We start from the raw sequence: 71,863 nt of genomic DNA, 5'->3' as shown, positions 1-71,863 counted from the left end.
CCAATATGCAGGGCCGGATCTAGCACAACCCTTGTCTGGCCTTCTGTGCATGTGCGCATTACACACGCTCCCGGCACTGCGTGATGACATCACTTCCATGACATCATCACACAGAGGTGGGAGGCATGCTGCCCACGCAGCAAGCCGGCTGCTCCAGCGCCTGGTGCGCCACAGAGCTGGCGGCAGCAGTGCGGGCATGTGCTGGGGGGAGTGGCTTGCCACACGGGTGGCTGAGCACAGGGCTAAGAGGCCCTCCACATGGTTCTCCTGCCCCATTGCCCTGTGCCGCCCACATGGCAAGCTGGCCGCCCCAGCATATGGTGCGCCATGGAGCTGGCAGCAGCGGTGGCGGCAGCGGTGGCGGCAGCAGCAGCAGCAGCAGCAGCAGTGTGCACTGGGGCAGCTGGCTTGTCACACAGGTGGCTGAGTGCAGGGCTAGGAGGTCCTGCACACGTGGCAAGCCAGCTGCCCCATTGGCAGGGCAGGTGAAGGCCTCCCAACCCTGTGCTCAGCCTCCCGCACAGCAAGCCACAGCGTGCTCCCGGTGGCTGGCAGCTGCGCCAGGTGCCCCCTCTTTGGCAGCACTGGGGGCAGGCTACCCCCCTGCCCCCCCTCAATCTGGCCCTGCCAATATGAGGAACCTATGCCATGAAGGAATGAAATGAAATCCATCTCTCAAGTCATAATTGACTTATGGTGACCCCTGGTGGGTTTTTCATGGCAAGAAACTAACAGAGGTGGTTTGCCATTGCCTGCCTCTGCAACCCTGGTCTTTGTTGGAGGTCTCCCATCCAATTGCTAACCAAGGCTGACCCTGCGTAGCTTCTGAGATCTGATGAGATCAGGCTCTCCTGGGCTATCCAGGTCAGGGCTATGGCATGAAGTACTTTCAATGTAATAGACATAGCCCTGAGCTGAGACCAGTATCTGATGGAGTGACTGCAGAATGGGAGTGATATGCAATGCGTGCACAATGGCTGACATATTTTAAAGATGTGTATGGCATCTGGTGGCATTTGACTGGATTTGGGGACATGTGACATGCATGCAGCTGTCCCTGAAGAAAAGAGGAACCAAATAAGCCACTCCTCCCACCAGTTTCTGTGCAGGTCCCCTTGCCTTTCCCACCGCTGTGTCTCTCGCAGCACAGTAGTAGACGGCAGCGTCTTCCATCTCCACGTTTTTGATGAAGAGCTTCATAGATTTGCTGGAACTGTCAGGTTCCATCATCAACCGTCCTTTCTCAGTCTTTGTGAAGCCCGAGATGACTGAATGAGGGGCTGTACCATGGCTGTACTTATACCAAAACAGTCCATCGTATCCAGAGATGCCATGAACACAGGGGATTTCTGCTGTCTCTCCCAAAGGGATGGATATTTGAGAAGGCTGAGAAATATCCCCCTTGATTTCTTGACCTGGAATAAACCAGGATCAACATTCCATTACTTTTGCAGCTGCATTTTACTTGTTTCTCATCTTTTCTGGTATATTTCCTTTTCTCTGTTGTCCTCTCTCTTTTTCTCAAACCTCTGCACTAGCTTACCAAATAATCATTAATCCAATCCATCCACTTCTATACATGACATAAATAAATGCATCCATTCATCTATCTCCCCCTCTCTCTCCCTTATTTCTGTTTCACCATTTATTATTCTTCATGCATTGCTACATTTATTCATTGCACTGACGAGATTAATATCAATCAATAGTATTTAGTAATTAAATGCAAGTACCAGTGAATCCACAGTCCTAAGCAAGACCTTGCAAGACCTAAGCAAGGCTGTCAATTATAGAACTTTTGGGAGGCCATTAATTCATAGGGACACCATAAGTCAGAAGTAACTTGATGGTACATACAATTTAATGACAATAGATCGAGATGGTTAGCCCATGTTAGTCTGTCTGTAGCAGTGGAAAAGACCAAGAGTCCAGTAGTACCTCTAAGACGAACAATATTTGTGGTAGGGTATGAGCTTTTGTGAGTCACACAGCTCACTTCTTCAGATAGATTGTACCCTTCAGATACAAATTTAGCCTGTATTTTCTCAGCTGCCAAGGCAAACAATGACACTCTATACAAAATGAGCAAATCAGTATGCAAAAGAAGAAAATCTTTTTCTCTGCTTCTGAGGAAAAGTTTATGCCCTTCCAAAGTGCTGACAGAAATTTGGTTCTAGGCTTTGTAATAATAGCAGAAACAGCTACCAGCAGTAGTAGCTGTAGCAATGCTCTGAGTAAGGTTTATCTTAAAAGCCATATCCTACCACTAGTAGACATGTTGCTGCTACTACTACCATTGTTGTTGATGGTCATTCTGCTAGTAGTAGTAAGGTTACAGTTATCCTACTATCCCTGTCAGACAGCATTTGTTGGTCAAATTAATTCGGCGCGAAATAGAGACAAACTCCTGAATGAACAAGAAACTGAGAGAATGCATATGAAAGTTGTCTTTCATATTGTCTATTTCTGTGCACACCAACTAAGATTTTACTCGTAATGACTGCCCTACTTACATAGGAAAAGCAGCCCAAGAAGGTGCCTCCAGGAAGCTAAACTGGCTCTTGAGACCATTCTGAAAGACTGCTGTATTCCTTCTTAAGATTCCTTCTTAAGATTCCTTCCTTGCGTAAGAAAAACAGATTTCAGCTTCCCCAAATCTCTCTTGAATGCAGCTGTTTGTTCTCCAACACGGCTCAGATGTAGAGTCTTAAGGATTTTCTCAACACTGCCTGAAAAAGTCCACCTATGAAAAAAGATACTTTTTAGTGCCATCAAGTGGTGAAAAGCAGACATAATTCAGATGAAAAATATGCTACGCAGGATCAGATTACTCATTGTGAAGGAAGTCTGTGTGACTGTTTGACAGGTACAAGTAAAGCAAATAAACACTTGAGAGGAGTGGCTTTTCGTTGGGGAAATAGGGGAGCGGGGATTAAATACCTCCATTTTGGGTACTCTCTGGAGCTGTCCTAGTGGGAGAAGTGGTTAGTTTGGGCAATTTGGATGTAAAAGTGGAATGAAAGCAAGGAGCTAACTCTGATGGCCTCATGAGCCACAGTGATTTGGCAGATAACAGTATCTCCTGTCATGTTGGAGAAACACTGGAATATTCAAAGGTTTGTGTGCAGAAATCCTAAAATAGCAAGTTTGCTAAAGGGGAAGGCTGAAGGCAGGGCTTTTTTTCTGGGAAAGAGGGGGGGGGGCTCTCATCATGCAGGCATGGCCACCCTGGAAGCGCACCTGTGCTCAATGGCGGGGGGGGGAGTCTGATTCGGACTGGCACAGGCCACTCCACCATGGGGAAGCACTCCCCCACCCAGCAGTGGATTGATCTGGGCCATATTGGGCTCAATTGGGCCAAAACAGGCCCCATACAGCCCAGATCAGCTGGGAACAGGCTGTTGCCACATGGAAGAGCACTCCTGGCTGTTTAGGCCCAATCCAGGCTGTTCTGGGCCCAAATTGGGCCAAAACAGGCCAGAAATTTCCCAAATCACCCTGGAATGGGCTGCTGCCACACGAGAGCACTTCCTCACCAGGCAGTGGCTTGATCCTGGCCATTTCAGGCCCAATCCTGGCCATTTTGGGACTGAATTGGGCCCAAAATGGCCAAAAGGGGCCCCAAACGGCCAGGATCGGGCAGCTGCTAGATGGGGGAGTATTCCCTCACCTGGTAGTGGCCCAATCCTGATAGTTTGGGGGCTGATCCTGGGCATTTTGCACCGAAATTGGGCCCCAGATTGCCACAACAGGCCCAAAATGGCCACGATTGGGCCACTACCAGATGGAGGAGTGTTCCCCTGCCCTGCAGAGGCCAGATCCTGGCCGTTTTGGGCCCAAAATGGCCAGAACGGCCGCGTAATGGCCTGGATCGAGGCTGAACTGACCTGGAACAGGCCACTGCCAGGCGTCGGAACCCTCCCCTCCCGAGCATCAGCCTAATCCTGGACATTTCAGTCCCGATTAGGGCTGCCAGATCCCCCACCCCCACCCTGTCACTCCCACCCCCACTTACCTGGCCAGCTGGGGGGCGCGCACCTTCCATGCATGCCCCCCTGAGATGCTGCATGCCCCCGCGTACATCAGCCCCAGGATCAGGCCTGTTTTGGCCTGGATTGGGGCCCCTATGGAGCGCAGGAGTGTTCCTGCGCTCCACAGGGGCCCACAATGGGCCCAATCCATGCCAAAATGGGCCCAATCTGCACCCGTTTTGGGCCCATTTTGGCACGGATTGGGTCCATTGTGGGCCCCTGCGGAGCTCAGGAACGCTCCCACACTCCACAGGAGTCCAAAATGGGCCCAGTCCGTGTCAAAATGGACCCAATCCATGCCAAAACGGGCGCGGATTGGGCCCATTTTGGCACGGATTGGGCCCATTGTGGGCCCCTGTGGGGCATGGGAGCATTCCTGTGCTCCACAGGGGCCCCCAAAGAGCCCAATCAGTGCCCAAACAGGGGCTGCGTGATGACTTCACTCCCAGAAGTGATGTCATCATGCTTGCAGGAGTGCGCACACGAGCTCCTCCAAGGTAAGAGCCAGGCCCCAGTCTCCCGCTGGGAGATCGAGGGGGCCTGGCAATCCTAGTCCCGATCCAAGCTACTTTGGGGCCCAAAATGGGCCCAAAATGGCCAAAACAGCCTGGACCGGGGCCAAAACAGCCTGGAACGGGCCACTGCTGGGCAGGAGAACCCTCCCTCACCTGGCACCAGCCCAATCCTGGATGTTTCAGCCCCGATCTGGGCTGTTTCGGCTCCAATCCTGGCCATTTGGGGCCCTAAATGGGAATTGTCCCTAGAAGCTAAAATGACAAAACTGAGGTTATTGTACTTTGGTCACATCATGAGAAGACATGATTCTCAGGAAAAGTCAATAATGCTAGGAAAAGTGGAAGACAGTAGGAAAAGAGGAAGACCTAAAATGAGATGGCTACAATTTGCATGATCTGTGCAAGTCTGTTAATGATAGGACATCTTTCATTCTTTGGAGGTCTTTCAGTCTTTGGAGGTCTTCCATTCTTTGGAGGTCTTTCATTCTTTGGAAGTCTTTCAGTCTTTGGAGGTCTTTCATTCCTAGGGTCACCATAGGTCAGAGGTGACTTGACAATGACAGCAGATAACACACACAACTAGCCAATACAACAACTGTGACATACAACAGTTTCAGAATCTGTGGGTTTGTGCTAGTTGAAGGATCAACTCGTGTTTGCTGTGAGCCCAGAATCCCTAGCTTCAAAGGGATTTAATGGAGTTAACAGTTACGTCAACCTCACGGATTCATTTCAGCTGAACCAAGTTAAAGAGCAGGCTGGTGATGGGCTGAGGTTATGGTTGCGGTCTTCCCCCTTCCTGTATCACTGTGCTTCCACCGCACACAAGTAGATGCCTGAGTCGTGAAGCTGAGAGCCAGAGAGATAAAAGATGCTTTGCTTCCCATCAGCTGAACGCTCTGCTGTGAATCTCCCTTTGGTGGAATTCTCCTTGGAACTTACAGACAGCAGATAGGATGGTGCTGACCCAGGCACCTGGTGGTACCAAAAGAAGGGTTGGAAAGCAACAGAGAAGCTGCAGGTGATGGTGACCAGGTCCCCTTCCCAGACATGCTGTGCTGATGGCTTTTGGATTACTTCAGAGTCAGCGCTAAAGACTACAAGGAAACAAGAATGAAGGATGACTTCAGTTGGGTTATTTTGTTGTCCACCTGAAGACAATCAGGGAAACAAGACTTTAAAGTAGTTTTATTTGTTTCAAATAGTCGATCAGTTTCCACTTTGGGAGAAAGTGGATCAGGAACCATTTTATGAGTCCGAACAAAAATTTATCTGCCAAAACTTCAGGCGTGGGTGATGGATGGGTTGTGTATTTTGAATAGAAGGGATAGAAACACATTTCAAAAACATTTTGTTTGGTTTTGTGGAATGGAGCACCTCTTGTACAAATGTAACTTATTTCTACAAAAATGAATGCTACAGTAAATCTGTTGTGCCACTATACTCCTCATTTTCACTGTACCAGACTAACATAACTAAACATTTTCTTTCTTTCTTTCTTTCTTTCTTTCTTTCTTTCTTTCTTTCTTTCTTTCTTTCTTTCTTTCTTTCTTTCTTTCTTTCTTTCTTTCTTTCATACCCCTGTCTTTTCCTCTTTCTGTGCACAGGAAGATACCCTCTCACTTCACTGTGGGACTCAGAGCACAGAAATATGTTGCAGCATCCTGAAGAGAGACGTCATTAATCTTCAAAGTCACCGTCGTCTTTTCAGAGTCCAAAGTTCCCGAGTATTTCACTGAAGAAATTCTTTTATCTGCAGTAGAATACTTATTCTTTGTCAGTATATGCACCGGAGATTTATGGGGAAATTGACGGTACCAAAAAAGGTCATAGTTGCCATATGTCGTGTTGAAATCGCAGTGGAAAATTGCTTCTTGTCCCTCTGTGCTAGATGTCTTAGAAAGTGGCTGGAACACAGAGTCACTCTGACCAACAACTGTAAAGGGGGGGGGGACATATGAATTCTGTGTTTTTGTCTGTCCAGCTGTCTATCTTTTTATATATCCTTTTTGAACAATACCTAAGTATTCCTATGGAAAATGATGACACATCTTGTGGAACAAATTATATATCTAGTAAGTCCCCCACACACAGGGCCAAGCTACACATGACGAATGACACTTGAATGGCAAGTGTATTCCTCCCTGTTCACTTGCCCTCCACTCAATCCACTTGCCATTCAAGTGTCATTCGTCATGTGTAGCTTGGCCCATAGTCTACAGAATTCTTCATTTGAAAACTTCATTTTAGATAAAAGGCCAGGATCTAAAACACTGTGCCAGGAACCTAAGAAATCCCATGGGCCAGTTTTAGCTTCGAGACACAGCCCTTCACACTATTTGGCTGCTGCACTAGAAAGCCCTCAGTAATAGCTTTATTGGGTATTTCCATAAAGTTGAAAAGTCATAATAACACATGCAAAAGCCATGGAACAGTTCTTTGAATCATGGATGGTATGATTATATCTTACATGTGGCTTTTGAGAAATGCTCCCCTTTGGATGGCATGAGAGGCATTCTCAAGTATTCTCGATGATAAGCTAAGTTATAAATATCAGAATTGCACCCAATGGAGATATTTACCTGATTTCAGGAGCAGAAGAAAAAATTCTAAAAGAGTCAAGTTGTGACATGTTTTGGAAAGGAAGAACATCCTCGGCTGTTGAAGTTCTGAAGCTGTTTCAAATGATGCCGTTTCTCTTGTATCTTGTGTTTGAAAAAGAAAAATCAGAGGTGAGGCAAACTCATTCTCTGCTCTGCCTCATCTCTTTCCTGTCATGGTATTTTGGGTGAAGAAGAGTACTTTAAAGGTGAAACAGAAGCCTTTGAAAAAGGTTTGGTGGCCAGAGTTGCCCTCTAGTGGTGAGACGCTCTCTCATGCTCCCCTTCAAACACACACAAAACCCTGTGTAGATCAAATGTGTGTGTGTTATGTGCCATCAAGTTGCCTCTGACCTATGGCAATGCAACGCTATGAATGAAAGTCCTCCCAAACATCCTATCATTAACAGACTTGCTCAAATCCTGCAAACTGGAGGACGTGGCTTCTTTGATTGAGTCAAGCCATCTCAGGTTAGGTCTTCCGCTTTTCCTACTGCCTACTGCAAGCCTAGTGACTAGGGAGGGAAGACTTATTGGTTAAAAATGGGAGTGGGGGAAACATCGTGACAAAGGAAAAGATGGTAAAAAGGGATTTCCTTTAAATATGACAATTTATGGAAGATCTTTTGCCTGAAAGAGAGAAGGGGATGGTGACGAATGAAAATGGACAATGATGGCATCGCCCCCTGCTGGTTGGAAGTATGCATTCATCATGGTTTATGTACTCGGTCAGAAATGCACGTGATTCAGGACATGTTTGAGACTACAACTCAACTTCCAGAGGTTTGTTTTTCTTTGTGCAAGATTTCCTTTGGGCTGGGACTCAGAAAGTTTTATTTGTGGATCTCTGCTTCAGTACTGAATTATGTCACGAGGGTTCTAATAAGGATCATAATTCCTTTTCCAGTTGTTACTAACCACAGCTATCTCACACACATCTGGGGCCAGGAACCCTGTCCCCGGTTGGCATGATGGTTTGGACAATAGCAGCTTTCCTTTTAAAAAAATCAGCAAGGGCTATAAGGGATTTATCTTTGGAGAAAATGAAAGTCTGTTTCCTTCCCTGTGTTTAGGAGCTTTTTGGAAGAGGGAGGGAAAGGTGGAAGAATGGGTGTGCTGTAGATTTTTGGAGAGCTTAGTTTGTGTCTCGGCAAAACAAAACAGATCTCCAGGTATTACCACTGTTCTCCAGAGTACAGAGATCAGTTCCCCTGGAGAAAATGGCTGCTTTGGAAGCTGGACTCCATGGCATTATATTCTGCTGAGGTCCATCCCATCCACAGACCCTGTCCTGCCCAGGTACCACCCCCAAATCTCCAGGAATTTCCCAACCCAGAGTTGGCAACCCTAATCTAGACAGTGGAAAAGGGGAGGAGGGAATCATCTTTGGTCACCACAAATTCTGTGATGTGAATCATAGAGCCAGTGTGGACAAAAGCCTTGTAGGACACAAATTAGTTAAGGAGAAGAGTTTTGTACTTTGGAAAACCTGGCTGGATTGAATCCATTACTTTTTTTTTAGTTTTTAAAATTCTGCTTCGGATTAGAATTGTAGAGAAATTCAAATATCCACATCCTATGAAATTCACCAGGGCAGGGCACTGATTGCATACAATGGAAATGCTGTGCACAGATTCTCCAACAGTCTAGTTCCAGCAAATACGCGGGAAACTCTTCTGGTTGGACAACTTCCATATCAGACACATATCTGCTGAGTCATTCTGTCTGCTGTGACACTTACATCTCCTACTCACTGTCTCATGCCTCATGGAAACAGTATGAGTAAATGTCTGAGAACATACAGAGGATATACCTTATTGTCAATTCCCCTTTTCCAGTAATCTCTATGCTACTTATTAGATTTGTGTTTTGATCTGCTTTGATTTGAATTCATGATCCAACCAGGCAATAGAGTTCTTCTAAGCATTTAGAACTTTCACCTTTCCCCAAACTAATTATGTTGCTTCAGACTAATTTTCCTGATCCTCACAACAGAAAGCTCAACCCCATTTCTTTTTCCCCATCCTATCAAGGAGCAGAAGTTACTTCCTCTCAGAAATTAAAAAGAATCCAAGTTTGTTAATAAAAGTACCGCTCAGTGCCAAACCAGGCAGAGGCAATTATCTCGCCCTAAAATTATCCAAATCATTATAATTTTTTTTCAGTTGGCCAAAGCTCTAGTGACTTTTCAGAAGGTGCTCAATAAACAAACTTGGAAGTGATTATATATATTGATATATACTTAAAATCTCCTTTATCTTTGAGAGCGGGGAGATAGGATTAGGTAGGGCTCTGTCTATTTCATGTGGTACGTCATTGGCGACATCATCTGTGAACTCTTCTGGCATTCAAGGCCTGCATTTGTAACCAAGAAGCAGAAAGAAGCCTTTTTTTCCATTAAGGAGTGTGTTGACAGAGTTCACTGCCTGTTTGCCACCTAGGGGCTATGTCAGACTGCGTTGCAGCTAAGTAAGCACACCGGACACTTATGTGGGTTATAAATGGCCACAACTTTATTGATTACAGCTATATGGAACGATGGCCTGGCATCTGGGCTGGATCCCCGCTGGCATTGTAGGCCTCACTTCCGAACCGATGCATCACCCGCCAGCCTCCCGCTGGCCACCACGGCACCTGCTGTTCTGTCGCCGGCCCCGCCTGGCGACCCATGCCTCCAGATCCATCGGGGTGAGCAGCTCGCAGGCCCGCTCACCCTGTTGGGATCCAGCCCAATGCCTCAAAAACCGCCAACCCCTAAAGTTGTGACAGAGCCCCCTCAAAAGCTCTGCAATTGCAGAGGGTGGGAGGGTGCATGTTGATCCTGCCGATGCTCAAACAGCAATGGCGCTGACCATGCGGTTGGATCTTCACGGGATGGACGCTCCGCTTCCACTCTTCATCCCGCCTCCACTCCGTCCGGCCCCAGGTGGCAACCCAGCTTGCTGGTGAGTCAGCCGCTTCCTGTTTAAATCAGGGTGATGCTGCAGGCTGGCGCAGGAGAGTCTGGGATGAGAGAGGCGCTCCGGAGTAAAGATGGTGGGGCTTGTTGTGGTGCTGCTGCTGCTGTCTCCAATTGTGTACCAAATAGATGGCGTAAGGCGCCCTACGAGCAATTCTCTCCCAGTTCCACATCAGTGCCCCCAGTCCGGGGTTTTCCTAATTGGAGCAGTCATTTCTCAGTTCTTTCATCACTATCATAAAATGTCTTTCAAAGAACTTCTGACGTGGGACTTGTTCACAGAGCCAGAGTAAGACTCCCCCCGCCCCAGTCTCTGGCATCATATCAGCATAGTTAAGTCAGAAGTCCTAATCGTTCTTTTCATCCATGTCAGGAAAGTAACCAGGTGATTCTAGAAGGATAGCTCTGTAGTCTGTTGCAACAAAAATAACCAGCGGCACCTTAAAGATTAACACCATTTAATTCCTGCAGAACCTTTTGTGGATCTCCCTGGCTCTGTAGAGAGGGGAAATGGACAAAGCCTTCCGATCGCCTTTAAAACTCAGCTTCCTGGCTAACATTGTGACTCCCTTCACGTGCTCTTCCTTGCGTAATTCATTTCTTGTAGCTTGGTTCTCAGTCTCCATGGCTAGTAGCCAGTGATAGACCTACCCTCCATGAATCTTAAAGCTGCCGATGTCTGTGACATTCTCTTGCAGTGAATTCCACATCATTGTGTAAGGAAGTATTTCCTTTTGTCTGTCCTGAACCTACTGTTCATCAGCATCGGATGCCCTCAAGTTCTAATATTTGGGGAGAGGGGGAAAAAGTTCTCTACATCTACTCTTTTTAACAATGCATAATTTTTTAAACCTGGGCTGATTCCACACACATTGGATAATGCACTTCCAATCCTCTTTATATTTCATTTGGAATGGATTTTTTTGTGTGCGGAGCAAAAAATCCACCTCAAACGATTGATAAAGTGCATTGAAAGTACATTATCCAACGTGTGCGGAATCAGCCCTGGTGTTAGTTTTTTTAAATAAGCCTGGTGTTATCAAAACTAGTGAATGTTCTCAGTATTCCTTGGGGGGAGAGAAAGAACTGAAGGTCAAGAAACTAAGAGAGAATATTCCTCCACCATAACCACCCTCTGGTGTAATGTGCAGATGCCTTCCAACAGGGTCAAAACAGTTAAGGGGTCTGTAGCTTTATGTAGTGACAACAACACTGGTTTTCTTAGGAGAGAGAACTCTAAGGGCCAAGCTACACATGACGAATGACACTTGAACAGCAAGTGGATTGAGTGGAGGGCAAGTGAACAGGGAGAAATACACTTGCCGTTCAAGTGTCATTCGTCATGTGTAGCTTGGCCCTTAGTTGGATGCGAGTTCAAAAGAGGGGCATGAGTGTGTTAAGGCACACCGCAAAGATTGCTGTAATAGTACAACACAAATGGTTGGGTGGAGTAGAAAAGAGGTGTGTTCCTTGGATCAGATGCAATACTAAATATCGGGGGGGGGGAAGAACCTTTGAATTAAGTTCAACAAAATTGACTCAGTGATTTTTAATTAACTTTTAAAAGTCCCTAAACTCTGTTTTTACGGTGGAAAAAAGCGAGAGTCCAGTAGCAACTATAAGTCCAATAAAATTAGTGGTAGGGTATGAGCTTTCATGAGCCACAGCTCACTTCTTTAGATACCGCTAGAATGTGAGTCCATCTGTCCTTATATCTTGGAGAGTGGGGTGATTGCAGAAGCCGAATGATAATAGCTGATGAATGCCAAAGGCAGGCATGATTGAATAGAGTGGGGTATGCAGAGGGGTTGTGGGTGTGGAGGAATTAGCGTTGGTAATGAGACAGGAAGCTTGTGTCTTGATTCAGTCCAGGTGGATGCATTGTCTTGAGCTTCTTTATCAGTTGCAGTTCAGCAATCTAACGCGGCTTCCCATTTTGATCTGTTTTTACAGAATGATTATGAAGTTCTACCAGCATGTCCTGGCCTTGGCCTTTGCTCTCAAAGAGATCAATGAGAACACCAACATCTTGCCCAATAAGACGCTCGGGTTCCACATCTATGAGAACTACTGTGACGAAAAAATGACCTATCAGACCACCCTGGAGCTGCTTTTCAAATCACACGGTTTTGTCCCTAACTACAGATGTGACACCCAGAAAAACCTCATTGCTGTCATTGGAGGTCTTTACGGTGATAGCTCATTGCATATGGCAAACAGCTTGGATCTCTTCAAAATCCCACAGGTGGGATGCACACATGGGGGGCTTGAGTTATATATTTTAAGCACACATGTAATGCTGTCTTCTCTTGGCATTCTGGGAAAGGTTTTCTGGTTCAGAAGGCGGGTTACCAAAGAGAGTTCATTCACAAACGTGAAGGGGAAAGGCAGGAATAACAGGGTAGCAAACTATGCTTTGAGAAGTGTTGTTTCCCATGGTCCTTACCCAGACATTTCATCTACGGGTTTAGTAAATCCAATTACCACCCTAGTCGGAATGAAGAGACAGACACCAAGTTTGGATCTAAGGGCCACTTTATTAACTTCATACAACTAGAACAAGCCAGAACAGCGGCAAGGGCCTAAAGCGGTACGGGTCAAGCCACGGGGTCCACCCTGGACAGCCGCCTTGACCTGTCTGGGTGAGCCCCAAAGCCCCGGGTGCAACCCATCCATGGATGGTGTGGACCCGGCCAGCCAGGCAATTTGGTCACCCCCCTTTCACGCTCCTGAACACCTCACCCGTACAGCAGTGAGGGAAGGACTTTCACGTGGGGGTTTCCGAAGGCAGCCTGCCCCTGCAGCTGGCAGCCATCAAAGCAGTACCAATGAAATAACAAAGGGCAAATACGGTTAGAGTTACCAATAAAGACAAATGGGAAAGTAAACTAATTAAACCACTATTTATATCAGGTGTGAAAACACCAACGAGATCAAAGTGTTGTAATACATAAACACAAATTAAGCCTGTATTTGGCATGCAGAAACGCTGGTGCAGAAACGCTATTACTGTTCATGACTTGAGAATTGTAACAGCGTAAGTCATTGGAGCCGTGAAAAATGGGAACTGTAGCTTTTAGATTTCACCTTATGATTTATGTTAAATACTCCGCTTGTAGAGCGTTTCTGCACCAGCCTTTGACCAAGCATGAGATGCGGTCATGAAATTTGTCAGCTGGAACCCAGTGAGTAAACACACACTTAGAATCCTGTTGTAAAAAGGTGGCAGGTAGGGGTCATTATGTTTTTGATGTTTATTACAGAGAAGCAATTCCTGTGGACAAGAATGCTGTGAAACAGGAAAAATCCGGTATCCTGTTGGGAGTTTATCATCGTTTATTTTCATCCCGCTTCTGTCGGGATCACCATCCAATAATTTCCACTACAAAAGAAATTGCACCAGGACTAATTCCACCACAAAAGAAGTCACACCAGGACTAATTATGATGTTTTGTGTTTATGGACTGGTTAATCTGTAATTGGAGGAGAGTGGATCCATCCTTATAGTTCCATTGCATGCCAAATACAGGCTTAATTTGTGTTTATGTATTACAACACTTTGATCTCGTTGGTGTTTTCACACCTGATATAAATAGTGGTTTAATTAGTTTACTTTCCCATACGGGGGCATTTGTCTTTATTGGTCAAAGCAGTACCAGCCGCTCCTGGCAGGCCCCTCTTCCCACCAATAGGGAAGCCCCGAGGGTGCTCACTGGCCTGCACCCTAGAATAAAAAATCTGAAGCTAAAATTAAAAATAGAAACAAATATATTGGTGCAATTCAGTTCCAGAATGCCATTAAAAATATTACTATAGGAAGCCCATGGATGTCAACTTCTTCATTGATGCAGAGAAGTTAGCCGTGTTAGTCTGTGGTAGCAAAATCAAAAAGAGTCCAGTAGCACCTTTAAGACTAACCAATTTTATTTTAGCATAAGCTTTCGAGAATCAAGTTCTCTTCGTCAGATGCCTGATACAGAGACTGGTCAAACACAGAAGAGCAAGAGAGGGAAGAGGCATACTGCATTGGAATTGGATGGTCTAGCTGTTTGGCTTCTACAAACTAACAGGGCAAACTCCTTTGAAGCCAACTGATCCACACACCAAAAGGAGATGTTTACATATACTAGCAAAGGAATGTTTTGATTGCTCCCTCCCCCTCCCCCCCTAATTGCCTCTTCCCTCTGCTCTTCTGTGTTTGACCAGTCTCTGTATCAGGCATCTGACGAAGAGAACTTGATTCTCGAAAGCTTATGCTAAAATAAAATTGGTTAGTCTTAAAGGTGCTACTGGACTCTTTTTGATTTTGAACTTCTTCATTGCGGGTGACAGCTTTCATCCTTTTCATTCAAAAAAGAATTTGCCATATTCCTATCCATAATTTTTCTCTGTGTGTGCAATAGCAAATTAGACAACTGAGGAAGGCCCAGAGGGCCGAAACATGTTTGGTCTCTGTATATGTGCAATCAGTTTTGTGACTTGGTTCTTGTATATGTGCCAACAATTTTGTGACTCTGTGTAACTGATGTTACTAGGTCTCTAGGTTTTTAACTTGGTTAATTTTCAGTTCAGGTTGGTTACCATATCTCTATTAAAGAGCAGGATCATCCAAACTCACATCTGAAATATCTCTGCTTTTCTTCTTAGCTTACATACGGTTCATTTGCCTCAGAGGAGAGCGATGCAAAAGAATTCTCCTTTTACCGCACGGTCCCAAATGAAGCCCGACATTAATACTGGGATTGCTCAATTGCTTCACCATTTCAGATGGACATGGGTGGGGTTCCTGGCTACAGATGATCACAGCGGGGAAGATTTCTTGCATATTTTGGAACCGTTGCTTTCTCAGAATGGAATCTGTTTGGCCTTCACAGGAAGAATCAACCACAAAGTAAAATGGGACCGTTTAGATCATTTAATTCCAGATATGGATATATATCGCACAAACAGCCAAGTCAGTACTTTTATACTCTATGGAGATACAAGGACAATTATTCCATTGAACATGTATTTTTTTATACGATATTATCCATGTCATTATACATTGGACAAGGTGTGGATTTTGACAGCACAGATTGATTGTAGCCTAACAGGCATGCAAAGGTTCTCAGATTTGTCCTTCTTCCATGGGGCAATTGCCTTCACAATTCACTCTCGCGAACTTCCAGGTTTCCATACATTTCTTCAAGGAATAAAACTTTATGGGTCAGAAGAAAACAAGTTTTTGAAGCACTTCTGGGAACAAGCATTTGGCTGTACGTTTGTGAACAGCAAGGAGTCCCCAGAAGTTGAAGGTGCTTGCACTGGAGAGGAGAAGGTGGAGAGCATCCCTGGGCCAGTGTTTGAAATGCACCTGAGTGGCCACAGCTATAGCATCTACAATGCTGTCTATGCCGTGGCACATGCATTGCATACTATCTACTCATCTACATCCAATGTTAGAGCTCGTAGGAGTGACACAAGATCTGAATTTCAAGATCTTCAACCTTGGCGGGTAATGTCTTTGCTAAGCTATGCTTTTATTTCCGTGAATAGCATGTCCAATATGCTCCATGTGGAATTATGTTGTATATATTGACTAAGGACAATGTTTTGTGGTTCCATGATTTCTTCTAGACATCAAGCCACATGAACACAGAAGACTATCCTACCCCAAGGCAGATACTTGCTCCATCAGTGTCAATTCTTTGCTTCTCCAGCTGGGCAGTGCCTCTTTAGGATGTCATAAATAGGTATTTCATATCACACAGTACTGCTTAAAGGATCTGGAGATACTGAGGGTTGCACACAGAGCACGTGCTTTCCTACTGAGCCATGGCACACCACTACCACCTTAAATACAAGCCAGTTTCAGGTGGGTAGCTGTGCTGGTCTCATGGGTTACCCATTGGTTGCTGGACTCAATTCAAGATCACGACTATTACATTCAATGCTCTTCATGGCCTAGGCCCCTCATATCTGCGAAACTCCCTCTCTCCCTTATGTTTCACCATGGCAGCTTTGCTCACCTGAACAGGGTCTTCTGCAGATACCGGGCCAAGCTACACATGACGAATGACACTTGAACGGCAATTGGATTGAGTGGAGGGCAAGTGAACAGAGAGAAATACACTTGCCGTTCAAGTGTCATTTGTCACTTGTAGCTTGGCCCTGTGGAGGTCAGGAACTCTCCCACTCTCCTGGCTTTCCACAAACCAGGCAAGACTGAATTATTCAAGAGGGCTTTATACCCAGAATATAGGGCTTTGTCATAAAAAAAATAGCTCAAAGTGATATCTTGGTAAGGGACAGGGTCTGTAGACTAGGCTACTGGGTAATGTCTGATGATGTACAGACACTCGCACTGGTAGGGTTCCCAGGTCAGTATACTGTCCCCGTGTTTGGGAAAGGCTGAGACACAGCAAACTTAGAGATCTGAAGCCTCTTATGTGTCTCAGCCTTTTCAAACCACAGTCTTTTGTGTGAGGGGAGGTAGAAAAGAAGCCCCCTCCCACTTGATCCTCAACTGCATTTGAAGCAAAGCCGAGAGTTTCATCCATTTGGCCTGGTAGCCAAGGGTGAATCAGTTTTTTTCCCTCTACCATAGATATTTTTGTCAGGAAGTGATGGCATACCCCACCAGGACCACACCCACCGTGCCCTTGCTGCCTAGAGGTGGCAGCTGATCCCTGAGCAGTTTGCCACTTCCTGCCGATTGCCAGCAATTGGTGAGCAATGGAGCAAACTGCCAGATTACCTGCCACTGGCGGCAACTGGGGACCCCTGGGTAGTTTAATATTGCTTAAGATGTTATGTTAATTACTTATGCTTTAATTCAGAAAGGTTTCACCTATGTGTTCAGCTTTATACTAGTTTTCAAATTTGCGGCTCTCATACCCTGTTGTATCTGTTTTCATTGAATGTCCCATGTTGTATTTTTGCTCTGTAAATCTCCTAGCTGTTTATTATATTGTATATTCACTTGCAGAGTGTAATCCACCTTGGAGCTCAGTGAGAAAGGTGGATTATAAATAGTAGCAGCAGCAGCAGTAGTGGAAGCAGCAGCAGAAGAGCAAAATTCAAGTCCAGTAGCACTTTAATCTAGCTAGTCTTTAAGGTGCTACTCAACCTGAATTCTGCTCTTCAAATAAAGGAGGTATACATTTTCAGCCTCCTACCACTGCTGTAATTTTCAGGTGGAGAACAGAATGAAATACATAAAATGAGACAAGTTAAATGGTTCAAAATCTCAGAATTATTATTATTATTAGTGCCAGAGCCCATCGTGTCATAATGCAACAGGCTCTAGCAGGGTACCAGCCAGCTGGCCTGCACTGCAGAGGGCCACTGGGCCAGGCGGCCCAGCAGCTAGCAACACCTCAGTGGGTCAGGCTGCCTGGGGTGGCAGCAGGCCGCTAGCGAGCTCCACAGCCCCACCTTGCCCGCGGATCAGCTGGGCAGGAAGAAAGGGGGTTCGCCCGCCTTCTCCCTGCTCAAATGAGCAGCAGGCTGCCCAGTGGCCTCCCTTTGCCCATAGATCAGCTAGGCAGGGAGAGGGTGGGCTTGACCCCCTTCTCCTTGCCCAGCTGAGCAGAGGGCTCTGCAGCCCCCCGCCCTTGCTGCAGATCAGCTGAGCAGGGAGAAGGCAGCAGCTCACCCCGTCCTTGCCTGCTGATCATCTGGACAGGACAGGCTGTGTGTTCGGCAGTCCTCCCCTTTCCCGGCCAACCGGTTGGTGAGGGTGCGACTGCGCCTGTGCGAAATGTGAGTTTTCTGGAACACATTTAGCCTTTTATATCGTATGATTATTGTTGTTGTTGTTATTACTAGTCTGACTTTCTCACTGAGACCGAATTACATCATGTTAATTTATGTATTTTCTTTTTCAACCAGCTCCACCCATTTCTTCAAGGCAATTCATTTAACAACTCCACAGGAGAGCAAATATTGTTTAATTGTTGTAGGGAGGTGGAGAAAGGATTTGATCTCAAGTTGGAAGTCTGGATCCCACAGCCCTTGAAGGAAAGGAATTGATCATTCATGAAGATTTCGTTGTGTGGCAGAAAAGCTTTAACCAGGTGCGGTTGGGTGGACCTTCAAGGGACTGCTTCATCCTCAGAATGAGAGATTTAAGGCCTAAGATTTTTCTTTGCTACATAACTTGACCCTCTTGGTACATCAGTTGGTAACATGTTAAAAAACAAACGCTTGCAGCTTATTCTCTATACTTCTTCCTCCTGTTGGAGAAGAAATTGGTCTGAGTAATCTGTTTCTTTGCTCAGATCCCCAGATTTTCCTCAAGGGCAGATCTGAAAAATTATGTCTGGCAAATCTCTTCAAGGCACCGTAGTCCCAAAAGCACTTGTAGCTATTTGCACGCCTGGCAATCAATGTTATGCCATGGCAATTGCTTGCTTCTTAATACTACAGTAGATTATTAATTAAACAATGTTGCTCTGTCTTGAACTTCTTTCATATTTTTGATAGGTTCCACCTCTTTCTGAGTGTAATGCATATTGCCACCCTGGCTTTCAGAAGAAAAAAAAAGGAAGAAGAGAAATTTTGCTGTTATGATTGTTCACCATGCTCCAAAGGAAAGATTTCATGGCAGAAGGGTAGGTAGAATATGAGTAGAAAGGGCCATCAAGTCACAGCCAACTTATGGCAACCTCATAGGTTTGTCAAGGCAAGGGGCCTTTGGAGGTGGTTTGCCATTGCCTGCTGCAGCAGAGCAATCCTGGACTTCCTTGGTGGTCTCCCATCCAAGATTCACCAGAGACAATCCTGCTTAGCTTCTGAGAACTGATGAGAGCAGGCTAGCCTGGGCCATTGAAATCAAGGCAAGTGGTATAGTGCAACCATAATATACAGGGTTCATTCAGATGACCATTGATCAAGTGATAATTTATTGACCTCTTGTGGATTGCAACACTGTACAAAATATTATAGAGTCTCTGGATATGAAATCTGGGGCTGCAGATCAATTAAAACCCAATTTTCTTTTATTGGTCATTGATGACCACTAATGTAGGCTTGGTTTCTCATCTGCTACAATGGTGAACATCGGATTCTGAATTATATGTGCGCTTGATCTGGGATATGCCCTTTTCCTCTTTCTTTCAGACATGGATGACTGTACCAAGTGTCCAGAAGACCAGTATCCAAGCAAAAGCCAAGATCAGTGTCTGCCCAAGAGAATCACCTTTCTGTCTTACGAAGAACCTTTAGGGATCAGCTTGGCTTCCATTGCTATGTCTTTTTTCCTGATTACAGCTTTGGTTCTAGCAACTTTTATTAAATATAGTGATACCCCCATAGTCAAGGCCAACAACCAGGAAATTATTTATATTCTCCTCATGGCCCTCCTGTTCTGCTTTCTTTGTTCCTTGCTATTTATCAGGAAGCTAAGCAAAGTGACCTGCTTCCTCCGACAATCTGCTTTTGGCACGATTTTCTCAGTAGCCATTTCTTGTGTGTTGGCCAAAACCGTCACTGTGGTTGTCGCTTTCGTGGCCACCAGTCCAGGATCGAACATGAGGAAATGGGTGGGGAAAAGACTGGCTAATTCCATTGTTCTTACAGGCCCCTTGATTCAAGCAGGAGTGTGTATGATATGGTTAGGAATCTCTCCTCCTTTCCCAGATTTTGATATGCAGTCAATGAATGAGGAAATAGTGGCAGAATGTAACGAAGGGTCTGTCATCACATTCTATCTCATCCTGGGCTACATGGGACTTCTGTCCATCATCAGCTTGACTGTGGCTTTCTTTGCCCGGAAGTTGCCTGACACTTTTGATGAAGCCAAGTTCATCACCTTCAGTATATTTATATTTTGCAGAGTTTGGGTGTCTTTTGTTCCAACCTACCTGAGCACCAAAGGGAAATACATGGTAGCTGTGGAGATCTTCTCTGTCTTAGCCTCTAGCGCTGGATTGTTGGGCTGTATCTTTTCCCCTAAATGCTTCATCATCTTGCTGAAGCCTGAGTTGAACAACAGGGAACAGCTAACAAGAAGAAAGAAATAAAGGCTTCTACAGTCCAATGACATGTATTCTTTTGGTGGTTTCTATGGAGAAGAGACTAGGGCCATTTCCACACGGCTTACCTTGTTCCAGAAAACAGCAAAATCTCGCACGAAATCATGTGAGAAGACTCTGTTATCACGTGAGAAGACACAATAACAGCGTCTTCTCACATGATTTCGCATGCGATTTCGCTGTTTTCCGGAACAAGGTAAGCCGTGTGGAAACAGCCCAGACCAATTATGACAGATAACTTGGGTTATCATTTATGTCAATGGATGATATTTCCTTGCTGAAGGGAGAAGGAAATATACCTGTATGGGAGTATCAAAAACAGGAATATCTGTAACTACTGCTGATTAAAACAGTTAATTAAGTTTGATACCCAAAATGAAGTGGATTGATTTCTAAAAAAAATAAAGAGCATGTATCACTTCTTTTTATTTATAATTGGCACGTCAGCCAGTAGACATATTTACTTATCACATCTTTACACTCCCCCCCCCTTTTTATAAAATTCATGGCTCCTATTGGTTACTCTGCTCCATGCTGGAATACCAAAATTTGGCACAGTGCACAGAGGAGGAGAAACACCTGTTTACTAAAGCCAGGTGGTCTCCGTAAGACTTGCTCCAATGTTCAGGTAAATTTGCCAAGGACATAGCCAAGGAAGTGATTATAGTTGTTAACATGATGGACAAAGAGATGGATTTTTGTGGGGGCAGGAGGACTAAACATATTAGATGACTGATTGCCACTGCTGGTGATAAGAAGTGAAGGATTCTTGATTCTGTTGGGGGGGGGGTCCCACCTTCTTTCCAGAATTCTCATGCGTTCTACCCAAACCAGACACACATGATTATATTTATGAATCAAACCAGTTTATTAAATACAACATCCCACAGGGCCAGCAAGAGCAAACAATCAAGAAAAGCAGTGATATATACTACATGGCACCCACCAGGGCTTTTTTTCAGCTGGAACGCGGTGGAACAGATTTCCAGAACCTCTTGAAAATGGTCACATGGCTGGAGCGGCATGGAGGGCAACATAAACTCCCCTCTGTCTGGAGATCAGGGGGTGGGGCCACCAGCTATGTGACTATTTTCGCCAAGGGCGGTTTAAACTTTTAAAAACTCCCTTGTTCCAGCTGACTCAAAGTGATATCATTGGCCCTGGGAGCATGCGTGCGCTTTGTGCGCGCACAAGTGGTACCAGGGGCACCACCTCCTGCCAAGAGTTGCCCCCTGTGCTGGCAACCCACTGAGTTCCATCACCTCTTTTCCCAGAAAAAAAGCCCTGGCACCCACCAATGTGTTTTCTCATGCCTGTTTACATCTTGTGTCTTGGAGATAAAATCCAAACAATCTTAAACAGAAAATGGGAGGGAAAAAAATGGGGAACCTCAATCCATCCTGTAACAGCTGATTGTCAAGCAAAGCACTGATCTTATAATAGTCAGGTGTATCACAGCCATGCAACCTTGGCTTAGTGATGGACACATAGTCCAAACTCTTCACATTCTTTGGAAACTGGAACCAAACCAAAAAGGTAATCCCATTTCTCCTCCAATTCCTTGCAACAAGAAGTGGTTCAGAAAAGCCCGGGAGGCATTACCTTTGGGTTATCAAGGAGTGGTCAATTGGAAACAGCTGTCTTGGTCAGCTGAGCGGCTGGAACTTCTCAACATCTCATGGAAACTTCCAGTATTTTTTGCAGATCTTCATGTCACAAGAGAACCTCTTAAGATTTAAGCAAGTTTGACTACAAATTATTGATTTTTTTTTTTTGCTTTCAGATAGCATTTCAGGATTGGCTCTGACCACTTTAACCACATATTGGCCAATCTTCTCAGTCTATAGGCATCTTCTAGACCTGGAAATCTTCCCATCTGCCAAACTGAACTATTATCTTTAATCCCTACATTCTGCGATTCCTGGGTAAAAAGGTGAACTCCTCAATAAGGTTTAGTGGCTTAAGACCTGACCCAGTTTCACATGCCTTGAGGCACCTCCTTGCCTTCGTGGAATGAATATCAATGAGGTGCCAGAGAACACTGAAAAGATTCTTTGGAGGTTTTTAAGCAGATGCTAGATGGCCATCTGACAACAATGCTGATTCTGTGAACCTAGGCAGACCATGAGAGGGAGAGCAGGAAGGGTTACATCAGTGCTTAGTTCTTGTGGCCCCTTCTTATATGCCCAAGGTAAGGCCGATCGCGAGGCCTTTTTTTCTGGGAAAAGAGGTGGTGGAACTCAGGATCGCACAAGGATGTCACTTTGGGTCAGCTGGAATGGGGGGGGGGAGTTTTTTAAAGTTTAAATTGCCCTCGGTAAAAATGGTCACATGGCTGGTGGCACCGCCCCCTGATCTCCAGACAGAGGGGAGTTTAGATTGCCCTCCACGCTGCTCTGGCGCGGAGGGCAATCTAAACTCCCCTCTGTCTGGAAATCAGGGGGCGGGGCCACCAGCCATGTGACCATTTTCAAGAGGTGCCAGAACTCTGTTCCACTGTGTTCCAGCTTAAAAAAAGCCCTGCCGATTGCCACTTTGGGTTATGTAGCAATTTCCCGCAGGCCAGTTTGGCTAAGGATCCTGATGGTGATTTGCCATCTTCTGGGTATGGAGTAATACACACTGAGTGTGTATGGGGAGGGAGGTATTTGTGAATTTCCTGCACTGTGCAGGGGGTGGACTAGATGACCTTGGAGGTACCTTCCAACCCTGTGGGAAATGGATTCCCTCAGAAAAAAGGTCTGCAACAGATCTCTGTACGGTCAAATCTGACTCAGTGTTAAGCCATGTGTAGCTTTTTAAAAGAACATGAAATCTTTAATTTCTGGTATACCTGTGCGGTAGGTGAGATGCTAGAATAAACAGCGTATGAAGAGAATGACAGGAAAAGATTTTGATGAGCTTCCAGAAGGCTTCTTTACCAAAAGGGAAATGAATTTAGTTGCCAGGTTCCCCTGCCCCCCGGCAACCAGTGGGAAGTGGAGAGGTGGCGGGAACTTATCAGTGCATGAAAACTCTATGTTTTGGGCCTTGTGTTAAAAAAATCAGCCCTGGAGCAACACCACCACTTCTGGGTTATACCAGAAGTGACATCATTGGCCAGGGACAACAGCCACATACATACCCATTTCCCCATCCTGCCTCCTCCCACCAATCAGCTGGCAGAGGCATAAATTGCTGGGAGTTTGCTCGCCTACCATAACAATCAAGGGCCAAGCTACACATGATGAATGACACTTAAACGGCAAGTGTATTTCTCCCTGTTCACTTGCCCTCCACTCAATCCACTTGCCGTTCAAGTGTCATTCGTCATGTGTAGCTTGGCCCCAAGATAAACAGTTGCCAGTAACCCAAGTGTGACTCAGGAGTAGATTTATGCCAGTGCACTAAGGCAATTGTGCGGAATATTCCTCTGTAAATATTACTTAATACTTATTGTAAAGCCTTTTACATACCACTTCCTAATAAAAGACCCACAACAAGCAATGTTTGCAATGCAGAAACTTTCTGGATCTTTAATTGACAGGTGTCATTTATCTGTAAGGTTAAACTACACCGTTTCAGTTCTCATACATATTTTCTGATGCTGGCTTTTTCTTCCTAGAATCCTAGAACATCTAGTCCAGCCCACTGCCCAGTACAGGAACAGCCTAAAGGAGATCAGTTGCCACAAATGTTGACATAGTTTGGCATTTTAATAATAAGTGGTAGCTGCCACAAATGTTGACATAGTTTGGCATTTTAATAATAAGTGGTAGCTGAGCCCTGCCTCAGAATGTTGTTAACGTTCTTCTTTGCATTAGTCACAGTAACTACTTGAACAATGAAATTCTAAGCAGAGTTACTCTAGTCTAAGGGCCAAGCTACAAGTGATGAATGACACTTGAACGGCAAGTGTATTTCTCCCTGTTCACTTGCCCTCCACTCAATCCACTTGCTGTTCAAGTGTCATTCGTCATGTGTAGCTTGGCCCTGAGACCTTTGAAATCCATGGGCTTAGACTGGAGTAACTCTGCTTAGGATTTAACTGCAAGAGACCAATCCTAATCAGATGTACTCAGAATCCCCCTCACCCTCACCCTCATCATAACTTTCGATTTATATACCGCCCTCCAGGACAACTTAACGCCCACTCAGAGCGGTTTACAAAGTATGTCATTATTAGCCCCACAACAACAAACACCCTGTGAGGTGGGTGGGGCTGAGAGAGCTCTGAGAAGCTGTGACTGACTCAAGGTCACCCAGCTGGCTTCAGGTGGAGGAGTGGGGAATCAAACCCAGTTCTCCAGATTAGAGTTCTGCTGCTCTTCACGACTACATCAAACTGGCATCTTAGGGCCAAACTACAGGTGACGAATGACACTTCAACGGCAAGTGTATTCCTCCCTGTTCACTTGCCCCCCATTTTCTCTCCACTCAGGGCCAAGCTACACATGACGAATGACACTTGAACGGCAAGTGGATTGAGTGGAGGGCAAGTGAACAGGGAGAAATACACTTGCCATTCAAGTGTCATTCGTCATGTGTAGCTTGGCCCTCAATCCACTTGCTGTTCAAGTGTTATTCGTCACTTGTTGCTTGGCCCTCAGATCTACTCAATGGGGTTTACTCCCAGGCAAGTGTTCTTAGGATGCCACTATAAAAACAGGAATTGTTTGGATTGTGTTTTGCTTAACTGCAACTTGGAACGGACAGCCATGGTATACCACAGCCATCTTGCAAGCAGTTAGCCCTTCCTCCAACCTCAACCAGCCTAATAGTTTCATTTAGGTCTAATTTCTTTGTTCTGTTGTTCAGTTTGGAAATCCTTGGTGTCCCACTGATTAGCAGAGGTGGCCTACGGTCAGAAATTAAAGAGAGAGAGAGACCGTGTCTCTTAGCAGCGTGTCAGTCTGAGACAAACTTGGCCAATGTAATTATCTCCCTCCTGAATGGCCCAAATCATTGTAATTGATCCACCAAGACTCTGGTGACTTTTCAGAAGGTGGTAGAAACCATTCAATTAAGACGTTTGCAAGTGATTATAAAAACCCTCCTTTGCTATTTTGCGCTGAGAAAAATGACTAGGCAGGGCTCTGCCTGCTCGATGAAGGAGACAGATTCGTTCTGACCAAATCTGCAATCTCAGCTGATGTCCGAGGCAATCATTTGTAACCAAGTCAGAGTGAAAAAGGGAGGCTGACACTTTTCCTTGAAGAAATGTATGGACCATGTCAGTCCCTGCCCAAAGTAACCTGAGCAGGATGAGTCTGTGCCTAGAGAGGGGCTTCTCTGTAATGATGGTGTTGATGCTGTGTCAGTCCCTGACTGTGTACCCAACAAACAGAGCAAAATACCCCGCATTCGACCCTCTCCCTGTTCTACCTCAATGGTATCAGTCGGGGGACCTCCTAATTGGTGGCATCGTCTCTCAGCTGCTTTATCACTATCATGAATCTCCTCCAGAAGCGCCTCCAGAGTGGACCTGGCTTGTGAGCGCAGAGTAAGGCCTCCTCTCACCCGTACCATAAACTCCCAGACGTGCAGCCCTGTTAGACGGTCACAACAAAAATAAACAGGAGTCCAGTGGCAACTTAAAGGCTCACAGAGCCAGCTTCGTCAGAGGCAAGCCACCTGGCTTCACACTAGGCATAAAAGAAATGCAGGAAGCAGAGCGAAATGAAAGTCCCACAAGGGCTTGTGGTTTTTCACTCAAAATTGGTGCATCTTAGCAAATCCTGGGACTCCTCTCGTGTTAATTAGCAAATCTAAGGAATAGTCTCTTGGATTCGCTTTGGATTGTACATCTTTGGTGAGAACAAAAACTCCCAAGTTGTTTGCAGCCATTTTTGTTCAATAGCATTTGCCTTCTTGAGTGAGAGGACATAAGCTTGGATGCCATTTCAATTTCTGTTAAATAGCAAGTAGCACCTTTAAGACTAACCAACTTTACTGTAGCATAAGCTTTCGAGAACCACAGCTCTCTTCGTCAGATGCACCACAGTTCTCTTTGTCGGAAGACAACTGCGGTTCTCGAAAGCTTATGCTACAGTAAAGTTGGTTAGTCTTAAAGGTGCTACTGGACTCTTTACTATTTTGCTACTACCGACTAACACGGCTAACTCCTCTGGATCAATTTCTGTTGTGATGTATTAATAATGTTATTTAGAAAGATGTTTGTTAGATCAGAAACATCAATAATTTTCTTTTAAAAAAAATCTTTACATTGAGTGAGATAAATCAAAATCAGATCTGGAGTAGACCAAAAGTGTAATAAAATGATGTGGTAAATTGCTGAATTATCATCTAAAATAACGTTAAACCCTATTTACAGAGCGATTATGAATTTCTATCAGCATGTGCTTGCCTTGGCCTTCGCCGTAAAGGAGGTCAATGAGAACCCCCATATCTTGCCCAATAAGACTCTCGGGTTCCACATCTATGAGAACTTCTACGATGAGAAGATGACCTATCAGACCGCTCTGGAGCTGCTTTTCAAATCACGCAGTTTCGCCCCTAACTACAAATGTGGTACCCAGAAAAACCTCATCGCTGCCATCGGAGGTCTCGACTCAGAGACCTCTTTCCATATGGCAAACGTCTTGGAACGCTTCAAGATTCCACAGGTGGGATGCACTTACAGGGGACTGGGGATTTTCCAAAAATGGCACGTAGTCGTTCTGCTTTGTATTTTTGTATTATGCTTCTAAAGGAGGGAAGGGTGTGGCTGACAAAACTAAAGCCTTGGATTAATTGGGCAGGAATATCTGGTAGCAAAGATGCTCTTAGAAGCTTCATTTCCCGTTACTATTTTCCAGCAATTTCATCTACATTTTCATAAAATCCAGTTTGTACATTTCACTTAATGTAAGGTGGTAGAGAGTGCCCTCATGTCATAGCTGATTTATGGCAACCGCTGGTGAGTTTTTCATGGCAAGAAACTAACAGAGTTGGTTTGCCATTGACTGCCTCTGCACAACCCTGGTCTTTCTTGGAGGTCTCCCGTCCAATTACTAACCAAAGCTGACTCTGCTTAGTTTCTGAGATCTGATAAGAGCAGGCTCACCTGGGCTATCCAGGCCAGGGTCACTTAATGGATAATCCCTGGCAAATTGTAGACACATTAAGAGAAATATTCCTGTTACAGAGAGATTTCAAATGTCCTCTTGCACAGAAATGCCAACTAGAAAGATTCTTTGCTGTGGAAACATCAGCAAATTGTTCTGGTTGGATGACATCCCTATCTGGTACATATGTGAGGAGTCATTCTCTTGTATCTCCCCTCATGTTGCTTCATGGAACCCATGTGTGTTTTAAATGTGGCTAATTTTCATCTGCTGCTAATTTAAAATCTCTATACTAATGAAGGGTGCCATTTTTATCACTTAATTTTCAAAAGTACATCATTAGAGCTCAATTCTCACTGAATCTAATCTAATCTAATCTAATCTAATCTAATCTAATCTAATCTAATCTAATCTAATCTAATCTAATCTAATCTAATCTAATCTAATCTAATCTAATCTAATAATATATAGTTCATCCCCAGACACAATCATGAAGCAATGCTTCCATACTCTTCTTTAACATATTTGTACATTTCCTTATAGCTCACGTATGGTTCATTTAGCTCAGAGGAGAGTGAGGCAAAAGAGTTCTCCTTTTATCGCATGGTCCCAAACGAAGCCCACCATTATACTGGGATTATTCGATTGCTTCTCCATTTTGGATGGACGTGGGTGGGGCTCCTGGTTGTGAATGATAACAGTGGAGAAAATTTCTTGCAAACTCTGGAGCCATTGCTTTCCCAGAAAGGAATCTGTTTGGCATTCATCGAAAGAATCCCGCAAAAAGTACAATGGGAAGATATCAACAGTTTTACCGTGATACTCGATTCTCTGGATATACAATTCATAGACAGAAAAGTTAATACATTTATCCACTACGGAGATTCAAGGACAATTATAGTACTGAACGCTTACCTTTTTATCAGTCCTCTTGCAGCTGATTATACATTTGGCAAAGTGTGGATTTTGACAGCCCAGATTAATTTTGCCCTAACAGGCTTGGAAAGGCCCTGGGATTTCCATTTCTTCCATGGGGCAATCTCGTTCGCAGTGCACTCAAATGAACTTTTAGGATTCCATCGGTTTCTTCAAGACATAAAACCTCATGGAGCAGAAGACAATGATTTACTGAAGTACTTCTGGGAGCAAGCATTTAACTGTATATTTGTGGACAGCATGGAGTCTACAAAAGTTGAAGATGCTTGTACTGGAAAGGAGAAGCTGGGAAATCTTCCTAGGACTATTTTTGAAATGCACATGAGTGGCCACAGCTATAGCATCTACAATGGTGTCTATGCTGTGGCACATGCTTTGCATACCATGTACTCATCTAGGTCATACATTAGAGCAAGACGAAGTAGCAAAATAACTGAATTTCAAGATCTCCAACCTTGGCAGGTAATGGAATTGCTGGCCTGAGGAAGTCAGGAAGGCTCCCTCACTTCTGTCTTTCCCCACAGTATGTAATACAGAACTGTTCCAAAGGGAATTTATATAAAGATAATACAAAAACATTAGAACAGAACGGTTGAGAAAGTTGCTTATATATTATCTGTTTGCTTTATGTATTATTAGGATCCCACCAGTTATGTAATACCATTTTCTGCACTGTGTAACAGATTGCTTCTCAGACTTTTGGCTATTTCTCCTTTCTGTAATCCTAGTCTGGTTAGATTTCTTATTAGATGTCACATTCTATTGATTCCATTGAGTAGCACTTTGCAATCCACCTTGAGTCTCAGTGAGAAAGGCAAGTATAAGTAAAAAGTAAATAAATAAATAGATTAGTAGTATGGGGTGAGACAATGGCTGTTTCCAGATGGCTTACCTTCACCTGGGACGTCGCGATTCGTTGCGGAGGAAATGCGAAATATCGCATTTCCTCGAACGAGTTTTGCATGAAGTCGCGTGATGTCACGCAAAACACGCGTGAGGAAATGCGATATTTCACATTTTCCCTGCAACGAGGCGCGACGTCCCGGGTGAAGGTAAGCCATCTGGAAACGGCCAATATCTAATAGGTTCTGCCATGCTCCGCTATGAACAACGTGTGGAATTCTGTCGTATGCATTATCCATAGACAATATTTTGTGAATTCGTGTTTCCTTCTAGAATTCAAGCCACAATCAGAAACAAAAGAAATCAAAAACGTGAGCACTGTCTTGTTTGCAGTAAGAGAACTGACCCCTCCTCTGATAGAAAATAGCTTTCTAGGTTGCCAGGAAGAGGTCTTTCACATCGTTTACCATCAGGTCCATTAACCAAAGATCCTGGGGATTGCATACTGAGCATATGCTATACAAAGAGCAAGAGTCCAGTAGCACTTATAAGACTAAACAAAATCTGTGGTAGGGTATGATCTTTAATGAGTCACAGCTCAATTCTTCTTGGTATCTGAAGAAGTGAGCTGTGACTCATGAAAGCTTATACCCTACCACAAATTTTATTAGTCTTATAGGCGCTTCTGGACTCTTGCTCTTTGCTACTGCTACAGACAGGATAACATGGATACCCATCTTGATCTATAATATAGATATATTATAGTATATAGATTCTATATGCTGTACAACTGAGCCAATGTACAAACCCTCCCACCCCAAATTAATGGTGAAGTGAATGTTTTCAGACTTCTACCACTGCCACATAGCTCTATTTTTCAGGCTGTATGGAGAAAGAACCACATAAAGGTGTGTCAGCAAAAAAAAAAAGTGTTTCAAAATCTCATATTGAAAAATCCAACATCGTGCTAAATATTTATTTATTTTCTTTTTCAATCAGCTTCATCCATTTCTTCAAGGCAATTCATTTAACAACTCAGCAGGAGATAAAGTGTCTTTTAATAGCTATAGGGAAGTGGAGGAAGGATTTGATATCATGAATCTGGTCACATTCCCAAACAAGTCTTTCTTAAGAGTGAAAGTTGGAAGGCTGGATCCCAGAGCTCTTAGAGGACACAAACTGATCATCCACGATGATTTCATTGTGTGGCAAACAAGTTTTGATCAGGTGGGGATACATTGACATTCCAGTAACTACTCTATTCTCTGGAAGAAAGATTATGGGGCAGAAATTGGCAGCGCTGCATCAGCTGATCTTTGATGCTCATTAGCTGGTAGTATGTCAGAATACAAAGGAGAAAAGAACAAAAACAGAATGGCTCTCCCGGTGATAACAATGTGCAACAGGAACGGAAAACCTTATCAGGAGGATTGTAATTGCACTACTCAACAATGTTCACAAAAAGAATCGTTTACCAAAGTTAAAGTGCCCAAGTGCTAATTTTCGAGAACTGTTCATATACAATATACCGTAGTACAAGCATACAGTCTCAGTACGTTCAACAAGGAATGAACAAGACACAGTTCACCCCAATATATAACAATTCCAAAAGTGTCCAAAAGTTATCCAGCAGGTAAGTCCTTTATAAATGTAGAAAATCTTGTATCCAATTCTTAAATGCGGTCTCTTTCATTCTTTTCACAGATGTTCTGTCCACTGTTGTCACCGTCCACTGGAACATCTGTGAAAAGAATGAAAGAGACCGCATTTAAGAATTGGATACAAGATTTTCTACATTTATAAAGGACTTACCTGCTGGGTAACTTTTGGACACTTTTGGAATTGTCACAGATAGTGGGGTGAACTGTGTCTTGTTCATTCCTTGTTGAACGTACTGAGATTGTATGCTTCTACTACGGTATATTGTATATGAACGGTTCTCGAAAATTAGCACTTGGGCACTTTAACTTTGGTAAACGATTCTCTTTGTGAACATTGTTGAGTAGTGCAATTACATTCCTCCTAGTAAAATCAAAAAGAGTCCAGTAGCACCTTTAAGACTAACCAATTTTATTTTAGCATAAGCTTTCGAGAATCAAGTTCTCTTCTTCAAATGCCTGATACAGAGACTGGTCAAATACAGAAGAGCAGAGGGAAGAGGCAATTAGGAGGGGAGGGGGAGGGAGCAATCAAAACATTCCTTTGCTAGTATATGTAAACATCTCCTTTTGGTGTGTGTATCAGTTGGCTTCAAAGGAGTTTGCCCTGTTAGTTTGTAGAAGCCAAACAGCTAGACCATCCAATTCCAATGCAGTATGGGCCTTCGATAACCACAGCTCTCCCTGCCAGATGCATCTGACAAAGAGATCCGTGGTTCCCGAAAGCCCACGCCAGGTACCACTGAGCTCCCCCAGACCCCACCTCTGTAAAGGAAATCTGTTACCTGTGGTAATGTGATAACCATTCATAGTCCCTATTCAGTCCCAGCTTGACAGAGTCAAATTTGCATATGAATTCCAGTTCAGCAGCCTCCCCTTGGATTTTGTTTTTGAAAGGTTTCTGTTGAACTACAGCGACCTTTAAGTCTTTGATGGAATGTCCTGGTAGGTTGAAGTGTTCTCCCACTGGTTTCTGGACGTTTCCATTTCTAATGTCAGATTTGTGTCCATTTATTCTTTTGCGTAGAGGTTGGCTGGTTTGTCCAATGTACAGAGCAGAAGGACATTGCTGGCACATGAGGGCATATATCAGATTGGAGGATGAGCAGCTGTAAGAGCCAGAGACAGTGTAGTTGATGCCATTGGGTCCTGTAATTGTATTCCCTGGGTAGATATAGGGGCAGAGCTGGCATCTGGGTCTGTTGCAGGGCCTGGTACCTGTGCTGGTGACTCTGCTGGCTGATTCATGGTTGTGAGTGAGAAGTCGTTTAAGGTTGGGGGGCTGTCTGTAGGCAAGGAAAGGTCTTCCACCCAGGGCTTCTGAGAGAGAGGTATCATTTTCCAGGATGGGTTGTAGCTCACTGATGATACGTTGGATGGGTTTGAGCTGGGAGCTATAGGTGACAACCAGTGGTGTTCTGTTGTTAGTACCTTTAGGTTTGTCCTGGAGTAGGCTGTTTCTGGGTACTAGTCTGGCCCTGTTGATTTGTTTCTTCACTTCATTTGGCGGGTACTGTAGTCCCAAAAATGCTTGTTGTAAATCTCTTAAGTGTGAGTCTCGGTCGAGAGCATTGGAGCAGATACGGTTGTAACGTAAGGCTTGGCTGTAGACAACAGACCGAGTGGTATGTTTAGGGTGGTAGCTGGAGGCATGTAGATATGAGAATCGGTCTGTTGGTTTCCGGTATAAAGTGGTATTTATTCGTCCATTATGTAGTTGTACAGTGGTGTCCAGGAAGTGTACCTGTTGTGTAGAGTGGTCCAGGCTTAGGTTGATAGTAGGGTGAAAGTTATTGAAGTCTTGATGAAATCTCTCAAGAGCTTCCTTCCCATGGGTCCAAATGATGAAGATGTCATCCAGGAATCTTAAGTATAGTAGTGGTTCCAGTGGATGGGAGCTGAGGAAGCGTTGTTCCAAGTCCGCCATGAATATGTTAGCATATTGTGGTGCCATGCGTGTGCCCATGGCTGTGCCATTAATCTGTAGATATAAGTTGTCACCAAATTCGAAGTAATTGTGAGTGAGTACGAAGTGACAAAGTTCAGTGGCGAGGTGTGCTGTGGTTTTGTCCAGGATAATATTCCGTATGGCTTGCAGTCCATCCGCATGTGGGATATTGGTGTATAAAGCCTCCACATCCATGGTTGCTAGGATGGTGTCATCAGGTAGGTTGTCAATGGACTGTATTTTCCTGAGGAAGTCAGTGGTGTCCCGTAAATAGCTGGGTGTGCTGGTGGCATAGGGCCTGAGGATAGAGTCCATGTATCCTGAGACTCCTACCGTGATAGTGTCTCTTCCTGAGACGATGGGGCGTCCTGGGTTACCCGGTTTATGGATTTTGGGTAGTAGGTAGAATTTTCCTGGCCGTGGTTCCTGGGGTGTGTCCGTATGGATGCATTCTTGTATGTCCACGGGAAGAGTCTTCAATATTTTATTGAGTTCTCTTTTATATTGCTCCGTAGGATCAGCAGGTAGTATTTTATAGAATGTTGTGTTGGAGAGTTGTCTTTCTGCTTCCTGTATATAATTCTGTTTGTCCATGATGACCACTGCTCCACCTTTGTCTGCTTCCTTGATTACGATGCCAGAATTGTTTTGGAGGCTGTTTATGGCATCTCTTTCTGCATGGCTGAGGTTCTGCTTTAGGTGTTGTTGTTTGTCAATTATTTCAGCCTGGGTGCGTCGACGGAAGCATTCAATGTAAAAGTCCAATGAAGAGTTCCGGCCCTCAGGGGGTGTCCATGTGGAATTCTTTTTTCTGGAGTTTTGTAACGATGATTGTGTATTGCTGGGTTGGGAGAGTGATGGTTGCTGTGATGGTGTCTGTTCAGTGCTTTGTTCCTCATTTTGTTCAGTTTGTTCAGAGGAACAAGAATGCATCCATACGGACACACCCCAGGAACCACGGCCAGGAAAATTCTACCTACTACCCAAAATCCATAAACCGGGTAACCCAGGACGCCCCATCGTCTCAGGAAGAGACACTATCACGGTAGGAGTCTCAGGATACATGGACTCTATCCTCAGGCCCTATGCCACCAGCACACCCAGCTATTTACGGGACACCACTGACTTCCTCAGGAAAATACAGTCCATTGACAACCTACCTGATGACACCATCCTAGCAACCATGGATGTGGAGGCTTTATACACCAATATCCCACATGCGGATGGACTGCAAGCCATACGGAATATTATCCTGGACAAAACCACAGCACACCTCGCCACTGAACTTTGTCACTTCGTACTCACTCACAATTACTTCGAATTTGGTGACAACTTATATCTACAGATTAATGGCACAGCCATGGGCACACGCATGGCACCACAATATGCTAACATATTCATGGCGGACTTGGAACAACGCTTCCTCAGCTCCCATCCACTGGAACCACTACTATACTTAAGATTCCTGGATGACATCTTCATCATTTGGACCCATGGGAAGGAAGCTCTTGAGAGATTTCATCAAGACTTCAATAACTTTCACCCTACTATCAACCTAAGCCTGGACCACTCTACACAACAGGTACACTTCCTGGACACCACTGTACAACTACATAATGGACGAATAAATACCACTTTATACCGGAAACCAACAGACCGATTCTCATATCTACATGCCTCCAGCTACCACCCTAAACATACCACTCGGTCTATTGTCTACAGCCAAGCCTTACATTACAACCGTATCTGCTCCAATGCTCTCGACCGAGACTCACACTTAAGAGATTTACAACAAGCATTTTTGGGACTACAGTACCCACCAAATGAAGTGAAGAAACAAATCAACAGGGCCAGACTAGTACCCAGAAACAGCCTACTCCAGGACAAACCTAAAGGAACTAACAACAGAACACCACTGGTTGTCACCTATAGCTCCCAGCTCAAACCCATCCAACGTATCATCAGTGAGCTACAACCCATCCTGGAAAATGATACCTCTCTCTCAGAAGCCCTGGGTGGAAGACCTTTCCTTGCCTACAGACAGCCCCCCAACCTTAAACGACTTCTCACTCACAACCATGAATCAGCCAGCAGAGTCACCAGCACAGGTACCAGGCCCTGCAACAGACCCAGATGCCAGCTCTGCCCCTATATCTACCCAGGGAATACAATTACAGGACCCAATGGCATCAACTACACTGTCTCTGGCTCTTACAGCTGCTCATCCTCCAATCTGATATATGCCCTCATGTGCCAGCAATGTCCTTCTGCTCTGTACATTGGACAAACCAGCCAACCTCTACGCAAAAGAATAAATGGACACAAATCTGACATTAGAAATGGAAACGTCCAGAAACCAGTGGGAGAACACTTCAACCTACCAGGACATTCCATCAAAGACTTAAAGGTCGCTGTAGTTCAACAGAAACCTTTCAAAAACAAAATCCAACGGGAGGCTGCTAAACTGGAATTCATATGCAAATTTGACTCTGTCAAGCTGGGACTGAATAGGGACTATGAATGGTTATCACATTACCACAGGTAACAGATTTCCTTTACAGAGGTGAGGTCTGGGGGAGCTCAGTGGTACCTGGCGTGGGCTTTCGGGAACCACGGATCTCTTTGTCAGATGCATCTGGCAGGGAGAGCTGTGGTTATCGAAGGCCCATACTGCATTGGAATTGGATGGTCTAGCTGTTTGGCTTCTACAAACTAACAGGGCAAACTCCTTTGAAGCCAACTGATACACACACCAAAAGGAGATGTTTACATATACTAGCAAAGGAATGTTTTGATTGCTCCCTCCCCCTCCCCTCCTAATTGCCTCTTCCCTCTGCTCTTCTGTGTTTGACCAGTCTCTGTATCAGGCATTTGAAGAAGAGAACTTGATTCTCGAAAGCTTATGCTAAAATAAAATTGGTTAGTCTTAAAGGTGCTACTGGACTCTTTTTGATTTTGCTACCACAGACTAACACGGCTAACTTCTCTGCATCTATTCCTCCTAGTAAAGTTTTCCTTTCCTGTTGCACAAGCTTCCTCAACATTTTATAAAATAATTATACATACATTTGTGAAATATATTCCATGATGAGATTAGAATGTGATGGATATGTCAGGAAATAAAGAGAACATTTCTTTGTGGGTTTCCCCTGACAATCCATTGGTTACGGCAACGCCATGGATGAAGCCACTGTGATAAGCATTCCTTTTTCTCTGAGCCCCAATATTTAATCTGAGAAGGCATAGAATGGGGGGGGGGGGATAGAATCCAGAAAGTATCTGTATTTCTTGTAATTGTTTATACCTATGAGAATTGGACCACCATAATTGTTTGTTACTTTCTTGGTCTAGCACTGGCTAAAATAAAATAATGCCTGACATCACACATTCTTTTAATGTTTTCGGGTAGGTTCCACCTCTTTCTGAGTGTAACACACACTGCCAGCCTGGGTCTCAGAAGAAAAAAAAGGAAGGAGAGAAATTTTGCTGCTACGATTGTTCTCAGTGCCCCAGAGGGAAGATTTCTAGGCAGAAGGGTAGGTGACGTAGGGCAACCCCGATAGACAACTGGTAATGTATCTAATAGTTCATGTAGCCATCTCTTAAATCTGCAATGTTGTGCACCCGTACCCAAGATTTTGTTCACACACCCTGCTACCCAGAAGTGTATCCCACATCCAGTATGCATGCTTTGCATTTTTGTTACCCAGGTGCAGAACTTGGCATTTATCCTTCTTAAATTTCACCTTATTCAAATCTGTCCAATATTCCAGTATGTTCAGATGTTGAATTCTATCCCTGTCTCCAAGGGTGTTTGCTACTCCTCCCAGTTTGGTGTCATCTGCAGAATTAATGAATCCCTTTACACTTTCATTCAGATCATTTATAAAAATATTGAAAAGCACTGGGCCCAGAACCGAGCCCTGTGGCACTCCACTGGACACCTCTCTCCAATCAGACATGATACCATTGACAAATACTCTTTGGGTGGTGTGTTATCCAACCATTTCCTTATCCATTCTAGAGTCCATTCCACAATCCTCCAGTTTACCCATCAGAACATCAAGAGGAACCTTTTCAAAAGCTTTACTGAAATCCACGCAAACAACATTGACAGCATTCCCGTGATCCAGTAAGCCTGTTGGATGTGTGCTGAGCCTGTAACCCACCTCAAGCAGGGATGTTTGTGTTTCATAATTTGTTAGAATCCTTTCCCGAGAAATGCTCAATGATACATATTCAACCATCCTCTTCTTGCTCCAGACCACTTCCCCTTTCCACCGAAGCCCACTGGGGCCCTCCCACAAATTTTATTGCTGCCATGAAGCACAGAATGAGGGGTCACCATCCAACTCGTTCAGGGCAACTAGCAAACTTTGGGTTGTACCCACAGATCCATCCTGCTTAAGGTTGCCAACTCTGGGTTGGGAAATGTGTGGAGATTTGAAGTGAGTAGACTGAGGAGGGCAGGGTTTGGGGAGGGGAAGGGAGGGACCTCAGATAGGTATAATGCTCCAAAATAGCCGTTTTCTCCAGGGGAACTGATCTCTGTAGTATGGAGATTACTTGTAATTCCAGGAGATCTCCAGGTCTCAACTGGATGATGGCAAGCTTAATCCAGCTAGCAAACATGGTATTGCTCTTGTGGAAGAAGCTGGGTCTAGAAATTGGCTCCAATGGCGCAAGAAGTAAGCACCTCTGCTAGAGTAAGCTCCTGTAAACAGCAGGGCCAACTACTAGGTAGGCCAGGACTAATTTGCTCATTAATAGCCAGGAATATCCCTCTAGCATCTTTTGAAGGCCTCGGGAGCTTGACAGACATAGGAAACCAAAAGTCAGCAATCAGTAAACCGATTTCTTTCCGGACAAGAGAGACAGAGCAGAGAGCCTTTATCCTCTACCCCAAATGAAGTTAGATCATTTTAACAAGCCTAAAATGTAGAAGACTTGCCTTCTCCCCCACTACAATGTTGAGGATCAGCCCTGAATTACAAGCGTATTAGTTCTTGCATATTTCCTTTTACGTTTTTTTCAGACGTGGATCATTGTATCGAGTGTGCGGAAGATGAATATCCAAACAGAAACCAAGATCGATGTCTGCCCAAGACAATGAATTTTCTGTCTTATGAAGAACCTTTAGGGATCAGTTTGGCTGCCATTGCTATGACTTTTTTTGTGATCACATCTTTGGTTCTGGCAACTTTTATTAAGCACAAAGACACCCCCATAGTCAAGGCCAACAACCGAGATATCACCTACGCTCTGCTGGTCTCTCTCTTGCTCTGCTTCCTCTGCTCTTTGCTTTTCCTTGGAGAACCAACCAAGGTGACTTGCTTCCTCCGCCAGTCTACTTTTGGCATCATCTTCTCAGTGGCGGTTTCTTGCGTGTTGGCCAAAACAGTCACTGTGGTTGTCGCTTTCATGGCCACCAAACCAGGCTCCAGCATAAGGAAATGGGTGGGGAAAAGACTGACCAACTCCGTTGTCCTTTCCTGCTCCACCATTCAAGTAGTGATTTGTCTGCTGTGGCTAGGAACCTCTCCCCCATTCCCAGATTTTGATACACAATCATTGAATGAGGAAATAGTTGTGGAATGTAACGAAGGGTCCGTCACCATGTTCTACATCGTCCTTGGCTACATGGGACTTCTGTCCATCATCAGCTTGACTGTGGCTTTCCTAGCCAGGAAATTGCCTGACAGTTTTAATGAAGCCAAGTTTATCACCTTCAGCATGTGTATGTTTTGCAGTGTTTGGATATCTTTCGTTCCAACCTACCTGAGCACCAAAGGGAAATACATGGTAGCCGTGGAGATCTTCTCTATCTTGTCCTCCAGTGCTGGGTTACTGGGTTGTATCTTTTTCCCTAAGTGTTACATTATTTTGCTGAGGCCTGAACTGAATGACAGGGAGCAACTAATAAGGAGAAAGAACTAAAGATTTCTGCTATCATTCTTATGTACTCTTTCTGTGGTTTATCTGTGGGAAGCCAGTCCACCACTGAATTTAATAGGTAGCTTGGGCTACCCTATAGGGCAATAATATGTCCAAAGCAAACATAAAAAATATTTGATCAATTTATATGAATGAGGAATGAAGAATGGTTATATTTGAGCCTTGGAGCCTGTGATCTTTCCCAGCTGAAGGGAGGGGGAAGGTGCCTGTCCGAATGTAATGAAAAAAAGTAACAGCTGTAACTACCAAGGGTTAAAACCATCAGGTGCTGTTGATCAAGTAATAAATTTTGTGTCCTATAAACAAATTAAAGAAAGAATAAAGAAAAATGTAATGTTAAAGAAAGAATAAAGATGTACAAACTTTTATTCCTCATGGAGATAGGAGACTTGCTTGGCTTTGGTAATCACTGGCACCAAGGAATATATGAATCTTTTAAAACTAGATTGAATTCCAGAGGGCAGATTAACATCCCTTCTTCCCTTCTTCTAGAGAGGAAATAGATCTGATAAAGATGCTTCCCTTTCCAATTTACAGCTTACAAACATAATATTACATAATAGAACATTTTCAATGGTTAAAGATATGCCTTTATTTAAATATTTATGTCCTGCCTTATCTCCTTATATTCAAGGCAGAAATGCTGCACGTAGATTCTGCAGTCAGCACTCTCCAAAGCAAAGACAGTGGAGACTGACGTGGCAGATAAGTGCCTGATACGGATGTTGTCCAGTCAGACCAGTTTCTCACCAGGTAGTGCAATTCTTTCAAGCATTTTGAATAATAATAATAATAATAATAACAACAACAACATTCTATTTACATACCGCCCTTCAGGACAACTTAATGCCCACTCAGAGCGGTTTACAAAGTGTTATTATTACCCCACAACAATCACCCTCTGAGGTGGGTGGGGCTGAGAGAGCTCCTCCATCCAATGTCCTCCATCCAATTCATTTGGGTCTCCTGTTGGCGTTCCTCACCATGGGCATCTCAAAACCACTTATACTTGCTGTTCTGCTGAGGAACAGAGGGGGCCAGAAATGAAAAGCATAGTGGCCGTGCTTGTTAACAATGGTGCCACTTTGAGCCAAACTTGGTAGGGGGAATGAATCTCTCCCTAAAATGGAGGGCAACCCGCCCTCAGTGGTCAACTTATTTTGAATAAGCACTGACATCATTCAGCCAGTTTAAATATTTAAACAAATAAACAAAACTAGTCAAATCTACGTATGGTGTTTTGTGTATTTCTTGTTTCACGTTATATTTGGGGTGCTGGGGCAAATGAAAAACAAATTGGCCATGTTTGTTAATAATGGTGCCACTGAGCCAATTCTGGTGAAGGTGATTATCTCCCCCGGAATTATCCAAATCACTGTAATTTTTTTTTCAGTTGGCCAAAACTCTAGTGGCTTTCCTGCAGGTGTTAAAAACACATCAGTCAACAAGTCTACAGGTGGTTTTATTATATACTGAAAAACCCTCTTTTGCTATTGTGAGCTGGGAGACAGGACTAGACAAGGCGCACTCTGTTCAGTTTTTCACTGTGTGCATTCACCAGACAGATTTATTCTGACAGAAATGGCCAACTATGCTGGGATTTAAAGTGTGCATTTGTAACGGAGTCAAAGCAAAAAAGGAAGGCTGGTACTTTCCCTCTAAGAAGTGACAGAGGCACACACCGCCCAAGGTAGGCGGGTGATACAGAGAAGAGCATCTGTGCCCGGAAAGAAGCTTTGCTGCTAAGATGGTCGGACTTCTGAAGCTGCTGCTGCTGCCTCCAATTGTGTACTAAGCCGATGGGGCAATGCACCCTAGCAACAATCCTCTCCCAGTTCCACACCAGTGGCATCAGTCTGGGGACTTCCTAATTGGTGGGATTGTTACTCAGATCATTTATCACTATAATAGAACATCTTTTACAGAACTTCCACCGTGGCTCTTGCTGGAGGCTCCAGAGTAAGTCATTCCCCCTACTCCACCCCTGCATCATGTCAGCTCAAATATTTCCACCCATACCAGGATTCTTTACCGTGTGCTTTCAGAGGTGTAGCCATGCTTGTCTGTTGCAGTAAAAACAATCATTGGCACCTTTATTTTGTTAGTTTTCATCAAGTGCAAGAGAATGGGCTCCTTCCTAGGCGGATTTGTGAAGGAGGTATGAAAAAATAAAAGCAAGGCCAAGGGGATATGGAATGCAGGAAGTACATGAAGAAATGTTAGTTGAAAAGGGAAATAGGTTTTCTAAGTCACCAGGATGTATCTAAGTAAAACCTGGGCGTCCCCGTAGCTTATTTAGCTTAGCAAATGAATTACTGATTTCTGTATATTCTTTTGTTTTGGATTTTACATCTTTGGGAAGAAAAGAAGAGGGAGGGAGAAAGAGAACACAAGAGAAAGAGGGAGGGAGAGAGAAACAGAAAACATGATCCAAGGGTTAAGTGGCGTGTAGCTCCAGAAGAGTAAGGAATGACAGTGGCATTAACTTTCTGAGGACAGAGAGAACACTGGATTGGGTCCTAATGCAAAAGGGTTGTATGTGTGTCAAGGCACATCACAAATACTGGTGTTCTGAAACATCAAGAATGTTATTTCAGCAGAAGAGCAGGACTGGAAACATAAACCATGAATTTTCTTTTTTATTGACTGATGCCAGACTAGTTGCATATTGTAATGAAATGGCTTGGTAAATTCTTGAATTATCCTCTAAAAGCACATTCAACTCTGTTTGCAGGATGATTTTGAAGTTTTACCAACATGTCCTGGCCTTGGCCTTTGCTCTCAAAGAGATCAATGAGAACCCCCACATCTTGCCCAATAAGACACTCGGGTTCCGCATCTATGAGAACTACTTTGACGAGAAGATGACCTATCATAGCACTCTGGAGCTGCTTTTCAAAACACATGGTTTTGTCCCTAACTACAAATGTGGCACCCAAAAAAACCTCATTGCTGCCATCGGGGGCCTTGACCGTGAGAGCTCCATCCGTATGGCAAATATCTTGGATCTCTTCAAGATTCCACAGGTGAGATACACACATGAGGGACTGGGAATTTTTAAGGGGGGGGGGATCACACGTGTAATTCTTTCTGGGGACACTGATATGGTTCACAAAGAGGGAGGAGAAAATTGAGGGTAGTCAGAAAGTCTTTTTTAGAAGAGTTGTGTCTCAGATTGTTTCCCAGAAATTTCATCTCTAGCTCCAGTAAGCCCTAACCTGAATAGCTGACTTATGGAGACCCCTGATGGGGTTTTCATGGCAAGAGGCTAACAGAGATGGTTTGCCATTGCCTGCCTCTGCAATTCTGGTCTTCGTTGGTGGTCTCCCATCCAATTCCTAATGAAGGCTGACCTTATTTAACTCTGAGATCTGACGAGATCAGGCTCACCTGGGCTATTCAGGTCAGGGTGTTTTCTGCTTTACACTTGTGTATTTACATAAGTTATTGGTATATTGAACATTGTTTATAATTGTATGCCTGTCCATATTTTTCTCATAAAAACAACAATAATAACAACATTGGTATGCTTATATACCAGTAAAAGTTTATTGTCTATGGCCAAAGGCTGTTTACAATCACGACACATAAAAGAATCTAACAAAAATATATAAATCACAATTACAGGTGTCACTATTTAAAATGAACAACCCAAAAGGTACTAATCAGGTAAAAACATTACAAGAAACAGCTCTAGCCTGATTTTTTTTGGCTGTTACAGCAAAAAGTGTATAGGAAATGAATGATTCAGTGTCTGAGAGGAGAAAAATCAACTCTTTGACGGGAGGAATTAAAACCCTTTAACAACTCTGCCAGAAATTTAGTTCTAGGCTCTCTATATAAAGGACAGAATACTCAGGGCTTTTTTTCCAGCAGGAATGCAGTGGAACCGAGTTCCGGCACCTCTTGAAAATGGTGACATGGCTGGTGGCCCCGCCCCCTGATCTCCAGACAGAGGGGAGTTTAGATTGCCCTCCATGCCGGCACTCTAAACTCCCCTCTGTCTGGAGATCAGGGGGTGGGGCCACCAGCCATGTCACCATTTTCTCCAAGGGCGATTTAAACTTTAAAAAACTCTCCCCTTGTTCCAGCTGATCCCAAAGTGACATCATTGTGCAGTCGAGTTCCACCATCTCTTTTCCCAGAAAAAAAGCCCAATACTAAATAATGTGCTAGATTTTCTGGATCTTGGGCTTATATACTGCCCCTCTGGACAAATCAATGCCACACTCAGAGCAGTGAACAAAGTCGGTGTTGTTATTTTTCCCATAATACAGCTGAGGAGCTGGGGCTGAGAAGAGTTGCTTACCCAAGGCCACCTGCAGATTTCATGGCAGTAGTGAGAACCGAACCAGCAGAGTTCTGGTTCAGAGCCCAGCCACTTAACCACTATGCTACAGCAGCTTTTATGGGTTCTGGTGGTATTTTCAGTATCTACTTTACAACATGCTTCTCCCCTGCACCAAATACAGATGGATTTCTTAAGCAATTATATCTCACCAAGTACATCATCCCTGACAAACATTAGACAGATAGGAGAAAGTGTCCCCATTTTAGAGAATTTAACATTTTCAGTTAAATTCAGTTGATCAACATTTTCAGTTGATCAAATATGGGGAATTTTCTCACTTCCCCATAATCCTCAAGTTTGTGTGTGTGTGTTGAGGGGGGGGGGAATCAACCTATAAACAAAAGTGGATATCTGGAGAAGCTTAACTGTTACCTATTTATCTGGTTGTCTTTAATCAATTAGTTCAATTCCAGTATCAGAAAATAGTTTTAAGATAATGGACCTGTGCTGGAGTATGGAAAAGGAGGATGCAGGGTTTAACCCACCCACCCCATAAGTGAACTCTGGTGACCCCACAATAAGCCCTCTACTTTTTTTTTAACACATGAAAGGGAGAGGCTCCCTGTCTTTTCCTTCTACTGGAGCTCAAACTGGGTACAGGGAGCTTCGTATGGGAAGGTGGGAGTGAGTGTGACTATGGCCGTTTCCACACACATTGAATAATGCACTTTCAATGCACTTTAGTTATCCTTTAGAAGTGGATTTTGTGTTCCACACACGAAAACCCAGTTCCAAATGATCACTAAAGAGCACTGAAAGTGCATTATCCAACGTGTGTGGAAGCAGCCTATCTGTACTTAATACTTTCCCCCAATATGATGCACTCTTAAACACAGACAGATGCTTTCTGCTGGGTCACCCTCTCTCTTCTTCCCCTCACAATTCCTCATGAAACCTAGGGCCAAGCTACAAGTGACGAATGACACTTGAACAGCAAGTGTATTTCTCCCTGTTCACTTGCCCTCCACTCAATCCACTTGCCGTTCAAGTGTCATTCGTCACTTGTAGCTTGGCCCCTAGACTCATTACAAGCAGAGTTCAGTTGCCAGTTTTGTTTATAGTTTTAGGAGGGTGGCCATTTTGGTCTGTAGAAGAAAAGCAAGATTTGAGTCCAGATAGAAGCACATTAAAGACCAGCTAGATTCCTGGGGTATGAACTTTTGAGAGTCAAAGCTCCCGTCGTCCTTTCGGTTTGTTTAGTTATAGTTTCTACAATAAGGAACAGGATCTACTCAGGTGGAATTTTGATTAGTTAACTTCTAAATGCACATCCTAGACTTCGATTCTTTCCAAATGTCAGTATTCATTCTAGCAAATATAAAATGAATCAGCAGGTGCAAGCACACAGAAATTCTTCCTAACTCTTCTCTAAAATATCTGTACATTTTCTCATAGCTCACCTATGGTTCGTTTGCCTCAGAGGAGAGTGATGGAAAAGAGTTCTCCTTTTACCGCGTGGCCCCAAATGAAGCCCATCACTACACTGGAATTGTTCGACTGCTTCTCCATTTTGGATGGACATGGGTGGGGCTCTTGGCCATGGATGATCACAGTGGAGAGCATTTCTTGCAAACTCTGGAGCCGCTGCTTTCCAGGAACGAGATCTGCTTGGCTTTCACTGAAAGCATCGCCCCAAAAACACAATGGAGTAATATAGACGATTTTGTTAATATAGTCCCAAATATAGATATTTATTTAACAGACAGAAAAATCAGTACATTTATCCTCTATGGAGATTCAAGGACAATTATAGTTCTGAACACTTATTTGATGTTAATGAATCTTGCTAATAACAATTCGTTTAGCAAGGTGTGGATTTTAACAGCCCAGATTGATTTTACTCTATCAGGAATGCAAAGGTTCTGGGATTTTCACTTCTTCCACGGGGCAATCGCCTTCACAGTTCACTCAAATCAACTTCTAGGGTTCCATACATTTCTGCAAGACATCAAACCTTATGGGGCAGAAGAAAATGATTTTCTGAAGAGTTTCTGGGCGCAAGCATTTGACTGTATATTTATGAACAGCAAGCATTCCCCGGAAGTCAATGGTGCTTGCACAGGAGAGGAGAAGCTGCAGAACCTGCCTGGGCCAGTGTTTGAAATGCACATGGGCGGCCACAGTTATAGCATCTACAATGGAATCTATGCTGTGGCACATGCTTTGCACAACATTTTCTCATCTAAGACCTACATCAGAGGAAGAAAAATTAGGACAAAAGTTGAATTTCAAGATCTTCAACCTTGGCAGGTACTGTCTTCGCTGTGTATTTTATTTCAGTAAATACAAAGTGAGTCAATCCACCATGCTCCGCCATGATCATTATGTGGAATGATATTGTACAAATTGTCCATAGGCAATGTTTTGTGGGTTCATGTTTCCTTCTAGACTTGAAGCCTGTTAAAACCACATGGACACATAAGGCTTCCTTAAACTGAGACCATTGCTCTGTTAAGGTCAGTCTTGTCTTGTAGGCTGGTAGAAGCTCTCCAGAGTCTTTCAAATATGGCACCCTATATTTTTCCCACCCACAAAGGTGAGGAGCACATTTTTCGTTCTCCCTAGAAGGAAGCATATAAGATATGTCAGCAAGGAAAACTGTTTCAAAATCTCAGAAATAACGGCTCCCAGGCTCATTTGGGGGCCTGAGTTGCGGGCGATGCGGGGGAGGTGAGCTGGGAAGCAGCATGGCGGCTGCCATGTTGTGGATGGGAGGAGAGTGTCCAGGGGTCAGGTGACCCCACCCAGGCACATCCGGCATGGGACCCTGGTCTGATGGTTGGACCCTGCCCCTCAGCACGTGGCCCATTGCGGCATCCCGCCCAGCCCTCCCTTTTGTCACAACTTTGGAGTGAGTAGGCTGCAGATTGGGGCACTGGGCACTGATCCATTTGGGGGAAAACAGGGCCCTCAGGCTCAGTTTCCCTATTATGAAGATCCCCATAAGGGGTCTGGGGAGTGAGGAATGGCTGGTGCATGCCCAGTCAGGGGCTGTCAGTCCACCTCACTCCCAGGTGGCAGGGGATGGTTCACAGAGGGGTGTACACCCACGTGGCATACCACTGACTGTCATCCCATGGTCTGAGGGGTCTGAGGGGGCATGTGAGTCATTGGCTTGGCAGGCGGGTCAGCCAATGCTCGGACCTGTGCCCTATGCGCGCCTTTGCTCCCTGAGCTGTAATCTCAATAAAGTTGTGGCCTCTTTACCTCCAGCACTGTGTCCGTGTGTTTCTTGTCACCGTGCCCTCTCCCCGCTCTCCTTCCCCACTTAGCACTCGCCTGCAATGAAGAATCCAACTGCTTGCTAAACTTTTATGTTTTCATTTTCCCTTTCGCCCAGCTCCACCCTTTTCTTCAAGGCAATTCATTTAACAACTCAGCAGGAGAAAAGGTATCTTTTAACAGCGACAGGGAAGTGGACGAAGGGTTTGATCTCCTGAACATGGTCACATTCCCAAACAAGTCCTTCTTGCGGGTAAAGGTTGGAAGGCTGGATCCCAAAGCTCTTGAAGGAAATGAATTGACCATTCATGAAGATTTCATCGTGTGGCAAACAAGTTCTGACCAGGTGTGCATAGATGAAAATTTCAGGAACTGCTTTAATCTCTGCCTTTTCATGCATGATGAGTGATATGATGCCACTGCAACAGTTCATTTCTTCGGTAGCAACAGCCATTGGTTAATAATAAAATGTCTCATTGCTCCTCTCTTGGACTTCTTTCTCATTAATACCTATGAGTATTGGACCACCATAATGGTTTGTTACTTTCTTGGTCCAGCACTGGCTAATAATAAAATAATGCCTTGCTGCTCACATCTCACATTCCTTTGATGTTTTCGGATAGGTTCCACCTCTTTCTGAGTGTAACGCACACTGCCAACCTGGTTCTCAGAAGGGGAAAAAGGAAGGGGAAAAATTTTGTTGCTACAATTGTTCTCCATGCCCAGAAGGAAAGATTTCAAGGCAGAAGGGTAGGCAAACCAGTGTAGCTATAATATATAGAATTATTTCAGATGACTATTGATTGTGATAATTTGCCTCTTAAGCCAGTGGCCTGTAACACTGTGCCAAATCCAAGAGTTTCTGGGAAGGACATAAAATTTGGGACAGCTGATCAGTTCAAACCAAGTGCTTCCGAATGCTGAAGGTTCACCTATTGGTCATGAACAGATTTGCCAGGCTAGTGCAAGGCAATCCTATGAGCTATGGGGGGCTGGACAGGACACAGGGATGAGTAGCATTGATGAATGCAGAGACTCCGATTCTGGTTGAAGACACTTTAGTGACCCATTAGAGACTGGTGCAATTCCTAGACAGTAGCTCAACACAGTGGTTTCATTTCTATATCCTCACCATACTTTTCCATGTGGCTGTACTCAGCAGGTGTATGGGGTGCTTCCATTTCACAGAATCCATGCCCGGAATCTGTGGAACAAGGAGGCGCTCCTACATCTTTAGGTTCATAGATGCCATGTCTTGTGCAGAGATGCATAAGTACTGCACTTTGCATACTGCAGAACTCTTACTATGAGCAAAACTCCTAGTGACTTTCTTCACATGGAGAACACTAGATTTTTCTCACAAGGTTACCTGGGAAGTGAAGTCCGAGTGGTCCTTCCCCTCTCTATTTGAATCGCTGCCTGAAGAGCCATAAGAAGGCTTCGTTTGGGGGTGGGTAGCTGCTACTTTCTCCCAGGGTGTCTTGCAGGCTGCCTGCTCCTAGGGAGCTGCTCTGGAGAAAGCGGCTGCATCGGTGAAGCTTCAGCCGCAGTGACAGCGGAAGAATCTGCAGCAGATCCTTCCACTGTCGCTGCGGCTGAAGCTTCACCAATGCGGCCTCTTTCTCCAGAGCAGCTCCCCAGGAGCAGGCAGCCCACAGGATGCCCTGGGAGAAAGTAGCAGCTTCCCACACCCAAACGAAGCCCTCTTATGGCTCTTCAGGCAGCGATTCTAAGAGAGAGGGAAAGGACCACTCGGAAATCACCCAGGTAACCTTGCGAGAAAGATCTAGTGTTCTCTATGTGAAGGAAGTCACTTGTAGTCACACTCTATGTTAGTGTGAGGACCTAAACAAAACTGCTTGGAATAGAGAGGGGGGCGCATCTCAGTGGTAGAGCATCTTTTTGGGATGCAGAAGATCTCAAGGTCCCTGGTAGCACCTCCAGTTAAAAGAATCTGGTAGGGTGTCTACTGGATACCCTGGATAGCCACTGCAAGTCTCAATAGACAATACTGACCTTGATAGACCAGTGGTCTGATTCAGTATAAAGTAGTGTCATATGTACATAGAACCATGCAGAAATGAATGCCTGCAGAGCTTGATGTGTGCATTCAACCTGTCCTCTCAGGGATGATTCTGTTACAGTTTGTTAGACTCCTTTCCCAGGGTATGTTCAATGGCACTATCCAACTGTCTACCTCCTGCTGCAGCCCATACACCCCTCCCACTGCAGTTGTCTGAGCTCCTCCCACACTCTCAGGATGTTTAGCATAGCGGACAAAAAGGGGTCTGCGTTGGGAGATGGAATCAATGGAAATCAACAAGTTGAGCTAGATGTGCAGGTTTTTAAAGAGTTGAGTCTGATTTCCCCAAATCCAACTTGAATTCCCTGCAGCCACGCAGCAGCTTTGGAGGATGGCCATTAAATGGCTATTGTCTGAAACACCTATAATCTGCCTGCCCTATCCTTCCCAATTGTTGAAGAGGTGTATTTTTTTCACTGCATTCACAGCTGTTAGATTGTTTATGGTTTTAAATTGTATTTTGTAATTAGTATTATATTATTAATTGTATATTGTATTTATTGTTATTGCATTTTAACAATGTTGTTACCTGGCCTGAGCCTGCTCTTGGGGAGGGCACACTAGAAATTTGATAAAATAAATTAAATTTTGAAAAATAAAGGAGAGCCCATACAGCCTCAGAATGTCTCCACTGGGGGTGGGTGGGAGAGGGGCTCCTCCCTCCTCCTCAAGATTTTTCCCTGTCAAGGAAGGAAGATTTCCCCCCTGTTGTTTTCTATCCTATGTGGATTTTTCTGTGCACCTGGAGCAGTAAAAACACATTGGAAAAACTTGCCTCATGCTATTGTGACACCCAGCTTGAGAATGGAGGAAGGAGCCCCTCATCCCTCTGCAGAGGAATTATGAGGCTGTTTGGGCTCCCCAAAGCTGCTGTATTACTGCAGCAACTTCAGTTGGTTCTGCAGAACCCAGACCCAGCTCTTTAAAAACCTGCACATCTAGCTTGATCCAACATCTCTTTTAAAGTCACATGCCCTTTAGACCTGGAAACTGAATAATTGAGTCGTACCAGTATAATGTATTAAAAAGGAAAATCCAGGTAATATGCTCTTTCCTTAATGCTGATAAAATGCTTAAAACACATCTTTTGAGATTTCCTGGGCTTGTCAGACATAGGAAACCAACAGTCGCTGGCCACCAAACATGTTCCTAATTCCGACAAGGTTGAGGCAGCCGAGAGTTCAGCCTCTATCCTAAGTGGAATTTGGAAGACTAAAGTGGGAACCAATGACTGCTTGGACTATCTTCCACTACAATGGTGAGCACTGATTCTGAATTACGTATGATTAGCCCTGGCATAACCCACATTCCTCTTCGTTCCAGACATGGCTGACTGCATCAAGTGTCCAGAAGATCAGTATCCAAGCAAGGATCAAGATCGTTGTCTGCCCAGGAAAATACATTTTCTGTCTTGTGAAGAGCCTTTAGGGATCAGTTTGGCGGCCATTGCTATGTCTTGTTTCCTGATCACAGCTTTGGTTCTAGCAATTTTTATTAAGCACAGACATACGCCGATAGTCAAGGCCAACAACCGAGATATCACCTACACTCTGCTGGTCTCCCTCTTGCTCTGCTTCCTCTGCTCTTTGCTTTTCCTTGGAGAACCAACCAAGGTGACCTGCTTCCTCCGCCAATCTGCTTTTGGCATGGTCTTCACAGTAGCTGTTTCTTGTGTCTTGGCCAAAACAGTCACTGTGGTTGTCGCTTTCATGGCCACCAAACCAGGCTCCAGCATGAGGAAGTGGGTGGGGAAAAGACTGACCAACTCCATTGTCCTTTCCTGCTCCACCATTCAAGCAGGTATTTGTCTTGGGTGGTTAGGAACCTCTCCCCCATTCCCAGATTTTGACAAACAATCATCTAGTAGAGAGATCATAGCAGAATGTAATGAAGGTTCCATCACCATGTTCTTTATTCTCCTTGGCTACATGGGACTTCTGTCTACCATAAGCTTGACAGTAGCTTTCTTGGCCAGGAAGTTGCCAGACACTTTTAACGAAGCCAAATTCATCACCTTCAGCATGCTTATGTTTTGCAGCATCTGGATGTCTTTTTTCCCAGCCTACATGAGCACCAAAGGGAAGTACATGGTGGCAGTAGAGATCTTCTCTGTTGTGGCCTCCAGTGCAGGATTGCTGAGCTGTATCTTTTTCCCCAAGTGCTACATTATCCTACATAAGCCTGAGTTGAACAACAGGGAGCAACTAATAAGGAGAAAATAATAGTCTCCTGCTACCTCATAGTATGTATTATTCTGATAGTTTATATGCAGGGGAGATGCCAGCTGTATTTTGATAGGTACCTTGTATAGCAATAATATGTTGAAAGCAAAGCGAAGAAATATTTGACAAATTTATATTAATGAGATATGGAGAATGGTGTTCTTAAGTCCCCCTTGTATCTTGAAGTGTGTGATCTTTCCAGCTGAAAGGAGAGGAATGTGCCTTTCTGGGTATAATGAAAAAGAGCAACAGTTGTAACTACAGGTGAGCACAAACCAAAATATGAACCAAAGTTCGTCACAGACCAGGCTGATTCATGGTTTGCAAACCGGCAGTTTGTCAGAGCCCATTTCTGATGAACCGCCACGAAATTTAGGCCGGTTCGTTTGGTTCATTTTTTGGTTCGTTACCACAGACAGCCTTGCACCAATCAATCCTTTTTTTAGGCAATTGTGGAGGCTTTCTGCAGACCTTCTGCTGCCCCAGAAGTGATGATTTCACAAACAAAATGGACCAGTTCACGAACTTGGACAATTTCATGAAAGTTCATGGTTTGTGAAATGCAACCAACCACGAACCACACAGATTGGAATTTTCCTCGTTCGTGCCCATCCTTATTGATTACACATCCCACATCTTTATGAACCATTCCACTTTGTCAATTCAACAACATATTCAACAAACTTCATAATATTTTTAAGTGATGGGGGGGAAAGAAGAAAAGAAATGGAACTGGAAATCAGACTTGGAAAGAAGGGCTAACATCAAGCTCCGGTGGAATTCAACAAGATGGTGCAATGAAGGCAGAAAATACAAATGCTGTTTATGGATTTGGCAATAGGAACAACCAACATCTACAATACAGACTGGCTCAGCAGATACAGGCCTGAGGCAGATGTTGTCCAGTCAGAACAGTATCTCCTCTCACCCTTCCATCCCATCCCCTTCTATTCCATCCCCTTCTATTCCAATCAGTAGACGCCAAAGAACATACAATCACCATTATTGCACAAATGCATAGGATCTGTTTGAATGGTATTTTGATTCACTTTGATTGGAATGTATGACCCGACTGGACAGGGGAATCCTTTCAAGCATTTCAAACTCCCTCCAATCCATTTCTTTGGGTCTCCATTTCTGAGACAGAAGCCACTTCTGTTTGATCTCCCACTGAGGTGCAGAGGGGACTTATGGTCAGAAGTGAAAAACAAGTTGGCCATGCTTGTTGATAATGACACCATCCTGAACCAAACCTGGAAAAGGTAATGACCTCCCCTTGGAATTATCCAAATCATTGTAATTTAATTTATTTTTTTTGCAGTTGGCCAAAGCTCTAGTGGCTTTTCAGTAGGTGTTAGTAACCCATTAATCAACACATCTGCAAGTGGTTATATGTATATTGAAAAATCCTCCTTTGGTCCTTTGCAATTGTGAATTAGGAGACAAGACTCTATCGCAGGGATCTTTCACAGTTTGCATTGATGAGTCAGATTCGGAGGGAAACAGCCAACTGTGCTGGTATTTAGGGCATTTGTTTGTAACCAAGTCAAAGCAAAAAAGGAAGACGAAGCAAAAAGAAATGACAGAGGCACACACAGCTCAAGGTAGGCTGGTGATGCAGAGTGGACACAGGAGAGTCTGTGCCGAGAGGAGCTTCGCTGCCCGGATGGTGGACCTTGTGGTGCTGCTGCTGTCTCCAGTTGTGTACCAAATAGATGGCGCAAAGCACCCTGCAAGCAATCCTCTCCCTGTTCCATATCAATGGCATCAATCTGGGGACTTCCTAATTGGTGGGATTGTTTCTCAGATCTTTTATCACTATGGTAGAACATCTTTTGAAAAGCTTCCATCCTGGGATTTTATGGAGGCTCCAGAGTAAGGCATTTCCCCTACCCCACCCTTGCTTGTGTCAGCCAAGCACAGATCAAATAGCTGCTTCCTTCCATACTAGGATGCTCTACAAAAGAACTCATGTGCTTCCAGAGGTGTAGTTGTGTTAGTCTGTTGCAACAAAAACCATCAACGACACCTTTACAATTATGAAAATTGAATTCTGACACAGGTTTTGAAGGTTTTCATCAGATTAAAGTGACTGGGCTCCATACTAGGCAGGCTGTTGAAGAAAGTATGAAAAAGAAAAGTAAGGTCAAGAGCCCACAGAATGCAGGAAGTACAGAGGGAAATGTACAGTGGAGAAGGACTTAGGTTTTCTTATTCACAGTTGGTGTATCTTAGTAAAACCTGGAAGCCACAGCCTTCAATTCATAAGACCTGAGCTGGGCTGATAATGACAGGATGTTTTGGAAGGTCATTAATTTATAGCTGTACCCTGACCTGGATAGTGTTAAAGGATTTTTAGACCCCTTTCCATAAAATCTCCTTGTGAGCATTAATTCAAGCTAACCGCACACAGGCATGTAAGATGGCCTTGCTCTAGTGTCAAAATTCTTCCCCTGAGATATCCTGCTTGTCAGATAGGTCTCGGGTAGGTGAGAAGGGTCACTGAGCAAAGTATAAACATTTTCTAGTTTGGGTAATTATAATTAAAGTAAGATTTTAACCTTGAATGGATTCCTTCCCAAGAGGATATCAGATATATGGCTCCAGCTTCTCAAATATTGGTATAATTTGTTTGTCACTCAAGCTTGTCAAATGCCATATTTTCTGTGAAATGCATCTTTTTGTGTTACTCTGACAGGCTGTTTATACTAACCTTTTGATCTTTTATTCTGTAAACTATTAGTGTTACTAATAGTTACTATTAGTGTAACTAATTACTATTAGTTACTATTAGTGTAACTAATGTAATTAGTGTAACTAATTACTATTAGTTACTATTAGTGTAACTATTAGTTAGGTATATAAGGCCCTCAAATGTAATTGGTCCACACACATCTCCATCTTGGAATTGGTGATATGTGTCACGGGCTTGTTCTATAAACAATAAACCCATATTTCTTTGAAGATCACTGCTTTTGATGTCTTGATTCTGTGTAAAGTCATTGGCTGAAGGGAGGTTGAATTAAAACGCAGAGTACTCTAAAATAAATCCTGCTTCAGAATGCCCAGGTGAGATCTCTTCAGATAGCAGAAGCTAAGCAGGGTTGACCTCGGTTAATAATTGGATGGGAGACCTCCAACGAAGACCAGGGTTGCAGAGGCAGGAAATGGCAAACTACCTCTCTTAGTCTCTTGCCATGAAATTCCCACCACAGGTAGCCATAAGTCAGCTATACCTTGAGGGCACTCTCCACCACCAATTCATAGCCATACGTTGGAAGCAACTCGATGTCATGTAAGAACCCACAGTTAAATCTGAAAGTCCCCAGAGTTCAACAGTTTAGCAAAACTAGTGAATTGTCTCTGTATTTTCAGTGAATAGATTTGTATTTTCCACCTTTGGGAAGAAAAGAAACTGAAGATGGTGGGAGTGATAGAATGTCAGCCCCTGCAATAATATGCAGTTTGCTTCCATTGAGGCAAGATGGGTTAAGTAGTCTGCAGTTCTCGAAAAGCAAGAAAGCACAATGGCATAAACTTTCTGAGGACAATGAGAACCCTTGCTCGGGTGACAATGCAAGAGAGTTGTAAGTGTGTCAAGGCACACCACAAATACTGGTGTCCTCCTGATGCCTCAAGACTGGTACTTCAGTAGAAGAGGAAGATCTATTTTAGATCGGAAACATCAACATTGGAAACATCTGACTGAAGCCAGACCAGTCCCATATTGTAATGAAATGTCTCGGACAATTGTTGCATTGTTCTCTAAAAGCACATTCAACTCTATTTACAGAACAATTATGAAGTTCTACCAACACGTCCTGGCCTTGGCCTTTGCTGTCAAAGAGGTCAATGAGAACCCCCACATCTTGCCCAATAAGACACTCGGGTTCCACATCTATGAGAATTACTATGATGAGAAGATGACCTATCAGACCACCCTGGAGCTGCTTTTCAAATCACAGGGTTTTGTCCCTAACTACAAATGTGACACCCAGGAAAATCTTGTGTCCGTCATTGGGGCTCTTGACCATGAGAACTCCATCCGTATGGCAAACGTCTTGGATCTCTTCAAGATTCCACAGGTAAGAGAAGGACATGAGGGACTGGCGATTTTTCAGGGCGAAAAATCACATCAATAATTCTTTATGGGAACCCTGATATGATTCGGAGGGAGGGGGAAATTGAAGGTAGACCAAAGCATTTCAGGAGGGCTGTGTCTCTGAGCATTTGCCAGAAATTTTATCTATATTTTCAATAAATCTCATTTCTGTCTGTTTGTATTCATTCTCTATATTATAGTGCTTATACCAATCAGGATTCTTTGCTCTACTCATTCTGCACTTCCATTGGTTTCAGTGGGAAAGACACCCTGGACTCTTTTTTCTCTGATGTTATTTTTATCCTATGCGAACTGTGGTACTGTATTATACATAACATGGGTAAAAAGCCTTTGTCTGGCTCCCTATATTGAATTGGTGGCTGTCTTTAAAATCACTAATGGTCAGAATAAACAGGACACTGCATAAATATTCTGATGAGGATTCACATAAAATAGAGTTTGGCTACCAATCCACTTGTTTGTCATGTGTTTTAACTCTTTTGCAAGTTTTGTGATGCATTATACATTTATGCTGTCAACTGTTTTCTTCTTTATTCCTGTGCATTTCAATTTCTTAATCTTTCCCTATATTTTGAATACTATGCCTCATCTTCCCTTTGTCTACTAAATGTATGCAATGCCGATCATATAAAGGGGGAGTCGGTGCCTCTGTTTCTATCATACCCTGACATCGGCAGTCCTGTTTACCAGCCAAGGGAGACAACAATATCTGGGATTATACAGATTTTAAAAATCCTCAAAGTGTTTGCCATCACTGACAGGAAGTGGAAATTCTGTGAATAGAGATGCCAGCATGGATGATCCTTTGCAATGGGAACATTGGCAAATTGTTCTGGTTGGACGGCATCCCTATCAGACACATGTGTTGGATCACTCTCTTCCCCTCATGTTGCCTCATGAATCATATGGTAGTTCTGATTAGTGTGCATTTTCCTGACCTCATTAGTTATAGTTTTTACATGAATTAACATGATTTGACTCTTGCAGAATCTCAGTATTCAGTTCAGCAAATAAATCAGAAATCATCAGGCATAAGCATCGAGAAATTTGCCCTAACGTATCTGTACATTTCCTCATAGCTCACCTACGGTTCATTTGCCTCAGAGGAAAATGAAGGGAAAGAGTTCTCCTTTTATCGCATGGTCCCAAATGAAGCCCGTCACTATACTGGGATTATTCAGCTGCTTCTTCATTTTGGATGGACGTGGGTGGGGCTCTTTACTGTGGATGATCACGGCGGTGAACATTTCTTGCAAATTCTGGAGCCGTTGCTTTCCAGGAACAGACTTTGTTTGGCTTTCACTGAAAGAATCCCAAGAAAAGCAACGGATCCTATGGACGATATGGTTAACATCATGCCCAATATACATCTACATTTCACAGTCAAAAAAATCAATACGGTTATCCTCTATGGAGATTCAAGGACAATTATAGCATTGAACACTTATTTAATGACTCTGAGCTATGCATCTAACGATATGTTTAGCAAGGTGTGGATTTTAACATCCCAGATTGATTTTACCTTCTCAGGCATGCAAAGGTTCTGGCATTTTCACTTCTTCCATGGGGCAATCGCCTTCACAATTCACTCAAACAAACTTGTAGGATTCGATACATTTCTTCAGGCCATCAAACCATATGGAGCAGAAGAAAATGATTTTCTGAAGAACTTCTGGGCACAAGCATTTGACTGTACCTTTGTGAACAGCAACGAGTCCTCAGAAGTCGATGGCGCTTGCACAGGAGAAGAGAAGCTGCAGAACCTGCCTGGGCCAGTTTTTGAAATGCACATGAGCGGCCACAGCTATAGCATCTACAATGGTGTCTATGCCGTGGCACATGCTCTGCATGCCATGTACTCATCTAGATCCAACATTAGAGCTAGGAGGAGTGGCATAAGATCAGAATTTCAAGATCTTCAGCCTTGGGAGGTAATGTCTTATTCTTTCATTTCAATTAATATGTTTATGTCTATATGTTTTCATTTCAGTGAATAGACAAGTACGAGTTGAGACCATGTCCACCATTATCCACCATGAATTCCGTTGAATATATTGTCCATAGACAATGTTTGTGTTTTCTTCTAGACTTGAAGCCCATAAAAACCATTTGAACACATGAGACTTCCTTACACTGATTCAGACCACTGGTCTCCCATGGTCAGTCTTGTCTACTTGGCTCAAAACCAAAAGGGGCTTTCGTGGGTGTGCCATTGCAAAACCAAATAGACACTAGTCCACCACAAGTTCCAATAAATCACTTCATCAATATCAATGTTTTATGTTTCTTAAAGTGCTAAGTGCTACCAGTAATCCAATAATCAAATTTTTTTTACAGGCTGCTAGCTCAGCTCTTGTTTCGGTAAACTTTTTCAAGGAAGTTGCACATGTTCAATAATTCATTTCAAGTCTGTAATCAGTTGGTGTCTTCTAAAGTATTCGGGAGAGGCCTCATCCTGAATTTTCTTTCCCTCTACATGGGGTGTGGCTGGAGGATCAGGATTTGGAGAACTGGGTGCCCAGTGCTTATGGATACCTGAGGAAATAAAACAGACTGGTCAAGAATGGATATGAAATAATTCCCTACTGATCCAATATTGAAGGGAAAGCACTTAACTTTGATGCACGTGAGCACTTTATATGGGATCGCTCAGAGATGAACTGTCTTGTACTGACACTTTATGAACTTGGCCCTTGATTCCTCCACTAGCAATTCCATCAGGTGTACCAGCATATTTTCACACTTGGATTCTGTAATGAGTGCACAATGATATCTGTGATTTGCATTCACCTTGTGTTATTATGATAATTTGCAGTGTGTATATTTAGTGGGATGTGCCGCTTATGTAAAAAAAATGATTATTTGAAAGCAGATATTATTTGATTACCAGTAGCACTTCGCACTTAAAAAAAAAAGTATTTCTATTAATGCAGTGATTTATTGGAGCTTGCAGTGGACTAGTGTCCTCTTGGTTTTGCAATTGTCTACTTGGCTGGCAGCATCTCTCCAAGGTTTTTCACATCTCTTACTATCTGATCCTTAAGTTGAAGGTGTTGGTGAGTACATTGTGAGCATGTGGCACCCTGTCCTTCTCCCCCGACCCAAAAGGTGAGGAGCACATTTCCGGTTGGGTTTAGCACATAAAATATGTCAGCAAGGAAAAGTGTTTCAAAATCCAAGAATGCAATTCCATTGAAACCTGAAATCTTTTTGTTGAACTGTGTACCAGAAGATTTGGACAAAGATCAGAAATATTTTATTATACATGTAGTGACAGCAGCAAGAATTCTACTAGCGTTTTATTGGAAAAGACCAGTAATACCCCAGCAGGAGGAGCTAATAGCGAAGATAATGGAGAATGCAGAATTAGACAAACTAACTTTACTAATGAAAGGACAAATGGAAGAAGACTTTGCTGCACCATGGACCCCCTTTTACAACTGGATGAGAAACAAATATAAAGATTCGAATGTAGTAATTATATGAAGGCAATATTGTAATTTTTACTAGTAATCACAGTTAAGTGAGGAGAAGTGTGGAAAATGTAGATAAGCAGAATGCTGTTTCAAGCAGAATGTATGATATTTTAATCTCGTTTTCCCCCTTTCCCCTACCCCTAATGGAAAAATCAATAAAAATATTTTTTTAAGAGTGAAGTATCCAACCTCATGCTAAACTTTTATTTATTCATATTCTCCTTCCTCCAGCTCCACCCATTTCTTCAAGGCAACTCATTTAACAATTCAGCAGGAGAAAAAGTATCTTTTAACAGCGACAGGGAAGTGGACGAAGGGTTTGATATCATGAACATGGTCACATTCCCTAACAAGTCCTTTTCTAGAGTAAAAGTTGGAAGGCTGGATCCCACAGCTCCTGAAGGAAAAGAACTGATCATTCATGAAGATTTAATTGAGTGGCAAACAAGTTTTGACAAGGTATGGATGCTTGGACATTCCAGGAACTGCTTTATTTTCCATATGAGAGATCATAGGGTCAGAGGTCAGAACTAGGGGTGTGCATAACGGAAATAAACAAGCCAGAAATACACCCAGAAATCACTGTTTCATTTTGTGAAAGCAGCTTCTGGAACAGTGAACCAAATCCAAGAATCTAAATTGTAACAAGTCCCTCCCACCAAAAAGTTTGTGTGATTTGTTTTAGTTTGTTCCTTGCAGCAGGAGTAGGAAGGCACTTGGCTTGCCTTGAAGGGTAGCATCTCGTTTTCCTGCACATCATTCACCAAGCGGATTCTAATGGGAGAGATCCCTTATGTTATTAACTAACTCAGGAAGGGGAATTAGCTCGATGTGCATGAGTGCATGAAGGTCCAGGTACCGACCAGCGACCTTCTACTCCCTGGTCACTACCTGGAAAATGGCATTGTCTCCCCTGCCTGTCGGGTCCTTGCAAGGGGAGACCCCTCCGCACCTATCAACTTTGGAAACATTTGGAATGGAGACGTCAATCATAGGCTGAAATTTGAAAGACACTTCCCAGAAAAAAAAAAGTATTGGTGCATAATTGGTTCAGAACCTCTGAATCTAAAACTGAAAAGGAAGTGTTTTCAATGCCCGCCCCTACTGAGAACTTGCTTTGCAGCATATCCTGATCCTTCTTGCTCATTAGTCTGTAATATTTTGGGTAATGTAACAAGAGCTCTGAGTATATTTGTTCCTCATCAGCTTAGAAAATAATGTGAATACATGTGAAGTACTGTCTATACTTGTTTTGACAGGAGAGCCAGTTTGGTATAGTGGTTAACAGCACGGGACTCTAAACTGGAGAACCGGGTTTGATTCCCCACTCCTCCACTTGAAGCCAGCTGGGTGACCTTGGGTCAGTCACAGCTTCTAGGAGCTCTCTCAGCCCCACCCACCTCACAGAGTGATTGTTCTTGTGGGGATAATGATAACATACTTTGTAAACTGCTTAAGTCATTCTGAAGGGTGGTATATAAATCAAATGTTATTATTATAATAAATCAAGGGTGGAGTAATCCACTGGGGGAGTCCCAATTGGTTCTGAGACCAAGAATAGATTGTAAAAATTAATCTTAGGAAATCATTATGTAGCATAATGATTCTTCTTGTAATTTTCTGCACATGTCTGTATTGGTAATTGAAGTGTTTGTGGTTCCCTTCTTTCTTAGTAGAGGAAATGGTTTATAATAAAATAATGTCTTGTTGTTCCTATCTTGAACTTCTTTCATGTTTTTGATAGGTTCCTCCTCTTTCTGAGTGTAACACACACTGCCGCCCTGGTTCTCAGAAGGAAAAAAGGGAAGGGGAGAAATTTTGCTGTTACAGTTGTTCTGCATGTCCCAAAGGGAAGATTTCCAGTCAGAACGGTAGGCAAAGCAGTATTTTTGGTGACCATTGATTATGTTCACACTGAGGGCCAAGCTACACATGACGAATGACACTTGAACAGCAAGTGTATTTCTCCCTGTTCACTTGCCCTCCACTCAATCCACTTGCTGTTCAAGTGTCATTCGTCATGTGTAGCTTGGCCCGTAGAAACAGCAGCTGAGTTCAGGATTAAAATGTCTCCCATATTATTTCCATATCAAAAGTGGTTGTTGAAGTGCAACATGAGATAGAACTTTTGGCCTCTAGGCAGAGGCAAAATATTGTTCCTGTCCTCCTAGCCTACTGTCCTATTCTTTACAAAAAACATTATTAAAATATTTGCCAGTTATGGCTCCCAGCTAGCTCCTTCTACATGACTAGCTCACCTTTAGTCAGTCTGTTCCCCCAGCAAAAGTGGCTTCCTCTTGTGGAAGGAGCCTTCACCTGAACAGCTGGGCCAAATATTGGATAGTACAGGAGCAGATTGCTCATTTATACCCACAAAGATCCAGCCAGCATTTTTGAGGGTACCCAGAGCTTGTCAGATTTTGAAAAAAAAATCTCTATAATGATGTGTGATTGTTGGGTCCCTGACAAGAGAGATTGGGCAAAGAAGTTTAGGATCACCAGTCTTTTCGTTCACAAGAGCTACTTCCTAGTAACGAAAGACTTCCTGAACTATTTTCTCATAGCTCACATACATACATATTTAAATTCGGTATTAATATATGAAATGTAATACTCCCCTCATGCGTGTTATCGAGTTTTGTTGAACATGAAGTAAGAAGAGCAACAAAAACGATGCTTTCAGCTCTCACACACAGACTCCGGGGCCATTTGGGACCTTGAAACCTCCCCTGAGAGGAAAAGTGCATCTCATTCTCCCACACACCACAGTCCCAATCTAAGGGCCAAGCTACAAGTGACGAATGACACTTGAACGGCAAGTGGATTGAGTGGAGCACAAGTGAACAGGGAGAAATACACTTGCCGTTCAAGTGCCATTCGTCACTTGTAGCTTCGCCCTAAGTTGGGACTAGGAGCACTTGAAAATCAAGTTCTCCCAGTCCTGATGTCTGACTATTGGTGTCAAAGTCAGGATGGGGAAACCCAAACCCATACATGAAAAATCAGAATGAGTATTTGGGGCCATATTAGATTTGTGATAAGGTAAATAGAACAATCACAAAGAAGGCAAACAACTGGCTCCCGAGAATGCAACACAGAGGCCCCCCTTCCTAATTGCCTTTCTACATTAATAATTGTGTTCAGGGCTTTTTTTTCTGGGAAAAGAGGTGGTGGAACTCAGTGGGTTGCCCTTGGAGAAAATGGTCACATGGCTGCTGCCCCCCCCCCGATCTCCAGATAGAGGGGAGTTTAGATTGCCCGCGGCGCGGAGGGCAATCTTAACTCCCCTCTGTCTGGAGATAAGGGGGCGGGGCCACCAACCATGTGACCATTTTCAAGAGGTTCCGGAACTCCATTCCACCACATTCCTGTTGAAAAAAAGCCCTGATTATGTTTATATACCACTTTCCCAGACAGATTAGTACCCCACTCAGAGCAGTGAACAAAGTCAATGTTAATATTATTTCCACAATACAGCTGGGGACCTGAGGCTGAGATGTGAGGCTTCCTTACTCAGGGTCACCTGCTGATCTCATGGCACCAGTGGGATTCAAAGCAGCAGAGTGCTGATTTGCAGACTAACCACGTAACCCCTATGCTACCACAACCTCTGACCTCTCCCCTCCCTGTGATATCTATATTTAGGCAACGGAGCCCTGGATGCCCTGGTCAAAGCTGGCTGAACTCCCCATACTCACATCCAGGAATCACTCCCCATTCCCACTAGCTTTCATTCTTATCTCAGCCAATCTCAACATGGGAAAGGGAAAGAACTAATGGCAGCACAGGATCCAACTGCCTTCACCCAGAGAGACCCTGTCAGGTCACCTGATAAAGACCTCCCAGATCTTTGAGTCTCGCAAAAGAATTCTTTTCTGTGATCTTTTCGTACATTTTCTAGGTGTTGCCTGAGGTATTGTATGGTAATCTACCTTTTGGAGACATCTGCTTTATATCAGATGAATTGAGATAAGTAGCATAGTAAATCTAAATTAACAATTAAAGAACACTCCGTTTCCAATCTACCACAATGGTGAGAATTGGTCCTGACTTACATGTGTGTTCGCTCTGGTATATTCTGCTTTCCTCTCTTTTTTCCAGACATGGATGACTGTATCAAGTGTCCGGAAGATCAGTATCCAAGCAAGGAACAAGATCGTTGTCTGCCCAGGACAATACATTTTCTGTCTTATGAAGAGCCTTTAGGGATCAGTTTGGCGGCCATTGCTATGTCGTGTTTCCTGATCACAGCTTTGGTTCTGGCAACTTTTCTTAAGCACAAAGATACGCCCATAGTCAAGGCCAACAACCGAGATATCACCTACACTCTGCTGGTGTCCCTCTTGCTCTGCTTCCTTTGCTCTTTGCTTTTCCTTGGAGAACCAACCAAGGTGACTTGTTTGCTCCGCCAATCTGCTTTCAGCATGGTCTTCTCAGTGGCTATTGCATGTGTCTTGGCCAAAACAGTCACTGTGGTTGTCGCTTTCATGGCCACCAAACCAGGCTCCAGCATTAGGAAATGGGTGGGGAAAAGACTGACCAACTCCATTGTCCTTTCCTGCTCCACCATTCAAGTAGTGATTTGTCTGCTGTGGCTAGGAACCTCTCCCCCATTCCCAGATTTTGATACACAATCATTGAATGAGGAAATAGTGGTGGAATGTAACGAAGGATCTGTCACCATGTTCTACATCGTCCTTGGCTACATGGGACTTCTGTCTATCATAAGCTTGACTGTAGCTTATTTTGCCAGGAAGTTGCCAGACACTTTTAATGAAGCCAAGTTCATCACCTTCAGTATGTGTATGTTTTGCAGTGTCTGGATATCTTTCTTCCCAACCTTCCTGAGCACCAAAGGGAAATACATGGTAGCTGTGGAGCTCTTCTCTATTATGGCTTCCAGTGCAGGGTTATTGGGGTGTATCTTTTTCCCCAAGTGCTACATCATTCTGCTGATGCCTGAACTGAATGACAGGGACCAGCTAAGAAGGAGAAAGCAATAAAGAAATACAGACTCCTTCTGTCCTGTAATATGCATTTTCTATGCAGTGGAGACACCAGATGTATTTTGATAGGTAGCTTCAGCTGCTGTAGCATAGAGGTTAAGTGGATGGGATGTGAATCAGTACTCTGCTGCTTCAAGTCCCATTACTGCCATGAGCTCAGCAGGTGACCTTGGGTAAGTGGTTGGGCTGCGAATCAGCACTTTGCTGGCTCAACTCCCAATACTGCCACGAGCTCAGCAGGCAGCTTTGGGTAAGTAGTTGGGCTGCGAATCAACACTCTGCTGATTCAACTCTCAATACTGCCACAAGCTCAGCAGGTGACCTTGGGTAAGTGGTTGGGTTGTGAATCAGCACTCTGCTGGTTTGACTCCCAATACTGGCACAAGCTCAGCAAGTGACAGTAAGCCACTCCCCTCAGGCCCAGATTACCAGCTTTATTTTGGGGAGAATAATAACACTAACGGTTCATTGCTCTGAATGGGGCACCAATCTGTCTAGAAGAGGAATACATAAGCAAACTGTTGTTGTTGCTGCTGCTGATAATGTCATAACACTTCAAGTATTAGATTCACCGGAAACATGGGATAAAAACAGTACAATGAAAAATGGCTCAGCAGATATGTGCCTGGGGTGGATGTTGTCCAATCGGAACAGTCTCTCCCCTCTCACTCTTCCATCTCGTTCCCCACTGAATCGTGTCTCATTGAAACAGATGCCAGAGAACATACAGGTGGACATTCCTTCCCTCATAGATGCAGAGAAGTTAGCCGTGTTAGTCTGTGGTAGCAAAATCAAAAAGAGTCCAGTAGCACCTTTAAGACTAACCAATTTTATTTTAGCATAAGCTTTCGAGAATCAAGTTCTCTTCGTCAGATGCCTGATACAGGCATCTGACGAAGAGAACTTGATTCTCGAAAGCTTATGCTAAAATAAAATTGGTTAGTCTTAAAGGTGCTACTGGACTCTTTTATTCCTTCCCTCACAATGTTGTCGGTCTTCTCCTTTACAATAATCACAATTACGATGCAAACAAATGGCACGTATTTGATTTGTGTTTTGATTGGCTTTGATCGGAATGCATGACCTGACCAGGCAGTGCAATTCTTTCAAACATTTCAAGCTCCCTCTAATCCAATTCATTTGGGTCTCCTTGGTGTTCCTCACCACGGACATCTCAAAGTTTGTTCTGCTTGATGTCCCATGGAGGAGCAGAAGGGACCTGTAGCCAGAAATGAAAAACAAAGTGTCCGTGCTTGTTAATAATGGTGCACTCTGAACCAAACCTGGCAGGGATAATGATCTCTCCCTTGAACTGAGGACAGCCCACCCTCCAAGTAGTTAACTTATTTTCAACTTTCAATTTTTTTTTAAACACTCTGCCTCTCACCCCCACCCCACCCCTGAGGTCCCAGGCACCCGAATCACTTCTTCCTTTTTTAATTTTTTAATTTTTTAAATTAATTATCTATCTATCTATCTATCTATCTATCTATCTATCTATCTATCTATCTATCTATCTATCTATCTATCTATCTATCTATCTATCTATCTATCTATCTATCTATCTATCTATCTATCTATCTATTCAATTTATACCCCTCCCTCCCCACAGATGGGCTCAGGGTGGCTAACAACATTAAAAAAATACATTAAAAGTCACAAAACATAAAATTAATAATAATTTTTAAAATTCAATAAAATAGTCCAGGAGCAGACTATTTAAACAAATATTGGGAGTCCATATATGGGCATAGCAGATGGCTGAGAGCAGCCCCAGAAGAAGTGGTGGTCTTAGATGGAAGAAGGAGGACACCCGCTGGCACTCAGCCAAAGGCCAAGCAGAACATCTCCATTTTACAGGCCGTGTGAAACTGTAAAAGGGCCCGCAGGGCCCGGATCTCCAGCGGGAGAGCGTTCCACCAGGCCGGGGCCAGGGCAGAAAAAGCCCTGGCCTTGGTTGAGGCCAGACAGATGTCCTTTGGGCTGGGGACCACCAGGAGTTGCTTGTCTGCAGAGCGCAACACCCTGCAGGGGACGTAATGGAAGAGGCAGTCCCACAGGTATGCAGGTCCCAGTCCATGAAGGGCTTTAAACACCAAGGTTAACACCTTGAACCGGATCCGGAACTCCACTGGGAGCCAGTGCGGCTGGCACAGCACAGGATGAATGTGCACTCAGATTGGCATTCCGGTAAGGACACAGGCCATTGCATTCTGGACCAGCTGTAACTTCTGGGTCAGGCCCAAGGGCAGCCCAGTGTAGAGTGAGTTGCAGTAGTCTAGTCTGGAGGTGACCATTGCACAGATTACTGTGGCCAGGTTCTGGGGCAAAAGATAGGGTGCCAGTTGCCTGGCCTGCTGAAGATGGAAAAAAGGCAACGGTCGTGACCCAGGCTCCTCACCATTGCTGAAGGTTTCAATTGTACCCTGTCGAGGGCTGAGAACCGGGTCCCCAGCTCGATTGCCCCACGACCCAGACACAGAACCTTTGTCTTCAGGGGATTCAATTTCAGACTACTCTGATGTAACCATACTGTCACAGCCTCAAGACCCTTGGCCAAGGAATCCAGAGTGAGATCAGACTGGCCGTCCATCAGCAGATAGAACTGAGTGTCATCCGCATACTGGTGACAACCCAGCCCAAAGCTGCGGGCTAACCGGGCGAGGGGGCGCATATAGATGTTAAATAGTATATAGGTGTTAAGAAGTAGTCAACTTATTTTCCATAAGCAGTGACAAAGTTCAGCCGGTTTAAATATTTAAATAAATAAACAAAACTAGCCAAACCCACATATAGTGGTTTGTGTATTTCTTGTTTCACGTTATATCTGGAGTGCTGGGGCAAATGAAAAACGAACTGACCGAGGGCGAAGCTACAAGTGACGAATGACACTTGAACGGCAAGTGTATTTCTCCCAGTTCACTTGCCCTCCACTTAATCCACTTGCCGTTCAAGTGTCATTCGTCACGTGTAGCTTGGCCCCATGTTTGCTAATAATGGTGCCACTCTGAGCCATTTCTGGAGAAGATAATTATCTCCCCCTGGAATTATCCAAATCACTGTAATTTTTTTTTCACTTGACCGAATCTCTAGTGGCCTTTCTACAGTGTTAGAAACCCATCGATCAACAAGTCTGGAAGCAAACCGCCCTTTGCTATTGATAGCTGGACAATGGGACTGCGCAGGGCTCTGCCGCTTTAATCTCTCACAGACTGCATTCATTAGACAGATGTATTCTGACCGAAATTGCTAACTGTGCTGATGTTCAAGGCAGGCATATATAATCAAGGCAAAGCAGAAAGGAAGGCTGGTACTGTTCCTTTAAGAAGTGAAAGAGGCACACACCACCCAAAGTAGGCTGGTGATGCGGAGTGACACAGGAGAGTCTGAGCTTAGAGAGAGCTTCGCTGCCAGGATGGTGGGGCTTATAGCATTGCTGCTGTTGCTTTCTCCAATTGTGTACCAAATCGATGGTGCAAGGCGCCCTGAAAATAATCCTCTCCCTCTTCCGTATCAATGGCATCAGCCTGGGGACCTCCTCATGGGTGGAATTGTTTCTCAGATCTTTTATCAGTATCATACAATGCATTTTGAATCTCTTCTATCCTGGGATTTGCTGGAGGCTCCAGAGTAAGGCACCTCCCCACCTCTCACCCCTGCATTATGTCAGCCCAGCACAGGTCCAATAGCTGCTTCAGCCTGCACCGTACGCTTTGAGATATGTGGCCTTGTTAATCTGTTGCAATAGAAACTATCAGTAGCTACTTTACGATTAAGAAAATTGTATTCGGGCATAGGTTTTTAATCAGATGGAAGGGACTGGACTCCTAGGCAGACTATAGAAGGAAGTATGACAAAATAAATGCAAGGTCAAGGGGCCAAGGAATGCAGGAAGCATAGGGGAAAATGTATGACAAACAAGGACTTAATTGTGTGGCAAACAAGTTTTGACCAGATGCGGATAGCTGGAAATTTTCTTAATCGCTTTTGGTGTGTCATAATAAAACCTGGTGATGGAGACTGCACTCAAGTCATAGCTGACTTAAGGGAACCCCTGGTGGGGTTTTCATGGCCAGAGACTAACAGAGGTGGTTTGCCCTTGCCAGCCTCTGCAACCCTGGACTCCACTGGAGGTCTCCCATCCAATTACTATCCAAAGCCAACCCTGCTTAGCTTCCAAGATCTGACAAGATCAGACTGACCTGGGCTATCCAGGTCAGGACTAATAAAACCTAGGACTCCACAATATTGTGCAGCTTCTTTCCAATTAAGCAAGAAGGCTTAAATGGTCTATCATTCTTGAAGAGCAAGAAAGGACAGTGACATGAACTTTTTAAGGACAATGAGAACGTTGCTTGGGTGACAACGCAAAAGGGTTGTAAGTGTGCCAAAAGACTTCACAATTACTGGTGTCCTTTATTATTTCAGTAGAAAATGAAGATCTATTTTAGAATACAAACATCAACCATGAAATTTCTATTTTATTGACAGAAGCCAGAGTAGACCCATATTGTAATGAAACAGCTTGGTAAATTGTTGCATTGTCCTCTAAAAGTGCATTAAACTCTGTTACAGAACAATTATTATGAAGTTCTACCAACACGTCCTGGCCTTGGCCTTTGCTCTCAAAGAGATCAATGAGAACCCCCACATCTTGCCCAATAAGACACTCGGGTTCCACATCTATGAGAACTACAACGATGAGAAGATGACCTATCAGGCCACCCTGGAGCTGCTTTTCAAATCACAGGGGTTTGTCCCTAACTACAAATGTGGCACCCAAAAAACCCTCATCGCTGCCATCGGTGGCCTTGACCGTGAGAGCTCCATCCGTATGGCAAACATCTTGGATCTTTTCAAGGTTCCACAGGTGAGATACGGACATGGAGAAAAGGGAATTGGTGTGTGGGGGGTCACATGTGTAATTCTATCTAGGAGTCTTTAATTGTTTTGGTTATGTTTGGTTATGTTTATGGTTACGGTTCACTAAAGGTCGCCTATTAAGTCTTTTAGAAGAGCTAGTTCTCAGACCATTTGCCAGAAATTTTGTCTGTGGCTTCAGTAAATTTCATTTCCATCTTTTTGTATTCATTTTCAGTATTATGCCAAACAGAATTCTTTGCTGTGCACATTTTATGCTTTCATTGGTTTCAGTGAGAAATACGTTTGTACCACTTTCCCCTGTTATTTTCTCATTTTGTGGATTGAGGTGATGTTTTCAATATGCAGCTACCTTACACTCCCCCACTACCTATTAGAGATGTGTTTGTTAAGGTATGATGTTCAAGTGTGTGTAAGGGGGAGCAGGAATCAACATTTAAACAAAACTGAACATCTGGAGGAGCTTAAATTCTATTTACCTACCTGGATGTGTTTAGTTGATTTCAGGATTTTATTAACAACCTAGTTGATTTCTAGTATCAGAACATGGGCCGTTTCCACACGCCCCCCCACCCCTGCTCGTAACAACCCGGAATATCGCAAAAAACCCACGGAAGATCGCATTTTCTCGCGCGAGAAAACGCGATCTTCCGCGGTTTTTTTCACGATATTCCGGGTTGTTATGAGCAGCGGGGAGCCGTGTGGAAATGGCCATGGTTGGAAGGAAAATAGACCAAGTATTGGAATGCAGAACAAGAGAATGCAGGGATAACTCCCCCTTTACCTGTGAACTCTGGTGGCTTTCCAAATTTCCAAATACACACCCTAGGCACTGACTCCTGCAGAATCTCAGTATTTGTTCCAGCAAATATACCATGAATGATCAGGCAGAAGGGCACAGAAATTCTTCCTGTCTCTTCTCTGAAATACCTGTATATTTACTCATAGCTCACCTATGGTTCGTTTGCCTCAGAGGAGAGTGATGGAAAAGAGTTCTCCTTTTATCGCATGGTCCCGAATGAAGCCCATCACTACACTGGGATTATTCAGCTGCTTCTCCATTTTGGATGGACATGGGTGGGGCTCTTTGCCATGGATGATCACAGTGGAGAGCATTTCTTGCAAACTCTGGAGCCGCTGCTTTCCAGGAACGGGATCTGCTTGGCTTTCACTGAAAGCATTCCCCATAAAACAAAGTGGGATCATATATATGATTTTGGTAATATAATACCAAATATATATCTACATTTCACAGACAGAAAAATCAATACATTAATTCTCTATGGAGATTCAAGGACAATTGTTGTACTGAACACTTATTTGATGCTAGTGAATGTTGCAAGCAACAATACATTTAGCAAAGTGTGGATTTTAACAGCCCAGATTGATTTTACCCTAGCAGGCATGCAAAGGTTCTGGGATTTTCACTTCTTCCATGGGGCAATCGCCTTCACAATTCATTCAAGCAAACTTCTAAGATTCCATACTTTTCTTCAAGACATCAAACCTTATGGGGCAGAAGAAAATGATTTTCTGAAGTTCTTCTGGGTGCAAGCATTTGACTGTATATTTATGAACAGCAAGCAGTCCCCGGAAGTCGATGGCGCTTGCACGGGAGAGGAGAAGTTGCAGAGCCTGCCTGGGCCAGTGTTTGAAATGCACATGGGCGGCCACAGTTATAGCATCTATGATGGTGTCTATGCCGTGGCACATGCTTTGCAAGCCATGTACTCATCTAGGTCATATGTTACAGCAAGAAGTGGCAGTACAAGAGCTGAATTTCGAGATCTTCAACCTTGGCAGGTAATGCTTTATGTTTTTATTTCAGGAAATAGATTAGTACAACGTGAGACAACATTCACCATGCTCCACCACGAACGACATGTGGAATGATGTTATGCACACTGACAGTAGAAAATTTTTTGTGGGTTCATGTTTCTTTCTAGACTCAAAGCCTGGGAAAATAGATAAATGCATAAGACTGTCTTACACCATTTTAACCATTGCTCTGTCAAGGTCAGTCATCTCTATTTGGCTAGCAACAGCTCTACAGTGTCTTTCACATATGGTGCTGTGTCATTGCCCCCCTCCTCCCCCCAAAAAAGTGAGAAGCCCATTTTGGGGTCTGTCTAGAATAGATCTGATTTGATTTGAGACTTTTAACCCTCCCTCCCCACAAGTGGGCTTGAGACGGATAACAACATCAAATACAATAAAAACAAATGCTATAAACACATCAAATACAATAAATACAATACATAACAACATCAAATACAATAAAAGATAAATGTATACAAAACATACATTAAAATACATCAAATATGGTACAAATACAGATTAAAACGAATCTATGATGTGGCACTCAGTATTACACAGAGCACTGTGGGGTAGGAGACAGCAGCTGTCAAAAACACATAAGGTATGTCAGCAAGGGAAAGTGTTTCAAAATCTCAGAAGAATCCAACTTTGTGCTAAACTTTTATTTATTCGTTTTCTCTTTCCCCCAGCTCCACCCTTTTCTCCAAAGCAACTCATTTAACAACTCAGCAGGGGAAAAAGTATCATTTAACAATGACAGGGAAGTAGAAGGAGGATTTGATATCATGAACATGGTCACATTCCCAAACAAGTCCTTTTCTAGAGTAAAAGTTGGAAGGCTGGACTCCACAGCTCTTGGAGGAAAAGAACTGATCATTCATGAAGATTTAATTGTGTGGCAAAAAGGTTTTGACCAGGTGCGGATAGCTGGAAATTCCAGGAAGTGCTTTATTCTCTGGAGGACAGATTACGGGGCCAGAATTTTGTTAGTAGGATATTGCTCGTGAGGGCTTTTTTCCTGAGGAAAGAGGTGGTGGAACTCAGTGGGTTGCCCTCAGAGAAAATGGCCACATGGCTGGTGGCCCCACCCCCTGATCTCCAGGCAGAGGGGAGCTGAGAATGCCCTTCACGACGCTCAGCGGCGTGGAGGGCAATTTCAACTCCCCTCTGTCTGGAGATTAGGGGGCGGGGCCACCAGCCATGTGACCATTTTCAAGAGGTTCCGGAACTCCGTTCCCCCGCGTTCCCCCTGAAAACAAGCCCTGCTCATCATTATGTAACATATTAGGAAACTAAGAGTTCTGGCTATATCTGTTCCTCATAAACTTAGAAAATATTTTTCTATTTACGTGAAGTGCTGCGAAATATTTTCCATGAATTCATGGGAATGGCAGGGAAGGACAGTCAACTGACTCTTCCTAAAACATGTGTACATTTTCTCATAGCTCTCCTATTGTCTATCCTGGTTTCTAAGGGAGAAGTCAGGGCCAAGCTACAAGTGACGAATGACACTTGAACGGCAAGTGGATTGAGTGGAGCGCAAGTGAACAGGGAGAAATACACTTGCCATTCAAGTGTCATTCGTCACTTGTAGCTTGGCCCTCAGTGGGGCCATGAAGGTGGGGGGGACATTTTTTTCAGCCAAAGAATGGATTGCAACATCGAATCTCTAGGAAGCATCACTTACAGTTTTCAGCACACATCTGAACTGGGCCACTCCAATGTTCCTTTCTTTCTTGGTGCAGCAATTGCTTAGTAATGAAACGATGTCTCCTTGTTTCTATCTTGAATTTATTTCATGTTTTCGGATAGGTTCCACCTCTTTCTGAGTGTAACACACACTGCCATGCAGGTTCTCAGAAGAAGAAAAAGGAAGGGGAGAAATTTTGTTGCTATGATTGTTCTCTGTGTCCTGAAGGGAAGATTTCAACTCAGAAGGGTAGGCCAACCCACAATCCGAATAGGCAGGTTTATTTCATGTGCTAGTTAATCACCTTTATACATAGAAACCGCAGCTAAATTCAGCATTAGAATGCCTCCCGTATTTTTTCATCAAATGTAGCCATTATAATGGAACATGGGTGGAACTTTTAGCACCGTGGCACATTTAAAATTCTGACCATGCTCTCCATGATGTTTGGCCTCCTTTCCTAAAACCATTATTTAAAAGTATT

General features: G+C 43.8%; 3 protein-coding genes across 3 annotated transcripts; all 3 read left to right on the top strand.

The window, feature by feature from the left end:
• The first annotated feature begins 37,182 nt into the window (after nt 1-37,182).
• Nucleotides 37,183-38,489, top strand: LOC129339802 (vomeronasal type-2 receptor 26-like). The gene is made up of 2 exons (XM_054994382.1): nt 37,183-37,240; nt 37,588-38,489. Exons 1-2 carry the CDS (start codon nt 37,183-37,185, stop codon nt 38,487-38,489), a joined length of 960 nt encoding a protein of 319 aa, XP_054850357.1.
• Nucleotides 38,490-41,242: 2,753 nt separating this feature from the next.
• LOC129339801 (vomeronasal type-2 receptor 26-like) lies at nt 41,243-50,385 on the top strand. The gene is made up of 4 exons (XM_054994381.1): nt 41,243-41,533; nt 46,199-46,333; nt 46,704-46,830; nt 49,487-50,385. Exons 1-4 carry the CDS (start codon nt 41,243-41,245, stop codon nt 50,383-50,385), a joined length of 1,452 nt encoding a protein of 483 aa, XP_054850356.1.
• Nucleotides 50,386-54,185: 3,800 nt separating this feature from the next.
• Nucleotides 54,186-62,987, top strand: LOC129339800 (vomeronasal type-2 receptor 26-like). The gene is made up of 4 exons (XM_054994380.1): nt 54,186-54,470; nt 56,134-56,439; nt 59,729-59,855; nt 62,086-62,987. Exons 1-4 carry the CDS (start codon nt 54,186-54,188, stop codon nt 62,985-62,987), a joined length of 1,620 nt encoding a protein of 539 aa, XP_054850355.1.
• Nucleotides 62,988-71,863: the final 8,876 nt, after the last annotated feature.

Source organism: Eublepharis macularius, chromosome 12 (assembly GCF_028583425.1).
Source record: "Eublepharis macularius isolate TG4126 chromosome 12, MPM_Emac_v1.0, whole genome shotgun sequence".
NCBI classification, from domain to species: Eukaryota; Metazoa; Chordata; class Lepidosauria; order Squamata; family Eublepharidae; genus Eublepharis; species Eublepharis macularius.
This window is presented reverse-complemented; position numbering and strand designations above follow the sequence as displayed.

Excerpts from the sequence above, each read along its gene's own strand:
- LOC129339801 (XM_054994381.1), top strand. The coding sequence starts at position 41,243 with ATGATTTTGAAGTTTTACCAACATGTCCTGGCCTTGGCCTTTGCTCTC. Across the intron at positions 46,334-46,703 it reads CAAACAAGTCCTTCTTGCGG|GTTCCACCTCTTTCTGAGTG; the intron begins GTAAAGGTTGGA and ends GTTTTCGGATAG. Across the intron at positions 46,831-49,486 it reads AAAGATTTCAAGGCAGAAGG|ACATGGCTGACTGCATCAAG; the intron begins GTAGGCAAACCA and ends TCTTCGTTCCAG.
- LOC129339802 (XM_054994382.1), top strand. The coding sequence starts at position 37,183 with ATGGTATTGCTCTTGTGGAAGAAGCTGGGTCTAGAAATTGGCTCCAAT. Across the intron at positions 37,241-37,587 it reads TGGCTCCAATGGCGCAAGAA|ACGTGGATCATTGTATCGAG; the intron begins GTAAGCACCTCT and ends CGTTTTTTTCAG.
- LOC129339800 (XM_054994380.1), top strand. The coding sequence starts at position 54,186 with ATGAAGTTCTACCAACACGTCCTGGCCTTGGCCTTTGCTGTCAAAGAG. Across the intron at positions 56,440-59,728 it reads AAGATCTTCAGCCTTGGGAG|GTTCCTCCTCTTTCTGAGTG; the intron begins GTAATGTCTTAT and ends TGTTTTTGATAG. Across the intron at positions 59,856-62,085 it reads GAAGATTTCCAGTCAGAACG|ACATGGATGACTGTATCAAG; the intron begins GTAGGCAAAGCA and ends TCTTTTTTCCAG.